The sequence below is a fragment of the Pteronotus mesoamericanus genome, unplaced genomic scaffold (assembly GCF_021234165.1).
Source record: "Pteronotus mesoamericanus isolate MK-2021 breed Mesoamerican mustached bat unplaced genomic scaffold, CSHL_Meso_final contig_84, whole genome shotgun sequence".
NCBI classification, from domain to species: Eukaryota; Metazoa; Chordata; class Mammalia; order Chiroptera; family Mormoopidae; genus Pteronotus; species Pteronotus mesoamericanus.
The window spans coordinates 1,548,431-1,617,977 of record NW_026555267.1 but is presented as its reverse complement, the minus strand read 5'-3'; the positions used below and the strand labels follow the sequence as shown (position 1 = coordinate 1,617,977).

The 69,547-nt window shown below is 55.9% G+C and overlaps 2 protein-coding genes across 2 annotated transcripts; one reads left to right on the top strand and one right to left on the bottom strand.

The window, feature by feature from the left end:
- Nucleotides 1-8,947: 8,947 nt before the first annotated feature.
- Nucleotides 8,948-12,415, top strand: DLX3 (distal-less homeobox 3). Its single transcript, XM_054585519.1, has 3 exons — nt 8,948-9,272; nt 10,332-10,522; nt 12,068-12,415. The coding sequence occupies exons 1-3, from the start codon at nt 8,948-8,950 to the stop codon at nt 12,413-12,415; spliced, it is 864 nt and encodes a 287-aa protein (XP_054441494.1).
- A 14,962-nt stretch (nt 12,416-27,377) lies between these two features.
- Nucleotides 27,378-32,044, bottom strand: DLX4 (distal-less homeobox 4). The gene is made up of 3 exons (XM_054585517.1): nt 31,780-32,044; nt 28,237-28,433; nt 27,378-27,815 (listed from the first exon to the last, which is right to left on the bottom strand). The coding sequence occupies exons 1-3, from the start codon at nt 32,042-32,044 to the stop codon at nt 27,573-27,575; spliced, it is 705 nt and encodes a 234-aa protein (XP_054441492.1). The 3' UTR covers nt 27,378-27,572.
- Between the last annotated feature and the right edge of the window lie 37,503 nt (nt 32,045-69,547).

Below are 69,547 nucleotides of genomic sequence, written 5' to 3'. Positions count from 1 at the left end.
CATCCACGCTGTCTCAAAGGGTAAGACTTTCTTCTTTTTTACAGCTGAGTAGTATTCCATTGTGTAAATGTCCCATAGTCATTTTACCCACTCATCTGCTGGTGGACACTTGGGCTGCTGCCATATCTTGGAAACTGTAAATAACGCTTCAGTGAACATAGGGGTGCTTATGTTTTTTCCAATTAGGGTTTTGGGTTCCTTCAGATGTATTCCCAGAAGTGGGATCACTAGATCAAAAGGCAGATCCATTTTTAATTTTCTGAGGTACCTCCATACTCCTTTCCACAGTGGCTGCACCAATATGCATTCCCACCAACAGTGCAAAAGGGTTTCCCTGTTTTTATTTTCTAAAATTGTATTTTTAATTATATTTCATTGATTAAGCTATTACAGTTGTCCCAATACTTCCCCCTTTGCCCCCTCCACCCAGCACTGCCCACTCCCTCAGGCAATCCCCGCACCATTGTTCATGTCCATGGGTCTTGCGTATAATTTCTTTGGCTACTCCGTTTTCTATACTGTACTTTACATCCCCATGGCTATTCTGTAACTACCCATTTATACTTCTTTTTTTAAAACATTTTTTAAAAGATTTTATTTATTTCTTTTTAGAGAGGGGAAGGGAGGGAGAAAGAGCGAGAGAGAAACAACATAGTTGCCTCTCAAGTGCCCCTTACTGGGGACATGGCCCACAACCCAGGCACGTGCCCTGACTGGTAATCAAAATGGCGACCCTTCGGTTTGTAGGCCAGCACTCAAACCACTTAGCCACACCAGCCAGGGCAATTCTCTCTTTATCTTTAACTGGCATTTTAATTATGATGTGTCTTGGAGTGGGCTTCTTTGCATCTATCCTGTTTGGGATTCTCTGTGTTTCCTGGACTTGCATGTCTCTTCCCTTCACCATATTAGGAAATTTTTCTTTCATTATTTTTTCAAATAGATTTCTGATTTCTTGCTTCTTTTTCTTCTCCTTCTGGCACCCCTATGATGCAAATGTTGGAATGCTTGAAGTTGTCCCAGAGGCTGCTTACACTATTCTTGTTTTTTGGATTCTTCTTCTTCTTGTTCTAATTGTTTGGTTTTTGTTTCCTTATGTTCCACATCATTGACTTGATCTTTGGCTTTATCCCCTCTACTGTCATTTCCCTGTAAATTATTCTTTATTTCAATTAGTGTATCCTTTGTTTCTGACTGGATCTTTTTTATGCTGTTGATGTCCTCACTAAGTTCCTTGAGCATCCTTATAACCAGTGCTTTAAACTCTGCATCTGATAGATTGCTTATCTCCCTTTTGTCTAGTTCTTTTTTTTGCAGTTTTGATCTGTTCTTTAATTTGGGTCATGTTTCTTTGTCTCCTTATTTCGGCAGCCTCCCTGTGTTTGTTTCTATGTATTAGGTAGAGCTGCTTTGACTCCCTGTCTCGGTAGCGTGGCCTAATGTGACAGGCATCCTGCAGGGCCCAGTGGCACAGCCTCCACTGTCACCCAACCTGGTCACTTGAGGTGTTCTCATGTGTGGGCTGAATACACCCTCCTCTTGCAATTGAGCCTTGATTGCTGTTTGCAGGTCAATGAGACGGATTTACCCAGGCCAGTCAGCTGCAAGGATTGGCTGTGACCACTGACCACCAACCTTCAACCCCCGTGGAGGATCAGCTGTGCAGGGGCAGGGTGGGGTGCTCCCCTGTGGTCTGTAGCTGTCTACTGGGTGCACAGGCTCTGGGGTTTCCTGGGTGGTGCAGGGCAAGATCACCCCCACCTGTGTTCTGCCCACAGCCACCCTGCATGAGCTATAAAGCAATCTGAGATGGCTGCTACATGTGCTGGGCTTGGAAGTTCCCAGGTGAAGCCAAGCTGTGAATCTAGGCTGGCTGCCCTGAGTGCTGGCCTGGGGTCAGCTGTTGCTTGTGTGAGAGGATGGAGAAAGTTGTGATGAGCCAAGACCAGCCATTCATATGGAAATGTCACAGTTAACAGCTTGGGTGGGCCTGTAATTTGGGTGGGACAGAGTGTCAGGGGATCTCCAGGACAGGGAAAACAGTGTTATCCAGGCTGATGGAGTATGATATGGCACTAGCCTGCCAGCTCTGTCACTCTGTAGGCGGAGGGCCCAGAAAAGGGGCAATGGCCCCTGCCTACCTTTCTGTCTGGGAGGAGGCTCCCACCTTGATGCCAGACACTGCAGTTCCTCCCTGTATGTCACTGGTGCCTTTCAAGCTGCTACCCCAGTGCTGAAACTCAGAGGGTGTGTGTCTAACTCATGTGCGGGTTCTTTAAAGAGAACTGCTTGGGACTCCAGAAGTTTCTTCCACCAACTCAGTCCTTACTGGTTTGGTTTTTTTTTTTGTTTGTTTGTTTTTTGTTTTTTTGCAGCCAGAAGTTACGAGGATTTATCTTACTGGCACTAGAACCCTGGGCTTGGGGGCTTGGTGTGGGCCTGGGACTCCTCGCTCCTGGAATATCCCTCCCAAATTTTTACCCACCACACATGGATGTGGCACCAGCCCATTCTGCATCTCTGCTCCAGTATGGAGGGATATGGCTTCTTTAATTTTGTAGTTGCCAGACTTCCATTCAACTCAATTTCTGATGGTTCTGCATGATAGCTGCTCTATATTTTAGTTGTAATTTTGTTGCGGTTGTGAGGAGACGAGCTGTGTTTAGCTACGCCACCATCTTTACTGGAAGTCCCCACATTCTTAAAACTCTGGTCATACCACCTCCCCTCTCCTCAGCTATTACCTTCACACCTACTTTGCATATACATCCATGCAGAAACCCCCAAACATCTGGAACAATTCTGTTTACTCTGAAATGTTTCAAATATCCAGAAAACACAAAGAACTGCATAGCAAACACACATGTGTTCAGTACCCAACTCTGCCAAATGATCTTTTGACCCCAAACCTGCAAACAAACCTGTCCACCCCATAGTGGGTAACAGTCAAATTGGCTGGGTTTAAATCTTGAATCTACCACTTATTTATTTTCTCTATGCCCAGTTTCTTCCTTTGTCAAGAGACAGAAATGAGCATGCCCATCTAATAGGGCGGTGTTGGGACTGAATGAACTCACATGTGTAGAATGTTTGGAGCAGAGCCTGGCACATAGCGAGTGCTCAGTGAAAGCCAGCGTTTAGCCCTGACTGGTGTGGATTAGCTAATTTAGTGCTGGCCTGCAAACCAAAAGGCTGCCAGTTCAATTCCCAGTCAGGGCACATGCCTGGGTTGTGGGCCAGGTCCCCAGCTATGGTCGTGCAAGAGGCAACTGATCACTGTATCTCTCGCACATTGATGTTTCTCTGCCTCTCTCTTTTTCTCCCTCCATCCCCTTCTCTCTAAAATGTAAATAAGTAAAATCTTCTAAAAGAAAGAAAGAATGCCAGTGTCTCTTGTTTCATCTTCCCTCCTGACTCAACAGGAAAGAGAATCCGGGAGCGAGAATCCGTTGCACGGCTAACCCCTTGGGCGGGGTTCCAGATCCTTCCTCTCTCACCTCCTCAGGGATGGCACTCCTGATTAACCTCTCTCTCCTGGCTGCTGTAACTGATATCTACGCAGGCTTGCTCCCATTTAAAACACACTCACACACACCCCTCTTGATTTGCCAAATGCCCGCTAGCTACCGCCCTCTCCGCCCCCTCCTGCCGTGCCTGCACTTGTTCTCTCCGTTCCCTCCCCTCCCACTCGCCCCTCAGCCATGCAAACAGGCCTCTGGCTTCCCCTCCAGCTCGCCGCTCTTCCTGGTATCCCTGAGTGCTTCCTCGAGAGGCCATCCGGTGAGCATACCTCAGTCTTCATTCTGGCCGGACCACATGTCCACAACAGGATCTGACCCTGCTCGCTACCCCCTCCTTGAAATACTCTCCCAGCTCCCTTTCCAACACAGGGCCACCTCTCAGCACTGCCTCGCTCGTCTCTGGCCACAGTCTCGCCCTGGGGCCCTCCTTGGCCCTCTGTTCTCTCCCTCCCCTCCTGGACCATCTCACTCACGTCTGCGGCTTTGCTTACCGCAAGATGTTAATGATCCCCGAGTAACATCTCTAATCCCTGCTTCTTTACTGGTTTTTCAGATCCATGTAGCCAGCTTCTGCTGGACAGCTCCTCCTAGTTGTTTCAAAGACACGCAAACTCAAACATGATCAAAATTGAGTTCATGGCACAACCACCTTGGAGAATTAATTGGCAGTAGCTTCCAAAGCTGAATACATGTGCCCCCCATGGCCCACAATCGCACCCTTAGACACACAACAGCAGTGTGTATATATACGCACCAAGACATGTGCAAGGATGCTCACAGGATTCTACTCATGATAGCCCCAAACAGAAAACTACCCAAATGTCCAGCAACAGTAGAACAGAAAAATAAGTGCTGGTATATTCACATGATAGAATACCCACATATGGTACTGAAAGTGAAGGATCTAGAAATACATCCAGCTAGTTATACAACTGTGTTTGGCATATACAAATTCACTAATTATGATTTCTGCACTTTGCTGCATGTATGTCATATTCAAATGAAAAGTTAAAAAAAAAAAAAAGGACATCTTCTTCCCCAGTCAGGCACCCCCTCATCCCAGCGTTCTCTCTCGGATAAGGCCCCAGCTTTCCACTCAGTTGCTTCCGTCAGAAGTCGGGGTTCTTCCCAGCTGTGTCCCTCTCCTTGCTACGAACATCCAGGTGCCATCACTAAGCCTCCTTCTGTCTCCTAAATCCACGCACTTCTCTCCACCTCCACTGCCTCTTCCTTAACCCAGACCCGGTTCCCCTCCTGCATGGCCTTCTCTGCAGTAGCCTCTCAGCCTCCAGGCTCGTCTGCCCTGATTCACCCCCACACAGCAGCTGGAGGGACCCTTCTAAAATGAAAAACCAGTCACGTCTCTCCCCTGGTTGACATCTTTCAGCTCTTCCCCCACACCCTCTAGGTAGAGCCCATTCTCTTGCTCACGGGTTCTAGGTCCACTCCGGCTTTACCCCGGGCACCGCTCCCTGCCACACTCGGTCCCAGGCAGTCCGAGGAGCCTCTGCACAGTCTGGGAGCCCCTCCTCCCCCTCATCCCTGCTTTTCCTGACCAAGTCCCACACACTTTCAGGTCACAGCTCAGCTACCCACCTGCCTGCATGAAGGGCTGCCACAGCAGTGTCTGCTTACCCCCACCCCAGCCCCTATCCCATTGGACCTTAAACTCCACGGAGGGGGACATCGTGCCTGTCTTGTTCATCACTCCATCCTCAGCATGTAGCATAGCAGAGGCTCAGAGAATATTTGTTGAATGAATTAAGGAGGTCCAGGCTGCAAAGTGCTGGAGGCCTGGGGCACACCTCCAAGGGAGCTGGTGGGAAGGTAGAAGACACTCTGCCTGAGAGACAGAAAAGTCCTAAAATTTAGAATCATAGAACATCAGAGCTTGAAGGGACCTCAGAGGACACTTGTTGAAATGAGAACCCTCAGGGAAGGAGCCACTGGCTGGACAAGGATGAGTGGGAGAAGGGAGAGGCGGCAGCCACAGAGTAAGGCAAGGTAAGATGAAAAGTGAATACTTAGTGCTGATAGGGCTCCTAAAATAAGATAATATTCCTTCTGGGTATGATGGCAGAGCCCCTGCATGTGGCCCACTCACTGCCCAGGTCTACCCAGTAGAGCTGAACTCTGGCCTCTTTGCAATGACCGCTAGATGGCGCCAGATCCCCAGGAAACGGAAAGAACAAGGGCTGGTCCGCTCACCCCTTAGTTCCGTCCTTCCTCTTTTCTCCCCTTAGACCTGGCACTCTGTGAGCCCAGTTACTGTAGCCATGCTCCGGTGGCATGATAGTTGGACTCGAGGAAACAGCTCACTTCAACAATGTACCTTTTCTCATGCCGGGTAGGGGGTGGGTCATGGACCCTTACCCGGGCATTGACCAGGACGGCCCCATCTCCCTCCTGCCAGCCTCCCGAGGTCCTTGCCAGACTGCCCTGCATCACCCAGCCACCAGGGGCAGCACTCTGGTCAGGCTGACACCTGCTCATCTTGTTGGCCCAGACAAGGTGCAGTGGGTGGCACTGGTCCCACTGCATCCTCCAGCAACCTCAGTCACCCTGAGCCAGCAGGTGCCCGCCCAGCTGTGGGTGCTCCAGTCCTGCTGGCCTGAGAGGCCCCTTTCAGGCCATGGTGGCCTCATCTGGGAATCTGCTCCTGCTCGCTCCCTGGAGTGGGGCAGCTGGGGAGCAGTACCCGCTCTGGGCCTCCCCCGTTGCTAACCCTGCAAAGCCCACCCAGCTGCGACGATTCAGCTGCTTGCCAGTATTAGGGAGTTTCGCCTATTCACTCATCAAACATCAGTTAGCACTGGGGCCGTGTGTGCTAGGATCTGCCCTAGGTATCTGGAAAGTAGCAGTGAACTGGACGGATACAGTCCCTGGTGTCTCAGGGCACGGGGTGCAAGGGGGGCCAGGTGTTAACCTCGCATTACTAATTGCTCACTTAAGTCACTAATGCTGCAGTTTTAGTCCATTTCAAGAACTCTTAGACTTTCTGAGCAAAATGGAGCACCGATATTATTCTAATGTAACCCATCATCAACATGATTTTTTCATGATTCCTCGACTCCCAGGAATCCAGGTGGGAATAAGGAGGAAGAAGTGAGGCATCTGCGAGGACCTCGGGAATAGACCCCCGGCCATCTTTGAATCACCGGGCCCTCTTCCTGCAGGCTGCTCAAAGAAAGAAAGAATGAATGAGCGCCAGAGAAGGGGGTTTGTCCGACGCTGCCTCTTCTCTGTGGGGAGCTGGGGCTCCAAAACAGGCCCGACCCGCCTCCCCCGCTCCCATCCTGGGAGGGGAACCGGCCTGCCCAGTGCCCTTCCTGCCCCCGACGCCGCGGGCTCTCTTGGCGCCCTCTTGGCAACAGAACAGAGGGCATCCAGAGCGGGTGGCAACTCGCCCCGCCAAGGGCTCGGAGCGGCGGACGATAGGCGCTGGGGGGACGCGGAGATAGACAGACAGATAGCGCACCTCTCGCCTGGCCCCCGCCCCCACCTTTCCCATGCCGAGGCCTCCCCGGAGTCGCCCAGACCTGGCGGGCACTCCTGCCCCTCGGCACACGGACTGTGACCCTCGGTCTCCACCAGCTGCAGCTCTCAAAGCCCTCAGAACCCCTGGCAGCGTGCCCCGGCAGCCTGACTTTGGAGAGGTGCGCAGAGCCCGCCTGTCTACCACGGAGACCCCCTCCCCCGGCCTCGGAGAGGTCTGGGAGGCTGTAGAGTCCAGAGGCGACCACAAGGTGGCGTGCTGGCACTGTTTGTCCTGGGATAGGTCAAGCGGGGAAAGGGGAATTCGGCAGCCTTGTGTGAAGGTTGTATGCGGCTAGAAACTGAGATTTGGAGGAGCTCGTTCTCCTCCCAAAGAAAGGCGGGGACAGGCCTAGGGGTAGAATGGAGAAGTGGGCTAGGCGTTGGGAACAATTTGGGTGACTTAAAGGCCTGGCCCTGTGGGCCAAACAAGATTAGGACGTGGGAGGTCCCCAGGAAGGGGAGCCTCTTCTTTAGGCCCTTTTCGGGGTGTGGATGGGTTTCAAAGAGCATCATGGCTTCTAGGTATTGGGACTTGGGAAGGGACTGAGAGCTTTATACACCTCTGCGTACAACCAACATTCCCCACACAGACACACCCTCCCAGGCCTTCCACGCGCACTGCTTACACACCCCACACACGCGTTCTCACACGCACACACACCCCTCCGAATACAGCAGAACACAGGAAATCTCACATCACACCCAAGTACACCTGTCCCATACACCTGATGCCAGTGCTGTACCAAATGCACAGAATCTGCCCCCAGATTTATTGAAACGCAGAAAGGCAGCCTGTGTGCCACCCCAACTTCATGCAGACCCCAGGTCCCCTGCTCCCGGGTCATCTCTGAAGCTGCACACACATAGTTTCAGAGATAGCTCTAATATCACTACAGACAGAATGTGCACCCCACCCTCCCCATAGGCCCCTAAACCCACGCACAGCAGCCCCCCTAGGTCCTCTCCAACGCGGCCCTCCCTGGGCTGAATTATGACTTTTGTAAGTCGAAGGCACAACTGCCCAATGGACCCCTTCCTCCACTAAAAAAAAGTCTTAAAATTACATTTTATTACTGCGTTGCTGCAAAGACAACATATTAATAGCATATATTCAAACATTTTCTTCAACCTAAAATGTTTTCCCCCACCCCTTCTTTTGATTTTGAAAGAAATTAAAGTATTTTCATGTGCCCTGGATCTTTCCCATTTGGGCACATTTGTCTGCCTGTCATTTGCACTGGGCACGTGCACACACACAGACACACATCCCTGTATAATCCCTCCCTCCACAAACACCCAATGGGCAAATTCCCCTCCTTCCTCTTTGCACCTGAACCCACCTTCCATCCCCCAGCGAGGGAGACAGACAGACTGACAGATCCTGGAGGCTCTGCACAGACACCCTCCTCCCACCTTTGCCTTCAGAGACAGGGTTTATCAGGACTGGGGGAAAGAACCACAAGAGAAGGAGCGAGGGGTGTGTGCGTGTGCTTGAGTGTGTGTGTTTTGGTTACAACAAAGAATGGAAGAGAGGAGAGCTGAGAGCGAACGAACGCAAGAGCGCAGGAGCGTGTTTTGCCTCGAAGGCAAGACTTGCAGCCAATCAGAGCGTTGGAGCCTCCCTCCGCGACTCCTCTGAGTCTATAACCGGCTGGCCGGGCGGAGCAGGCAGCATTTGACTGTGGCTTGGGACGCGAAGAGAGGCGCGCAGCGACCGTCCGAAGGCCGGCGCTTGTCCGAGCGCCCCTCGGCCTCCCCTCCCCCGAAACGCTGCCGGACCCTCCTCCCGCCCTGCGGACACGCACACACCCCCCGCTCGGCTCCTCCGCCTCCTCCGCGCTCCAGCCCGCGGCCGAGGCCAGCCCCGTGGTGGCGCGGCTCCCGCCAGGATGAGTGGCTCCTTCGATCGCAAGCTCAGCAGCATCCTCACCGATATCTCCAGCTCGCTTAGCTGCCATGCGGGCTCCAAGGACTCACCCACCCTGCCCGAGTCTTCCGTCACTGACCTGGGCTACTACAGCGCTCCGCAGCACGACTACTACTCGGGCCAGCCCTACGGCCAGACAGTGAACCCCTACACCTACCACCACCAGTTCAATCTCAACGGGCTTGCAGGCACGGGCGCTTACTCGCCCAAGTCGGAATATACCTATGGAACCTCCTACCGTCAGTACGGAGCATACCGGGAGCAGCCGCTGCCCGCCCAGGACCCAGGTGAGGACTACGGAGCCGCGGGAGAGGGGGAGACACTGGGAGGTTCTCCTGGGAGAGAAAGGCAGGGGATTGAAACAGAAATCTAGGGAAGCGTCGAGGATAAGACAGGTACTGTCTGGAGTGAGGCAGAGAAGGTGGGCTGGGTGACCCCGAGAGGGGACCGCCTGCCTTCCAGTCCTGAGACTACGGCGCGCCTGGGCCGCGTTGCTCGCTGCGCGCCGCGGTCTCGGGCGAGGCTCCGGGCGAGTTAGGGGAGGACGGCGGGGGACTGTCGGTCGGGGAGCCTCCTCGCTGCGGTGCTCTCGCGGAGAACCTCAGCAGGCGGTCCTCCACCTGGCTGCAGGGGGCTTGTGGGTGGGCGCCAGGAGCTGGAAACCACAGGGACCCTCTGGATTTGAGTTGGGGAGAGGGAGACGGGCGAGGGGGACCTGGAGACACCCGGGAATTACAGGGACACAGAGGGAATGGGCGACTGAGAAGTGGAGGAGCTGAAAAAGAGAAAGGTGGAGACAAAGTGAGAGAAAGGAAGAAAGGAACGGAGGAAAGGACGGAAGAAGGAAGGAAGGAAGGGAAGAAGGAAGTCTGTACTATGCTTGTAACTTTAACGAACATCGAAAATTATCCTAAGATAAAAAGTTTTTTGTTTTTTTTTTTTTTTGTAAAAAGAAGAGGGAACAAGAAAGAAGTGGCAGACAGCAAGATGGGGAGAGAAGGGTTTGGTCAGCAGACGGGTAGCCAGGAGCTGGAGTTGGGAGGCGAGCCGGGAAGGCGTCCTGGGCGAAGCCTCGGCCGTCGCGGCCCGGGCGGTGCTGGCGCCGGGGACGGCGCTCCGGGGCCGGGCGCGGAGGTGGGAGCTGGGAGCGCCGCGTCGTGGGCGGCCGCCCGCCGCTCTATAGCCGCCGCTCCCCCCCGGGGCTCCGGCGGCGGCGGCGGGGCGCGCAGCCGGGAAATCCCGGGGGAGTCAATGGGCAGGAGGGTGGGGCGTCCTGCAGGGTCCTGGAGGACGCTGGGGTCGCAGCCAGAGACTGAGCCGCCCCCCGCCGGGTGTGTTGCACGCAGTTTCGGTGAAAGAGGAGCCGGAAGCCGAGGTGCGCATGGTGAACGGGAAGCCCAAGAAGGTCCGAAAACCACGCACCATCTACTCCAGCTACCAGCTGGCCGCCCTGCAGCGCCGCTTCCAGAAGGCCCAGTACCTGGCACTGCCCGAGCGCGCCGAGCTGGCTGCGCAGCTGGGCCTCACGCAAACACAGGTCAGTGCGGGGCGATCGAGGTTGCGAGGCTTCTGTGGGGCTGCGCGGGACCCGGGGACTCCCCAGGCACTCTCCAGCCTGAATGGCCTTTTAAATTCCCAGCAGGCCCTGGAAACCCTTGCCTGTGGGTAGAGGGGCCCCCAAATCTCAACTTCTGTCGGAAGTTTCTGCACTAGCACGTGTACAGGCATGCATATTTGTGAACCTGTGCAACTGTGTATGTCTGTCACCGGGAGAGGTGTCCTCCTCCCTCTAACCCAGAATCCTCAGCTCCCACAGCGCCCCCACAGTACTGGCCACTCACTCGGGAGGAGTCCACATGTGTCTTCCCCTCGGGCTAGCCATGTGTGTAGAGGTGTACATACACACGCATGTACAATATTTGCACCCATGTCAATGTATCTGTGTACACGTGAGAATGTTCACAATGGCCTTTCAAGGGTCGTTGTGTTTGTGCATAGAGGGGCATATGGATGTGACTGTACACACTGGTGAACTGGTGAGTGCATGTGCAAAACTGTGTGCTTCAAAATGCTCAGCACCTAAATGCCCCATCCCTTCTTCTGCCCTGAGTGGATAAGAGGGATTCCCACCACAGGGGGATAGGGACTCAGATCCCCCCCACCCTCTGCATGTCCCTAAAGCCCCCAACAGCCTGTCACCGCGGGGGAGGAGCAGCGGCTGCCTGGCTCCCTGCAGGTGTTGACAGGCGGGCCTGGGTTGCGGCTGCGTGCGTGGGGCCAGGTCCGCCGGGAATCTGGGTCACCCGGTGAGAAGCTGATTCATTGTTTGTACCAGTCATTGGGGTGGGGAGCAGCAGGGGGAGGGGGAGATACCCCAGGGAAACTTTGGGAAATCGCGGCTCAGCTGCTCCTGAGTCTCCAGGTCACCCCCATTAGACAGCCCTGGAGGTCTCCTCCCTGCCTGAGTGTGTGGACATGTGCGCTCATGTTCGTGGGTGTCTACCTGGGAGTAGTATCTGCGTGTGTGTATCTTTATAGCCTGGTGTCTGTGTGTGAAGCAGTGAGTGGGTACGTTCTGCACATGGAGATGCTTGTGTGGGTGTGTGTTTGTCTCTGTGTACCTGTGTGCCTCTGAGTTTCTAATGTGAACAAAGGGCCACCAACTGCCCATCGCCCACCCGGACCGCCTTTTATGGGGTGCTTACTATAACCAGGCTGCTCTCAGTTCTTTATCTGTCTTAACTTTTTGAGCAGCATAATGACCCCATAAGGTAAGCGGTGGTGCTGCGACCATCCCAGTTTGAAGACGAGGAAGGCAAGAACCAGAGAGGATACGTAACTTGTCCAAGGTCACACACTTAGTAAGTGGAATTCGGACTCAGGCAGTCGACAGTCACTTGCCACAGTTCTACCCCAGACAGAAAAAAGATGCTGGCCCCGGGGGTGAGGACGCCGGCATTGCCCTGGATCCTGGCATATGACATGGGGGCCGGCCTGCCTCTCTCCAGGCTGCACTCCCCACGGGGGCTTTTGCTCAGCATTCCAAGAGGTTAACTAGCTCCCCCTTTCTTCTCTGGTGCAGGTGAAAATCTGGTTTCAGAACCGCCGCTCCAAATTCAAGAAGCTTTACAAGAACGGGGAGGTGCCACTGGAGCACAGCCCCAACAACAGTGATTCCATGGCCTGCAACTCACCGCCGTCACCCGCCCTCTGGGACACCTCCTCCCACTCCACTCCGGCCCCTGCGCGCAGTCAGCTGCCCCCACCGCTCCCATACAGTGCCTCCCCCAGCTACCTGGACGACCCCACCAACTCCTGGTACCATGCACAGAACCTGAGTGGACCCCACTTACAGCAGCAGCCGCCTCAGCCGGCCACCCTGCACCATGCCTCCCCCGGGCCCCCGCCCAACCCTGGGGCTGTGTACTGAGCACCCACCTGGCCTGAACCTCCCACGAAGGATCCCCGGGCCAGACAGAAGGCATCTCTGTCCTAGCCAACACTCAGGAATCATCGAAGAGCACAGGGCAAAGGGGATCCCCCTTTCCCCTTCCCTTGTCCCTTCCTCCAGGGACCCAAGAGCTCCAGGTGAAATTTTCATGGACCAAGGATGTCCCCTGAACCCCTCTCCTGCTGCCTAAACACTGGGGTACCCTTCCAGATGTTGGGGCACTCCACTCCAGCTGGGACAGCTGCTCCCCTTCTGGTCCCGGAGCCTGGATTGGCTTTAAATGGCTCATCACCTTCCAGCCTCTAAAACTGAGTACTTGTTTCCCAGACTGGAGACCTTGGGGACCGGGGGACTGTGGAGTGTTTGCAGGGCAGGCCTGGTCTGGGACACCAGGCACTGTGGATGCAGAGTCCTGCCAGGCCTGGTTCCTCCTAAGCCACCTGTGGCTGCCCTCTTCCTGAGCATCCCCTCTGCCGAAAAGGCATTGGACATCGTGACTGGGACTCAGGGTGGGGACCTCGACCAGCTCCCGCCCCACACTTCTAGCCCTCATTTAAGATTTGAGGGTTAAACCAAAGAAAGTGGGGGAATCTTTTCATATTTGTGGCTTTAGAGCGAAGAACTCAACGAGTCATCTTTACCCTCTTCCCGCTCTGGTCGGAGAGGAGGGCTGCGGTGGGTCTCAGATGTTTTTCTTAAGGACCCATTTCTTCTTCCATGTGCAGGACTTTGCACAATGTTGGTTTTGAAAACTGTTGAAAAATAGGAAAACAAAGGGCATTGTTAACAAATAGGATCAATCTCCCCTACATGGGCACCTCTGCTCTGCCCCGCCCCCAACCCCACCTCTTCCTCTCCTCCAGTAAGCTGGCAGTTTTGGCACCGAACCCCAAATCTCCAAGAAGACATACCAGGCAAAACAAACCCCAAAACACCCCCTTTCCGGTGGCCTTGGAAGCTGATTGCAAAACACCCTCTCAACCAATTGCCTTGGAAACCGGTGAGGTGCACAGGGAGAGAGGGGAAGGTTGTAGCTTGTGGTGCCTTTAGGGGTGAGGGGGTGGCTAGACAGCCCCGCAGAGCTAACTTTCCTCCCCCGCCATGTGGTCAAACATTGAAGAAAAGGAGAGGTAGATTCTGTATTTTTTTAAGAGCAACAGAAAGAAGCAGCCTCCTCCCTGTGTGGTTTCCTATTTATGTGGCCCTTTCCTCCTGGATGTACCTGCCTGTGCATTGTGAGCTGAGAGAAACAGGAATGTGGGCTCTGGCTGGATCGGGGTTCAGTGGGAGGTGCAGAAGTGAGAAGAGACATGGCGGGTCTCCAACCAGGGGGACAGGAACTGAGCCAGCTCCCACTCGCTCCCAGCCTTCTCATTTCTGCTTCCCTACTGGACCCATCTTTATATATAATGTTAATAAAAAAACAAAGAAAATAACCGCTGAGCTCTTTGAACTGGAGGCTGGAGGCAGGCGGGGCTCTGGGAGAAGGCCTGCGGGGTGGGGAAGGTGTTTGGTGGGGAGAGAGCTCCAGGGCTCTGCTGGAGCTCTGGAGTCAGGGGCTGGGCCGGGCCTGACCCCAGGGAGCAGGTGCTCCTGACCCTACGACTGCTCCCAACAAGGGCAGGTCTGGGTGGGTAGGAGGCTCCCAGTGCCGTGGCCTCCCTGACTCCACTCTGCGTGGTGGCTTGGCGTTCCCTGCCAGCAGATGCCCTCCGCCGCTGCCGCCGCTGGGTCACCCCAGGGCTGCTCTTTGATCTTGGGCTCACACGCAGACATGCTTACACACGCGTGTACACCCCTGCCTCCACGCCCAGGCACTCCCCGGCCCCTCACCCCCCTGTCTATCCTTTCCAGCTTGGGGTGAGGTTGAGGCCTCAGGCAAGGGGAATACCACTGCTCCAACAGCTGGCAGGGACCCCGAGTCATTGGGATCTAGGCTGGATGATGAAAGCAAACAGCAGGGGTTCTGCTTGTACTTCTCGGGGAGAGCTCGGACCGTGACTCAGTGCCTTCTTGCTGCCGCCACCCTCCTCCTCTAGCGGCCCAATCCTAAGACTTTGGAGCCAGAGCTGGAGGTAGTCGAATGAATGGAGGTGTGTGTGAGCAACACATCTTGGTGCAGGTGGGAGACAACATGAATGCATACACATGCTTGTGAAGCTACCTCTCTTACACACACGTACCAAGATAGACGATGACATCTCTGCATCATCACACATACGGGGACTCCCACTTGAGGGAAACGTGTCATCTACAGGCACCTGCGCAGCCACAAACACACACCTGAGACCTGAGACCCCTTAGCATCACACACACGTACAAAGCCAAAGCCATAACGCTCCAAAAGATAGAGGCCCCCCAGATGCACAATCACACATTCCCCAAGTCACCCCTGTCCCCCACACACACAGGGTGGAGGAGGCGGCTCCTTATGCTGGAAAAAGTCTTGAATGGAGAATCAGCAACACCACCCAGCAGCCAAGGTGACCCAGCTCAGCCTGTCCGGCCCTCAGTTTCCCCATCTGCCAAATGGGGACAGGAGTCCCCACCCTGTTGGCTTCTGGGGCTGCTGTGAGGCAGAAAGCAGAATAAGTCTGAGGCAGAAGGAGCTGGTCTTGCCGAAGGTCCCTGTGAGGCAGCGGCCATCACAGTCACGCAGCTGAGGGGCCCTTGGCAGGGGCTCCAGAACAGTGGGGGTCCCCAACCCCCACTTCACCCTTCTTCCTCTCGGAAAGCAGGCCTTCCCCTCCCCACATGCCTGAGGGAGGCGGAAGGGAGGAGGGCCTTCAGCCCAAGGACGCCAGCCGGGTTGGCAAGGGTTAAGTGGCAGCTGCCAGGCGGGGCTGAGCTGAGCAGTTTGGTTTGAGGGCTGCGTGCAGGCAGGAGCAGCGAGGCGGCAGCCGGGCAGACTTGCTGGAGACACTGCATTTTATTAGGGCTGGGCTGCCAGCAAAGGGAGGGAGAGGGGAAAAAAAAGGGCAGAAAGAGAGAGGAAGGAAGGAGGGAGGCTAGGCGGGCAGGCTGGCGGGCGGCTGCTCCTGGATGAAAGGATGTTGTAAGCTCCCTAATTCCACCCTGCTCATCCCTACTCTGTCAGGCTGGATTAACTGCCCGGGTGACCTCCCTCGGGGGGTCAGCCCCACCCCTGACCTCTCCTTCCTCCCCTCCTCACTTCCAGGCTTCTCAGGTCGCCCTCTTCACCGACACTGGTGGACACTAGGACAGGGGCCTGGGTGCGGGACCTGGCAGAGTGCCCGGGTGGGGCTACTGGCCCACCTTCTGCCCGATGCTGCTTGACTACACCTGTCGCCGCCTTGTGGGAACCTTTGGGGAAGAGTGGGGGCTAGAGGACCCCAGTCTGCCCCAGAGGTCGCTGTTCTCCAAACCTTAGTAATGGCTGGCATTTGCTAAACTCCTCTGTGCCAGCCACTTTGCGTGTGATCCCACAACAACCTGGGACACCTAAAATGGGTGGTATAGTACCCATTTTTCAAACTGGGAAACTGAGGCTCAGAGAGATCCAGCCAAGGTCACAGAACGAATACGTGGCAATGCTGGGATTTGAACCCAGGCCTGTCTGAAAAGTCAACTCTCTTAAGGAGCTTTAATTTTTTTTTTTTTTATTGATTGATTTGAGAGAGAGAGAAGCATCGACCTGTTGTTCCACTTATTTATGCATCCATTTGTTGCTTCTTGTATGTGCCCTGACTGGAGGATGAACCCACAACCTTGGCGTATCAGGAGGATGCTCTAATCAACTGAACTACCCAGCCAGGGCTTCTTTATGGGCTTTTCTGACACTCAGTTTACTAAAATATGCCCCAGGGCAGAGTGTCAGGGAGCTGGAGCCACCGAAGCTCCGCCCACCCCAGCTGCCAGCCCTCCTCCCAGGGAAGAACCCTGGGAGAAGTGGAGGGGGAGGGGCTGGGCTTTCTTCCCCAGGGCTGGTCCTAGGAAAAGCTTAATGCTGTCCTCAGGAATGTGCACGCTGGAGTCAGCTGACCTGGCCTGAATCCTGCCTCCACCAACGGCAATGACTGTGTGATCTTGGGCAAGTCACTTAACCTTTCTAAGCCTCAGTTTCCTCATATGTAACACAGGGATAATGCTACCTACCTAGCAGGGTTGTTGAGAGGATTAAATAGGATAATGTGAGTAAAATGCTTAACAAGATACCCAGCACGTGGTGAGTACAGCTCAGATAATGAAAGTTGCTGGTGACTATGGTGACAAGGGAGATGGAGCTTACTCCCCCCTCACCTCCTGCCCTCACCTCTTGCCCCACCCTTCCCTCCCATATCCCTCAATTCAGACCCCGGGCACTGGCTGCACTTGCAACATTGGTTGATTTACCCATCTCTAGGGAAACTCCAAAAAAGGGTAAGTCAATGATCAACGAGTGTTTACTGAGCAATATGCCCAGCAGTTCTAGGAGCTGGTACAACAGATGACTGAAGCCTGGGACAGGAAGGTGCAGACCTGTCCCAGGCACTCCAGGGCCAGAGGCAGGGCCCACCCTGGAGAGAATCCCTGCTGAGCAAACCCGACACTGTCAGGGAGGACAGGACAGGCTGTCAGAGGACAGGGCAGGGGCAGTTGGTGGCGGGTGTGCAGGAAACCTGGAAAGCCTTTAGGGAGAGGTGGAATTTGAATTATGCCTTGAAAGAAGACAGCGGCCATGACAGGCAGAGCTGGAGGCCTGGGAACAGACTTCCTAGGCACCCTACGTACAGAATAACCCCCCTTCCAGGAATCAGCACAGAGAGAGGCAGGAGGTTGGGGGGAGAACCTGAGAGCACAGTCTCATGGACCCTCACGGAGGGAAGGCATGGATCCAGAGCGTCCCAAAACCTGCCCCTGAGTGCTGGACTCAGAGAAGGGCCAGGGGGCTGGCAGTTCCCTGGCATCGTTTGCCCCACTTCTGGGAGGACACAGCCCCTGCTCCTCTCTCTGGAGGAGAAGGGTGATCTCCACTTGGTCTCTGAGGCCCCTCCCCTCAAGGCACCAGGAGATCTTAGTGACCTCACCCCAATTCAGCCTCCGTACACCATCTGCCTCAGCAACACCCGTACCTTCATGGGGAAGGGGTTCATGGCGACTGAGACAGGACCCCTGATGCCCAGCCTCCCAGCCTGCCCCAGGCGAGGGCCCTGGTTGGCTAAGTCAGGCTAAGCTGCATCAACCAATCCCTGAGGAGATGAAAGAGGAGGGGAGGGGGAGAAGGGGAGAACAGAGGGGGAGGAGAAGGGAGAGCCTTCAGCCAGCATCCTGGCCTCTGTTTTTCCAGCTTTAATTGCAGTGTTAATCAACTTAATAAGCTGTTTACCATCCACCGGGCAGCCTGAGACTGGGAGACTGAAAAGCCCAAATGTGCTTGGATATGAGTTGCCTTGGCAGCCCTGGGGAAGGGGCTGGAGGACAGTGTGGATGGAGGCTCCGGTGGGCGGGGCTTGGGGCGGAGCGCCTGGCGCGAGGGCCAGCCTCCAGCGCCCAGAGGGGGCCCTTCTGGACCTCCAGCCAGGATCCCCAGGGCACCCCTCTCCGATCTTTCTCATTTGCCACTGGCCCTGCTGGTCACTACTAACTAAGTCCCAGCATTGCAGAGGCAGAGCCTGGGTCTCACCTCCTTCACCACCTCGTCATAGCACGGGGAATGGACCTCTGGAGATACTTGTTCTCCCTGGGGAGGATTGCTGGGCTGGAAGGCGACAGGCCTGGGGATGTCATTATACCACGGTCTCTGGGGAGAGAACTGGTGAGGACCTGGACTGGGGCATGTGTGCAGGTCGCCTTCCCACCCTCCATGCCTGACACAGGCTGAAGCAGCAGGGTGCTCCATCCACAGTGAATGACTGAATGAGTAAAGGGAGGGACAGGGAGTCCTTGGGACCCTTCACACAGCCCCTGTCTGTATCAGCTCCGCGCTTCCATCAGAGGAGAGGCTGTGAGGCTGCGGGGAGGGGGCTGCTCCCTCTCTCAGCTGCTGGGGGTTAAGGGAGAGGACAAGAGGAACACCCAGCACTCCGCCGCTGCTCCTGAGCAACAGCAGGAACTAACAGTAACTGTACCCTCACTGGGCATTATCTCTTCTAAGCACTGGGGGCAGCCCCAGAGCGACTGTGACTTGCCCAAGGTTACACAGCAAAGAAGGGCCAGTGCTCTGCCCACAACTGGTTATATGTGGACAGGCACTACGGAGGGGGCTCCCAAACCCTGGCCTCTGGACTGCAGAACCAGACTGTCCTCTGGCGACAAGCAGGTCGGACCCAGTGATCTGAGGGCCCCCCACACAGCTGTTCTTCAACTGGCCTAGTGCGCGCTGCGCTGGCTGGTGAATTTAGGAGGTTTGAAGGGGTGGAGTACGGAATCGGCCTGTTGAGCCCCAGGGTGGGCTGACTGAGAGAAGGAAGGGACTTGGGGCCCAGGATAGGCACCTGGAAGGAAGCAGACCTGGGGATGGGGCCGACAGGGGCGGGGCCTCGAGGCCCAAATTCCTAGGTTTTCTCCTGGGGCAAAGGGAGCAGGATTGGAACTGTCTGCTGAGTAAGCAAGGAAGAGAGACTCCACACCCTGGAGGATTAGCTGGGGTGGGGGAGGGGACGTTCCCCCCACCTCAGGCGGTTCACCTTGCACCTGGCAAACCTGCAGCAGCAGAGCAGTGGCAGCAGCGGTGGTGGTGGCGGCAGCGTGCCCTTCCCTATGCACTGAAGGTGCCTGGCCACGTCATGCAACGCGTGTGGCACCGTCCCATGCCCTGCCCTGGAGCCAGTATGGCCTGCCCTGTGCTCAGAAATCACCAATGGTAGAGAGGGGGTGATGTTCCCTTGGCCAAGGAAGGGTGGGAGAGAGCTGAGGCCAGAGGGAGCAGGAGGCCAGCTGGTGAGGAACGGGAGCAGCAGAAAATTGCTCCCAAGCCCAGACTCAGGTCCTCCCAAGATATGGGCAGGGAGGGTGCTAACTGAGGGGGTGGAGGCCCCCATTCGGGCAAATTCTATACAATCGGAGAGGACAGAACAGGCTGTCAGAAGACAGGGCACTAACCTGCCTTGCGCCAAGCCCTATGCCAGGAGCCTTCACAGGCACTCCCATTCAGTTTTCTCAATCGCCTGGCAAGATCGGTGCTAATCAGCTCAAGACCTGCTTTGCTCATCTAATACTTAAACAGTATTTCATTATTTTGTGTTTCCATTATAATAGGAATTTTTTTTCTTATTTACTCCTAGATTAAAGAATAGCTACTGTCTTATACTAATCTTGTTTCCAGCCACTGTATCAAAGTTTTCTTAAGTCCAGAAGGGTTCTTTTCCCCCTCATAGAGTCTCTTGAGTTTTCTAGGCATACAATCAAATATCAATAAAAAAGAAATGGCTTTATCTCTGAAGTTAGCCTAGTGGTTACAGGAAGGGTAATATTTCATGAATAAAGAAGTCTGGGACCTCGTCTGCCTCCGCGTTAGCTCTGGCCTAGGCAGGTGCTGGATGGTCTCACCTCTTCAGATACCTTTTACCCTGGGGTGCCTAGAAGGCTGTTCTGGAAGTACAATCAGCCATCCATACCCTCTAGCCAGCCTGCTGCACAACTTTTTCCCTCTTCTCAAAGCAGCTTCTGTCCAAGCCACCACTCATGTTGTTGGGTGTCCGGGGAAGACAGGCAGACTAGGGCTCTGCGCTCAGGTGCTGAGCAACAGAGGAATGGGGGTACTTGGTCAAGGTCCCTCATGGACAGAGAAGGTTTTTCCTGCCTGGCAGTTGGATACAATAATAACTAATCCTTGCTGAATCCTTACTGTATTATAGTACCTCTTGTGTTTTAACTCATTTAGTCCTCACAATAACTCTGTGAAGCCTATGCTATCATTATCTTCATTTTCCAGGTGAGTTAGGTAAGGGACAGAAAGATTAGGAAACTTGCCCAAGGTCATAGAGTTGGACTTGAACACAGGCATCTGGCTCCTTGTTATCTTGGTTCATGGGATGGAACTGTACTCTTTACCATTACGTGGCAAGCTGATGGGTCAGAGGAGAGTTTAGATGCATGGGGCAAGAGGGACACTTTCAGCACCAAATTGTTATGGACAAGGTGAAGGAATAAGTCACCATATCTCTTCACATACCTGGTATATTTCAGAACTTACCAACACTCTCTTGATCTCCATGACCTTCTGCAATATATTGATCACTATCCCCACTGCATAGGTGAAAAAATAAAGACCCAGAAAGGCAAAGTGACTTGCCCAAGCCCTTTAGCTATATATCTGCATTCCAGAGACTCCATGAAGTCTCTCTGGAGGAAGAGACAAATTTAATTTCTCAAGGGGCCAGGGGGAATCATTCTTATTGTTCAGATGGAGCTGACAAGGGGCTGGGAGCAGGAGGCATCCAAAGCCAGGGACGAGTCCCAGTGCAGATTCAGGTTTTAAAGGAGGAGGTGGGAGGACTTGAGGAGGTCACAAGGCGAGGAAGAAGCTTGCATCGGTGGATCCAGCTGATTCTCCTGGGCTTGGGGAATGGACAGGAGCCCAGCAGAGGCATGTCAGGAGCCTCCTCTCCGTCTGGCTTCCCCCAGGATCTGTTGGAGCAAAGAATTCCCGGTGGCGGCTCCAGGGCTGGGAGGAGGAGTTTGCAACAGGCCCCGGCATGCAGAGACTGAGAGAGCAGCTCCTGGGTCCAGCCTGAGAGGACGGGTCTGGTGGCGATGCGGCAGCAGGCACGGTGCGCTGTGGGAGAGGTGGGACCTGGCCAGGGTCACACGCCCCCATTCTTGGTCCCCCATCCATAGTCCTCGCCCAACCCCATGCACCGGAGCCCTCCACCCCTAAGAGAATGGGAGCACCAGGGTTGGGGTAGGAGCGGGCAGGCAGAGGAGGGAGCCATAGGTGGGGACAGGCCACAGACTAAGAGGGGAGGTCTCAGGCAGCCTCCACCCTGAGGGAGAGGTACAACTCTTGGGGGGTCAGGCAAAACGGGACAGCGAAGGTGGTCACAGGGTAGACTTCTGGGTCAAGGGGCTTCCTGAGCAGAGCCTCTGACCTAAGCGGGATAATCTAGATGCCACCTCCGGCCTACTGATTGGCCTGAATGTTCTTCATCGGCTTGAAGCGGGGGAGGGTAAGAGAGAGGGAGCTATGGGGTCATGGAGGACAAAGGGTTTTCCTTCCACCTGACCCAAAATTCAACTGAAATCTGAAAGGGGATGGCTGAGATGAAGCTGAGAGGAATATATTCTGTATCAGTTCCACAGAGAGTGGCACCCTCCCCTGGAAATGAAGTAATCTCTCCATTTTTGGACCAGAGAGGCTGAAAGCCTGGCACAGTGAGACGGTGAACCAGAAAGCCTGATGTCTGAAGGAAGCTTGGGGCCAACTCCTTTCTCCGTTCTGGGCTGGCCAGACACATCCCCTAGGATGCCAACGGGGCTGAGTACCTTACGGTCATCAAACTAGAGGGTTGGCAAGAGCTACAGAATGCATCCAGTCTGAGGGCGGAAGCAAGGCTTCATATTCGGGGAGCCTCCAATCTGGTGGAAGACAAGCTCTGCCTTGCAAAGTCCCAGCCTGGAGTGGAAAGTCGTCGTGGATGCACATCAACCCCCTCCACGTACACACACACACACACAGAGGATTTGGCAAGAGAAGCGATCTGAGCTTCAGAGAGGGTATGTAGCTTGTCCAAGGTCACACAGCAAGCAGTAGCAAAACAGTGCTTTTTTCACCACCCAGTGATCCCAAGCCCTTTTCTCTTCCTGTCAGGGCAGGGAAGTAGAGGGGTCCGTGGAGACATCTGAGGGGACAGCCTCTGGGTTCCTGTGCAAAGGAAGGAATCCATGGCCATTCTGGGAACCATGAGATGTTCCAGGAAGGGCTAGGATAGAAGATCTTGCTAGAACTCAGGAAAAGAAGGAGGCAAGGCTTCCAGGAACCAAGAAAAAAAGTCATAATACAATCATCTGGTTTCTGTGGCCATTCAGTCTCCCTCTCCAACTGCTCACAAGGGATGTAGTCCCAGAAAACAGGAGACAGAGAGAGAGGAAAGGGGGCAGAAATGAGAAGAGAAGGGGTGGGGAGAGCGAGTGAGAGAGAGAGAGAGAGAGAGAGAGAGAAAGAGAGAGAGAGAGGAGAGACCTGCTCTTTTCCCTCGCCCCACACACTCACACACAGGGAGGCTAGTCTGTGTATTTCTGGGTTGTTTCAGTCTGTTTCTGCATATATGTAAGCCCTTGTAGATCTCCTTCTTGGTTCATCCCTCTGCACTGGGCATCTCTGTGAGTACATAACCTGTGCACGTATTTCTTTTACACGCCCATGTACAGCCACGGGAAGGCTTCATGAACACACGCTCACATGTGTGTCTGTGTGCAGCCATGCCCACTCCATGTATGCCACAGTGTGTATCTGCCTGCCCGTGTGCTCGTTGTCTCCTGTGTGTGTGCGCTTACGATGTCCCAATGTCTGATCCTGGCATCTATCTGCCTGTCTCTGAGCATTTGCCTGGGACCTTTGTATTTTGAGGTGTGGGGTGGAAGGGTCTTCAATTTCTCTCCCCACCCTTAACCAATGTGGGCTGGCCAGGACAGGCGAAGGAGAGGCAAGAAGAGGGGGTCACTTTTCCCCTCTCTGAGTTTTGCCATCTTGGAAGGGGAGAGGCGGTAGTCGCCCAGGAGCTCACTGACAGAATTCTTCCCTGGCTTCCCCAGGCCCCACAGCCATGCACGCTACTCAGAGGTGGGGCCCGGGCTGGCGTCAGGGAGACTAGAGCTGAAGGAGCCCCCTTCTTCACCTCTCCTTGGGATAGGAGAAGCAATAAGAGTGAGACAAGGGAAGATAAAGACAGAAATACTTTGGGGTCAGTGAAGTTTTCTTTCCCACCGTAATTGTTAAAACATTACTCACCTCTTGGAACGGGGCTGCCAGGTAAAGGGAGACCCTAGGCCCTTGAAAACCAGCTACGTTGAGGACTGGGTTTCAGGGGTCTTTGCAGAGGTCTGAAGCCCATCTCCACAGCGGTCTCAGCCTCTGTCTCCTAGCCTCTACCTGTAGCTCCCTCTCAGCATCATCACTGACCCCCTCACCTCCTCCCAGGTCACGGGAGCCCGGGCAAGGAAAGGGTTAGCCCAGGAGAGCTGCCATTGGGCAACACCTGCAGGATACTTTTCTGAAGAAGAGGCTTCAGTGGCCCCGAGGACAGAAAGCTGAGAGGAGATTTGCCACCACTAGGACGGAAAGACTTGAGATTAGACACCAGGCAGAACTAGAAAGCACCCGATCGGGGGAGGAGAGAGAGTGGGTGTATCATCACCTCCTTGGGAGCAGGAAGTCAGTGTCTGCATTCTCTGGCCTTTCCCCTCTCGACTCACATCCCTTCTAAGTGGTGCAGTGAGTCCCTGATCTCCAAGGCCCCGTCTACACAGGCCTGAGCTACCCGGATAACATTCCATTGACTCTGGATACGATCCCAGAGACAAGTTCAGGCATCCAAGCTCAAATGAGGTTTGGAGCTGAGTAATCAGCTGCTAGGGCTGTGCAGACATTTTGTCGGGAACAACCAGCTCCCCACCCCCACTGCGCACAGAGGATTTGGGGGTGGGGGAGGGGCCTCCTGTCACTCAGTGTCTTCCCAGCCCCCTCCCACCACCACATTCTCCCTCTTCCCACCTGCAAGTAATTTGGCCAATGGGAAGGCAGTTAAGATTGCAGTGTGGAATCCCTGTAGATCTGTGTGCGTTTGGTGGGGAGGGGACTACCTCCTTTCCCCCCCAGACCCCGGGTGCCCTTTCCTCTTCACAGCAGCAAATTACTTGTAATTATCTCACATTGAAAGCCTTCAGGAGCTGCTCCCAAAATTGCTTTAATTGAATTAATTGAATCTCATTTTGTTGGGGGAGAGAATGGGGGGCATGTCTTAAAATAGCATATGGGGAGAGGGAAGGGAAGCCCGGAGTCGGCTTTCCTGCCGCCGAGACCCTGAGACTGCGCCCTCGTCTCCCTGCTTCCATTTCCCTCTCTCAGCTGATTCTCCATGCCCAGTGCATTTGAGACCTTGCCTGGGTCCTGCTCTTAAACAGTGGCGACCAGGGATGCGTGGAGTTCTCTAGCCTCCAGCCCCATTCCTTCTCCCTATCCTCAGGAGGCAGATGGGCCAGAGGGGAGAGGTGAACGGATGGCGGTGGCAGTATGAACTCACCCCTCGCCGTGACCTCTTCTCCCTGATAATCACACGGCAGCTATAAATGGCATCTATTAAGTGCTTACTATGTTCCAGGCACTGTGTCAAGCATGTTACAAGCACTATCTCATTTAATCATCACAAACACACTGCGAAGCAGGTCCTATTAGTATCCCCACCTTAGGGGGAGAAAAACGAGGCTCACAGAGGGGTGAAGTCACGTGCCAAAAGTCACGCAGTGGGCTGGCACTCTGGGGGCCAAAGCCCCCGTTCTTAACCCCTCTTGTCCTCCCTCCCTTATTGACCCAGTTTTCCCAGAGGGGTGTCCTCATGGGAAGAAACCAAAGGTTCCTCTTCTACAGCCCAGATGGCTTGGGGGAAGGGAAATGCGGCTCCTCCTCCACTGGGGTTCCTGCCCCATCGTTACACCAGGAGCTCAAGGAAGCTGAAGCAGCTTCCAGGAAGAAAGGGACTCCCGTTCCCCCAGGAAGCCCCAATGGACGAGGGCAGGAAAGGGGGAGATGCTGTCGACTCTGCTGGCCTCTGGCTAGGAGAGCAATTACACCCCTGCTACTTAACTTTACAACCTGGGTTGTTGTTTTAACGATGCGACTCGTGTTGGGCTGTCCAATTAATCTCGCCTTTGGAGGCTTTCCGAGATGAGGCGGTAGATCTTATCGCAGGTCTGTGGAAAGAGGAGGAGTGTGCAACCTGTAGTGGGAGGGAACAGCGGCCCGAGGGCCTGTGGCCTCGGAGAAGACCCAGAGGAGGGTTCTGGGGCAAGGGCCACCGAGAGCCATCAGGGAGAGGGGAGATGGGAGTGAGGAAGGCATTGGTGGGGAGGGAGAGGAAGAGGAGGAGGAGGTTTCTCCTCTTGGCACCCTCGCTCTTTGCTGCTCCTGTATCTTGGCTTTGGCTGGCCTGTGTCATCTGTCATCCCCAGGGGAACCCTCCATGTGTGTTTTGGGAAATGGTGGTGGCCACTGACCCAGAACAGGACCTAGGAGGGACAGATTGCAGGCCCTCTCCCGAGGTGGGGGGGCTTCCACTGAATTTCACCACCCCCTACTCTTCACACAACTCCAATTTGGGCCTTTTCTGGCCAGTGGGCTTGGCTCAAAGTGCCTGAGCAGTCTTTCTAGACAGGGTGGGCCCCGAGTGCCTGGGAACAGGTTTAGGTAGTAAGAGGAAAGCTGGATTTGGGAGCTTTTTTCCAGGACTTGGAGGCCCCTCCCTCAACCCCTCCAGTCAAGCTGGGTTGGATTCCCTGAATTATTGGCTGCCTTTGTCCTCAGACCCCCTGTGGCTGGGTGCTGAGTGAGGGGTGGGGTGGGCTGGTCCTAAGTCTACCAATGGGTCCAGGCCTAGTTGGAACCCCTCCACTATGCGCACACTGCCCTCTGTGCTTGCCTGAGCCCGGCACCACACCTGTGGCTGGCCATCCGTCTGGCTCCCCTGTTAGCCTGTAGGGTCTGCCTATGTCACCTTTGTATCTGGGGATCTAACAGAGCAGAGGCTCTATAAATGTTTGTTGGATGGAGAAGTCCAGTTCCTTCTGGGGTTTTCTTCTCTGCCTCCGCCTCTTCCTTCCTGTAAGTGGGCAGCACCTTTCCATCCTAAAGGAGCACACTTCTCTCAGGGGCAGACTGGAGCGGCACGGTGGGCATGTCCTCTCCCAAGGTGAGCAGGCCTCTCCCTGGGCTGAAGGTGGGGCACAAGCCTCTGTGGTGCCCCGCTCCTTCCAGAACTGGACCAGGAGAGGCTTTTCTCTGACCTCCATTCAGACTTTGGTCATTGCCAGCTCTAGCATCTTTTGGTTCCACACTAGAGCATTATGAAAATATGGACGTTATTAAAACGTTCCAGAGCTAGAACCACAGAGCTCGTTAGTGGCAGAGGCAAAATGAGGTTCCCGCCTATGCCTTTAGTTCAGGGCTGAAAGAGTCAGATGGTAGCGAAGGGGGATGAGCGGCCAGCCCCAGAAATCAGGAAACAAACACGCCTCAAAGCCAGGGCCCAGGTTTTCATACAAACTTTAATCTCTGGAAGCTCACAGTATGAGGGACAGTAAGAGCCTGGGGATGCTAGTCAGATTGGCTATAAATGTAAATATTTCATTTAGACAGACATGGCCGTGGAAAGCTGAATTGTTGAGCCCAACCCATCTCTCTGGGGTGTCCCTACTTACACTCATCTAGAGAGCCCATTTGTCCCCTTTCTGCCCAACGTGTTACTCTGCTGTGTTTCCCAAGAATACGTACGTGTGGGCTGTCATGTATTGGGGTGGGGGTAAATAAATATTCATTGAATTATAAGAATAATTGGATCCATTGCCTACTCAAAAAGGTAGACATGGGAAAAAGAGAGTTTTTAAGGAAGAGAACATAAATTACCCGTAGGTCTACCAACTCCACATGTTCGGCATTCCTCTCCCTCACAGGAGGGTAAGTAGGTTTATCAGTTGTGGGGTGATGGACCGACCTCCAGGAAAAATTGGTGGGCGGGACCTGATGGTGGTCCACTTGAAGACTGGATACACGCTTCACTCTGTTTTTGCTCGCAAATGGGTTGGGCAAGGCCCAAGGCACACAAAGGAAAAACGCTCTGTTTCCTGCTGGTTTTGACCTCAGGCTATGATGGAACCGCTGTCCTTTTGAGGAAGGGGTGGCAAGACTACATACGGGTCCTGGGAACAGTCTGAACTCCAGCCAATGGCTCTCCCCAGAGCCTTTGACCAGCTGAAGGGAAGGTGCACAGTCCGTGGTCGGGGCGGAGGGCAGTAGCTGAGACCGAAGTTTTTTATTAGGCTGTTTGGGTTATGGGGCAAGGGGGGCAGGACTCCGTACTATCCTTTTTCTCATCATCCTGAGAAAGCCCATCTGGAGCTGGTTTCCTCCCGGCCCAGGAGGGATGCAGGCGGGCTGGGTCCTGGGCTTTGTAGGAGAGCTGGGTGCCTGACCTACCCTTGCCCAGGCTCACATCATCTGAGGTGGAGCCAGAACTTCTGAGGAGTGATGCTGATACCAGGCTCCAAAGCTGTTGCCATAGGCCCCGGTGGGCAGGGCCCCTGCCTTGGGTAGATCCCAGAGGGATGGCAGTGGTGCGGAGCAGGGAGACAGGGAGGGGGGCCTACTAAGCAAGTCCCCGTCCTGCCCCCCAGAGTTCTGCTTCAGGAGCTTCTTGTATTTGGAACGTTTGTTCTGAAACCAGATCTTTACCTTCGGAGAGAAAAGGGGAAAGAGTGGAAGATCAGGCGGAGGATATGTGCGGAAGGATGTGACCAAAGTGAAGGAGCCCAGCGGTAGGGAGCAGTGCTGGGAGAGGAGCAGAAGTTGGGGACACTTGTTCCAGTCCCGCATAGCCCTGGAAGCCCCTGACTCCACACCTCTGAGCTGACCCAGTTTGGGTACCCTCCTCTACCTAAACCTACCCCCCCCCATCACTACCTTTTAAAAATACATTCCCCCAACTTACTGAGGGCCAGCAACGAACACACGCTGAAGAACTGTGACAACCGAGCTAGAGGACTCAACTGTCATTCCCACCTGGGGGCGGGGCTGGGTGGGGCGAGGGATGCTGAGTTCCCAGAGAACACACTTAGGGATGGCTAGCATGCAGGAAGGATGGGACAGGCCCCACCTGGGTCTGGGTGAGGCCGAGCTGTGCAGCCAACTGGGCCCTCTCAGGCAGCGCCAGGTACTGCGTGTGCTGGAAACGCTGGTTTAGGTGCTGCAGCTGCAGGCTGGAGTAGATGGTCCTAGGCTTGCGCAGCTTCTTGGTCGGGGCCTGCGGGAGCCTCTCCGAGGGCTCCGGGGACAGCGGCGGCTTCTCGGAATCTGAGGGACAGCACAGGATGGAGAGGTCGGCCTTGCCATTTTATAGGCTCATTTGCATCTCGTTTGCATGCTGGCCTCACCTTAGCAAAAAGCACAAGCACCGGGCGGGCCCTTCTCTACCTTCCTCTCCACGGTCGCCTCAAACCTCACGTCCACTGTACTCTAGGTGGGACTAGACGCAGTTCTTGCCCTCAGGGAGCTCTTACTCTTATGGGCCCTAGGAAGAGAGCTGCTAGGGCCAGAGCAAGGGTAGGGGAGTCGCCTCCGGCGGAAGGTCAAAGTTCAGCCGGGTGCCGCGGCGCCAGCCTGGGTTGGGGCGGGACTGGGCGGGGTGGGGCAGAGAGGCTCTGTCGAGGGCTGGGCCGAGACCTGAAGAGGACGGGGGAAGGGAGTTCCTGGCGGAGGGAACTCACAAGCAAGGCTTAGAGGCTCGTTACAGCGTCTGCGTGGCAGCTTCCCCGCTGCCCGGAAGAGGAGTGGGCCGGAGGGGCTCCGCCTAGCTCGCCTCGAACGCCAGGATGAACACCCCTCCCAGGATCAGAGTGTGGGAAGTGCCCCCAGGGTTTGCCATGCCTCCCCTACTGTGAGGGGGGCCGACGGGCTCCTGAAGAACACACTGCAGGAAAGTGACCATCTCTCCCCTCCCGCTTGGCCGGCTGGCTTGGAGAGGAAGCTCTAAGGGACCCTAGAAGCCGCCCCGGCCAACTCACTGACGGTTCTCGGCCAGTAGGGAAGGTGACCCAGTTCCAGAGAGTGCCCAGTGCCCGGCTGCGCAGGCTCACCCAGCAGCTCCCGGATAGCGCCGGAGATCTGGTGGCCTCCTGCCCTTGGGGTCGGCCTCCCAAGGAATCTTGGCACAACCTGGCCTTAGAACGAGGTGGGTGAGAGGTTCTCCACTTCCGATCCGGGCGGCCCCAAACTGCGCCACTTACAGGCACATGGAGACCATGCCATGCAGATGGTAGGGCTGGGGTGGACCAAGTGGCCAAAACGTCTCTGGATTTAGGGCAACGTTTGTTGTATTCCACGCAGGTCTGCAGGCTGTCCCAGTGAAAAGGGAGCTTGGCCCCAGTGCCCAGATGGCTGGGGTCCACGCTTGTGCCCATAGGCCTTTGTCCTTCTGTCTGGCTCACCCCACATGTCAGGTTCCCTGGCTGGCTGCTGTGACCTCCCCCGCATCCCTCACCAGTGGCCAGAGGCGCTTCAGGCTTCTCAGATCCATCCCCCTCGACCCCCACCTCAGCCAATTCCCAGAAAAACCCTGGGTTTCCGCTCCGCCCGCGCCTGTCCAGCCTTCCCTGCTCCCACCCTACTGCTCCAAGCCCCAGGCTGGCAGCTGAGCAACCACCCGCGTCTCTCTGTCTGTGTGGACTGGTCATTTCAAAGCATGACGCAGAGAGGACCCGGGAACTTTCAGAGTTCTTGCACCCTAACTCTCCCAGCAGACCCCTGCCAAGTTCCTTCACTGACAGCTGCCTTTCTCCACGCTAGTTGCAGCAAGTCATGACCAGATCTGCCCTGGTCGCCACTATAAAGCCCGAGGGCCTCCCTGAAGGCGCCGTCCCTGCCTGCTCAACAAGGTGGTGGCATGTAGTTAGCTGACTTGGAGCCAAACCTTCCCCTGAGGCGGGGGTGGGAGGACATGGAGTAGGGGCAAAAGGAGGACCCCCAAGCCATCTTTCACACTCCAAACAATCAATCTAGGCTGAGTAAGCCGAATCCACCAGTTTCAGTAGAAAAAAGCAACAATCTAGTTTAAGGATGTGTGTGGTTTTCGTAGCATCCGGGAAATTTCATTAGGAAAAGGAACTCCCCACTCTCTTGTCCTAGACAAAGCAAAGGGAATGCAGGGAGTGCAGCAAACAGGGCTGAATCACCCCCCCGCCCCACTTTCCAACACTTAATCTTAAGGACAGGGTTATCTTACTCCAGCCCCACTACACACACTCTCTCACACACGTACCATATTAGCATATACTTGAAGGGAAGGGTCCAGGGAATTGTCTGTAGAGACTAGGCCACTTGTAGACAACTATTCCTCCTCCAGGGACAGATTCAGCAGCCTGGAAGCGGCAGCCCCAATTCTGGCACAGAAGGCAGTTACCTTTTGGGGGCTCTAAGGAAATTCCCCCAAAATCCTCTTTTCTGGCTTCATGTGGTGAAAAGGCAATTTTCAAGGGCCCAGAGCCTGGAAAACAGGCTGTCTCCTTTGCCCACGGACACTTTCTCTTTGGGCCTCAGTGTGCTCAACTGTACATCAAGGAGGCTGTCTCCCAAATCTTTAGAGTCACTCCTAGCTCTGATGTGTATGAGCTCCCGAGTCTCAGCAAAGAGACAGAAGGCAGGGAGATGTCTTGGTCCTGGACTGACCCCAGCGAAGTCACCCAGTGCATGTGCAACCTTGCAAGAAACTGCAGAAGACAATTTCGGGGGCAATTAGGTGGCAGCAGGGGGTGCAGGGGACCTGAGGCCTAAGCCAGAAGCTAATACAGGTGGTATGTGTATAGTGTTGCACAGGCTCTGCGCACACAAGGCCCAGAACCAGGGGGACAGGCTAGTTCCTTGGTTTTTGGGTGATCTCCAGTGAGCACTTCCTCAGGAGCCCAGAGCTGCTCCAGGCAATGGGAACTGTGGCCTGATCTACCCCCAAGGCAAGGGGCAAAGATGACAGGGATGGCCTGCCCCTTTGGCTGGAAGGTGGATGTTTACAGTGAGAGACTGACCCACCAGTGGCTACATTCTTAGAACAATGGATGATGGAGTCCTAGCCCCAGATTCTTTCAGGCCAGCTTCCAGTCTCAGGCACTTTGGACCAGGAAGGGATGGGATGGGGAAAGGGGAAGAGGCCCCAAATAAGCCCCCGCTTCTGCTGCTCTGCAGCTGGGACCGGCTTTCTATTTTTCGGTCTTTGGCTTGAGCACTGTTTTCTGAGACAAAACGAATGCCGCGGAGAGAGGCAACATGGGGAAGGGGCGAGCACGACGTAGAGAATCCTGGGGAAGGGGATAGGCCGCGCACCCACATCTGGATTCTTTCAGTTTTCCGTTACACGTAGGTACACACAACCCCGGTGCTCCGGGGGGTGGGGTAGGGAGCCCCGCTGCCCGGCTTCACGCGACTGAAAATCGAAACCAGGTCGGTCTTGAAAGGAGACCTAGATCAACTCGCCCCCGCCCCTCCCCCTCCCTCCCGCCCCATCCCTTTGCCCTCCCCCCACCCCCGGATCCCGTGGAATCCGAGTACGGTCTGAATCCCGCTAGCTGCGCCCAACCAGGGGAGGGCGAACTTTAGGGGCGCACAGGAGCATGATCCCCGAGGTGGGAAAAGCCGCCGCGGCCGTCCTTACCTGCTTCGCGCTCCTGCTGAGAGGGCTGAGAGGGCGCCGTGGGTTGCTGGCAAGGCAGGTAGGCGTCCGAGGGCGTCGCCGGCCCGGTGTAGGGATAGGGCAGGAGGTGGCCGTAAGGCCCAGAGTAGGGCAAATCGGAGGCGCCTGCGGTTGCGGGGGACAGGCCTAGCGGGTAGGCAGCCACTACCGATGGGACGGGGGCGAGGTCCGGGAAGACGGCTTTCGAAGCGTCCCTGCCAGGGAGGGGGCAGGGCAAAGAGGACATTGCGGCCGGGGCCCGGCAGAAGAGCCTAGGCCATGGCCCGGCACGGCGCGTAGTCTGCTCACTCTGCCAACGCTCGCTTTGCCAAGCCTCGGGCGCGGGGGCCGAAAGATCCCCCCAGCTGGCCTCCCCGAAACTTAAGATCCCAAGGAAGGTGTCTCTCTGCGCCTCTTCCAGCGAAAAGCGCGCCTGGGAAAGGGGTTCCGCGGGGGTGCCCCCATGGCTTTTCCCCTCCCCCCTAAATCCATGGGGGCCCCCCTCCTCTAGTTCTGGGGTAGGGTTCCCGGGACCCGACGGGGGGCCCCGCCCACTTAGACGCCCGGGATTGGCCACCCCACACGGTAACCTCACGGAGGCCTGGAGCCAGGGCCCGCCCCGCCCGGGGCAGCCCAAGGTAGGGAAATTCAGAACTGGGAGATGCCGGGGGTGGGCCGGCGGGGTAGTGGGGGGCGGTACCGTGCGCACGCTCTTGGCCCGGCTATCTTGGGGCCCTTTCCGAAAGGGGTGCTGGGGCTGCAGGGCGATTGGGGCAGTCTGGGAACTCCTTGGTGTTGACGGCAGAAATGCAGGGTGTTGGTGGCACTGCGCTGCCCAGGGGGCAAGGGAAGCAGGTCAGTGGCGGAGCGCTGCGTCGGCGGAAGGAACCTGCGGCATTCTCTCCCACCCTCGGGATCGGAGACGCGGTTCCTATCCCGCCGTCACGAACCTGCAGGGGAGTACAGACCAGACCGCCAGCGCCGGCAGCTTATTCAACGCGTCGGAATGCTTCGCTGCTGAGCGCCGGCGGTTTGTTGGTAAACAGACGCCGGGTTGGGGGAGGAACCGTCTGGCGCCCAGCCTGCCCCGCACGCGCGCGGAGCGCACGCCCCCGCGGGGTGCCCAGGGCCATGCCAGCCGCGACCGCAGCGACGGTACCTCACCACTCCCCCACCCCAATCCTGGCTTCCGCTTCCGGCAGTGGCCCCGTTCGGTTGCGACACCGCAGCTTCTGCTGGCCCTTGAGGCCGCTGGAGGGATCCGCAGACTGGGCTTACGCCCCTGTGACGTCCTGCCTTTCCTCTGGCGCCGCGTCCGGCTGAAGCCGTTTACGAACTGGGACAAAATCCGGGAGTGGGAGGCTAGTCCAGTTTGATCGCTCCTCGGAGGGCGTAGGAAATACAGTAGGCCCGGCTCGGTGGCCGCATTTTCAGTCTGTGTGCAGGACCTGCCTCTAAATGTTAGTGCCCAAGACCTTGGTGGACAGGTGTCCACGTGCGCAAGCATCTATAACTGCATGTACACAACTTCACAGAGACTCCATCCAAATACAACATATGCACTCGCATATACCAATAAAACAGGTGACAGTTTCTTTTGTGGATCTACAAATACAGAGTATAGGCTGTGATGTATACCCAAAGATGAGTAGTAATATCACTGAATAAAAGCACTATACTTGTCTCTTACACAGATCCGTGACTATACATGTCAAATTGCTGGTATATGCACTTGAAAATACAGAAAATTCAAGCATATAAACACATAGGTATGTGTACCCACCCTATGAGAGATATATGTCCACACACATCTAAGCTACATCATATTATGCGAGAGACGGGTACACCCGCAAACCCACCAGTCCTCACCATATCCATATACACACCTCTCACCTGAGTATGCAACTCAAACCCACATATTCACATGCACTCTCATTATCAGGGCTCGGAGTGAAGCCAGCAATCTTAGGATTGGGCAGGGGAACACAACAGTCAGAGAAAGAGGGAAGTTTAGGAGAGTACGAGAAGGCACTGGGGGCGGCCAGGCGCAGGTCTCCTTTGAGAGACAGAAAGCTCAAAGAGGTGTGCACGGTGGCTGAACCCCTCAGGCAGGTGTCCCTGGAGAGTGGTAGGAAGAGCAAGTCTCTCTCAATCTGGACTCGCCGCTAGAATGGACTGGGAGGAGTTTCTCCAAGAAAACATGTCTGTGGCACCTGGCTTTAAGTTGTCTACCCTGAAGTCTTAGAGCTTCAGGGAAAAGAAGCTGCGTGGGCTCCCTTCCTTTGGGTCGCTGGAGAACCGAATCTATTCAACAGGGTATGCAAGGTTCGCTCCGTTGAAAAATGCTATTTCCACATAGGACAACCTTTCCCCTTTTCTTACCAACTCTGCTGTTCCACCACCTCCTTATAACTGGGGCTATGAACTTACAAGGATTTATTCTTTCAAAGCTTCTTTTCTGCCACCATTATCTTCCTCTGGAGGGAGGCAGCCACGCAACAGAGACTGGAGTCATGTGGGTTCCAAGGACAGCATCTGAGGGTGTACCCAAGGGAGACAATGCTCTTTGCAGTAGGGTCTGCTGTCAGGGAAGTTTCACAAAGGAGGGGCTGTTGAGGTGGAATGGAAAGGGCGAATAGAAGCGCACTTCCTCCTGGGGCCGTGCACCCAGGGCTCTCTCTTGCTGGACCCAGCAAGAAAGGGCAGGGTGGGCTTTCCAGCAGGCCCATGTCCTGGGCAACCCCCGAAGCCCGGAGACCCACAGTGGGAGCCTCCTTAAATTCTCAGGGGCCTTTGCTAACCTCCTGCAGGACCCTCTCCCCCACTTAGCAGTAGGAGATGCCCTGCAGCCCTTTTGAATTTATGAAACACAACTTCCAATCCTTGTACGTTTTCCCACACACACAAAAAACCCCGTGAAGTCGGTACTATTATTATCTCCGGTTTACAAATGAGGAAACTTCTCTCTCCAGCATCACCTCCCTTTCCAGGGCTCCCTCTTCCAAACGCTGGAGGATGAAGGGCTGGGGGTGGGGAGGGTACCTGATTGGGAAACCTCCCAAGGGAGGAGTCCCCTCTGACAAGTGCCACATCTCACCAACCTGGGGAAGGGGCGGGGGTGGAGTCAGGAAAGGTGGAAGGGACAGGGCGGGGGATTAAGGACTGCAAATGTGTGTTTGATCAGAGGGGAGGGAGGGCCGGCCTGAGAGGCCTGAGGCCTGGGTTCCCGTTCCAGCTCAATCTCCGATTTGCTGGCGGTGACAGACCAGGTCATTGGGTCAGCCATGTCCCATTTCTGAGACTCATTTTCTCTAAAGGGTACAAAAGGAGGGAGCCATACTTAAGAACTCCGAGTTTTTGCCATTTGCTTTAGAATGAATGGCAAAAATGAAAATCCCCAAACCTAATGAAACCGAGAAGGAGGGGGAGGAAGGAGAAACAAAACGAACTCTTTTTATGGTTACACTCACTATCTCAGCCTCTGGCTCATCACAAAGCCAGAAGCGGCTCTCCCAGCTTTCTCCTGCAGGTCCTCTCTGTTAGCCAAGGGACCTCGCTTGGAGAACCCCAGCACTGAAGTGAGGCCCCAGGAGTCGACAGCGGAGTCCTCAGTGGGAGACACCGCGCCTCCGCGGTCTTGGGAGTCACCTGGGAGCGGCGACTGGACCTGAGAGATCCGCGTGGTGCACGGTGGTTTCCATGTTCTTTCCGGGTCGCCAGGCAAATACAATCCCACCCGGCAGAATAAGCATCCGCAGCGGTGGGATGGCATGCCTTGCTTGAAGTCACCCCCAAGCTCGAATTCTCTCTTGAAGCGGGGAACTACGTCCGAACCAGGGCCCCTTCTGGTCCCCTATACATGTGGTGGGTGCGCGGGGTTCGCCGCGCGGCCCCAGGGCTCGGTACCGGCACCGCGCGGCCCGCACGCTCCTGAGCAAACGCTCGGCGTCCACTCCTGGAGCCGGGCGCCGAGGTCCGTCAGCTGTGCCAGCTACCCACGTGGCACCTGTAGGGATTCCCCAGGTGAACAGAGACTCCGCCGCGACCCCTGTCCCAGCGCTCGGCGGCCACGGCGGGCTTATCCGCGCCCTTTCTTCTCCAAGCCACCCACAGACGCCAAACGAAATCTGAGCTTAGTTTTGCCTGTTCTCAGTGGAATTTAAGCCCGATTTGGCGGGCCTTTCGGAGTAACTCGGTTTGGGGAAACTTGGTGAATAATTTGGTTTGGGGGTGGAAGGGAAGGAGTCTTCTCTTCGCTCCGGCCGGGCGCGCTGTGGTTAAAGCCCCCACTTTCGGCGAGGCCCAGGGAAGGGGCAGCCTGTAGAGGCCTGCGTGTCCCCACCCGCTTCCGATTCCACTTTTCCTTAAATTTTGAATTATCGCGTCTGTTTTCTCCTTTCTGATGGAGCAGTTAAATGAGCGCTGGCGCACACGGGACTGCGGGCTGGGTACTGAGGTCACCGCAAGCCCGGCCTGCGCTTTCTTAGCGCTCACGTCCACACTCCCCCGAGAGCTTGCTCCGCAGTGGGCGCCGGTCCCTGGCGACTCTCCAGGGGAGGAGGAAGGGAGAGTCCGTGGGGTCAGCACCCCCAAAGACCCCGGCACCGCTGGGTGGGAGGGCTCCCCACAAGGGTCTCGGGCACCGTCTTCAGCTACACTTCCCGGGTCGTCTTTCCTTCGTCTCCAAATTCCAGCCTCCGCTCTAGCGAGTCTTCAATATGGGACTGTTTGGGACGTTTAAAGTGTGTGTGTGTGGGGGGGGGTGTTTTCACCAAACGCGGTCAAGACGAAACGAAACTATGCCCCACTCTGCGATCAAGTACACCCCCTCCCAAAAGAAAATGGTTAAAGAAAAGAGGGGGGGTTGGTTTGGAAAGTGCGATGAAGGCGCTGCCCTGCTCGAGGGAGAGGGACTTGCCCGAGCGCGGGAGCCAGGAAAGGTCCGGGGTGGCGGGCGCGTGGGCGCAGGGCCCCCACCCCGCGAGCGGGACTCCTGGGCCGATGTCGGGGCAGTGGACCTGGAGCACCGGGGGCGGAGTCGCGCCTTGAGCCGGGCAGACAGACCTCGGGGACCGCGAGTCAGACCCCCCGGGAAGGGGTGGGGCGGGGTGGGAGGAACGCGGAGTGCTGGCGGGAGGCCCCGAGGGCAGCCCGGCTGCAACGAATTCGCCGCGCCCCGAACGAAGGCAGCTCCGCCAGGTTTCGCAGACCCTGGCGCCGAAACTAGGGCGTTGGGCCGCGGTCTCCGTGGCCCGGTCCCGGGCGGAAGCCGGGGGTAGGACGTAGCGGGAGCGAGAATGTTCACCTAGCGGCACCAACGAGGCGGGCGCGCGCACGGGCACACACAGCATAGTAAGGAACACACGCACACCGCAACCCACGGACACGAGTCCTTGGTCTCATAACCCAGCAGCCAGCACGCGCTCCACAGGCGACCCCACGACACCCCAGAGCAAGTACACAGCACATCACGCATACACGACGTACAGCACACACCCACTATGCAGGTCCACACGCGCATTTACTCACGCCCGCCCCTCTGGAGTCCCTCGGTTCGCGGAAAGTCTATAGGACCGGGTTATTGGTTTCACTTTCTGACTCCTCGACCCTTCGGAGGTCCGGACTTTTTAATCCTGTTTTGTTTTATTTTAATAAGAAAAAGGTAGGTACGGTCCCCGCATCCTAATCTGGGCTGTGGAGTCAGGGAAAAGGGAACAGCCTTGTCGCTGCTGGGCTGGGCCTGGAAGAACGAGGGGAATCTCGCCTCGGGGAGGAGAGTGGGCCAGCCACGTGGGTGCCGCAGACACACCCGCACCCTTACCCGCTTATCTCCAAAGTGAGAAAAATAGTCACAGGTACGGGGTGGGGGTGGGAGAGAGCCCGCTGGCTTTCCCTGGGTGTACCCGCCGCCGCGCTGGGCTCCCGCTGTCAGGACCGATGTGGGGGAGGGGACGCAGGGAGGGGTGAGCGGCACCGCGGTCCCACCCCCGCTCCGCCCGGCTCCGGCTCTAGGAAATGTCCTCCCCACGCGGCTCCGCTGTGGGGGGCGTGGGCGCTACGGCGGGAGGTGGGGCCTGGGCCCCTCTGGCTGTTGGGCAGTGTGAGGGGCGGACGGTGGCTAGCGCACCTCTTCCGCTTACATCTACCCTCTGTCACCGGTCGTCAGTCACCCTCATTAATTCCCACACACGCTGGAAAAGGATCACACACGAGAGAGTCATCAGCTGCTGCCTGAAGAGGCTGGAGGACACTGAAGCGGACAGGAAAGGGGGGAGAGTTTGCACTTGCTGGGTGAGGTGGGGGGCTTTGCTCCGGTGGCCTCCGAAGGGAGCTGGGCTGAGCTGAGTTACTCATTTCCATCTTCTCAAACCAGTCAGCCCTCTCTCCTCCCCCGAAGACAGCTCTCAGCCGCTGAGCTGACCTGCAAGCGAGTGTCTAGGCCCAACAGTGGTGGAGGGATGGTTCCCAAGCTCTGGGGATGATGGCTCTACCCCAGCCCAAATTCTGGAGGGATGTGCCCTAGAACCAGTGGGAAGGAGGAAGCTCAGCTCCAACCACCAACCAACCCATAGGGGGCATTGGCTGCCTCAGCTGCTGTCCACAGGAAATGCGGGTCGGGTGGGGTGCCTGCCGGGCGGGCGAGGGTTCTCTGGCTGTCCTAGCACAGAAGGAACCATATGGAGGTACTGTTCCTAGGTACCTCTGAGGAGCCTTCTGGAGCACTATGCTAAGCTCTTACATGCATCATTTCATTTATCACATGAATTCTATGAGGTAAGTATATTATCCCTACTTTACAGATGAGGAAATAGAGGTATAAAAAGATTGAGAGACTTGCCTAAAGGCTAGAATTGGAACCCAGGTAGGCTTGTCCTCTTAACTACCACAGTGTTGTCTTACCTGGCAAAGCACCACTCAACAAGGGCAGAGGGTGAGCGGAAGGGGGACGGGGACCCCGGGAGATGAACGCCCTACGTAGAATGGGCGTAGGAGAAGCAATGATGTCGATAATGGCTAATAGTTACTGTGGGCTTGTGTACTGTGCCCCACACACATTGCCTCATTGGAATTGTCCAAAAACGAAACAAAACAAAACCCTGCAAAAGAGTCCTGTCACCCCCTGTTTACAGATGAGGAGACTGAGGCACAGAAAATGTGTGTGCAGGGTGTCTAGACCCACTTGGTTGGAGGATAAGAAAGTGGAGAAAGAGCTGAGACCAAGTCAGGAGGTTCCACACTGGGGAGGGTCTCAAATGCCACCAAAAGCCTAGGATGGGGCCCAGGGGCAATGGGAGGGCTAGGACGGGAGCTGGTGGGAGCTGAGGGGCTTCCCGGGAGCACCTTGGGACCACGGGGCTGGCAGGGCAAAGGCCCAGTGGCAGAGAGCCCAGGTCGGAGGCTGTTGCAAATAGGTCAAGTGTGAATGAGGAGGGAAGGCCCAGTGGGTTGGTGGCAGAGGCAATGGAAAGGAGAGGAAGCATGAGAAGGGTGGCCCAAAGACAAACTACTGAGCTTGGTGACTGTACCGGAAAAGGGTAGAGGCAAGAATGACTCTGAAGTTCCTGGCCAGGGAAACCACAAGAGCCTGGGGAAGAAGCCATGTGTTTGGTTCAAAGATTCAGGCATTGACGGGCGGACCGAGATTCTAGGTTTGGGTGCTCCAGCAGGCAGCCAGCCACTCTCCTTTCCCTTGGGTGCCCCTGCACAGGTGTCTCTCCGGGGTCCCTGCCAGAGTGCACAGGTGAAACTTGCATATATGCAGATTTATGCAAATCAGACTAACCCAGCCTGGGCCCTGAGCCAAGAGCCAGGAGAAGGGGAGCGTGGAGCGCTGCCCTAGCCCTGACTCACCCTCTGACATGCAGCCTGGAATGCCACCTCCCCAGCTGGGCTTCCTCCAGCTTGGGGAACTTGCTCCTGGAATCACCCTGGAGTTCAGGCCTAGGAGATCGCAAGTCCAGAGGACCTGAGGGTTTGGGACTTTCTAAATCAGAGTAAGGCTTTCTTCTGAGATCTTGCAAAACAGCAGCGGAGTGGGGGACAGGGGGGAGGTAGGAAGACTAGGTAACATGACATTTATAAGTATATAACATACATGTTATTCCCTAAAGCATTTTTCACATGTATAGCTTAATTGGGGCCTCAAAGTAACTTGTGAAGTAGGTGCGTTATTAGCCCCATTTTATAGATAAAGACACTGAGACCCGAGTCAGGAAGTGCTGTGTATATAGAGCTGGCTATCCAATGAGGCCTGTGCCTCAGTGCCTTTGTACTAATCTATAGTTGGTGCTTGGCGAGGGAAGGGAAAACTAATTCTGGAAACTGGGGCTCCATGTGGGGAATCACTAACCCTCAGGTACCCAGAGAGTCATGGGAAAGAGGCCTCTAATCCTCTCCTCAGTAACTTGATCAAGTAAGTGGACTCTTGTCTCTAAACCTGAGGCCGCACGCTCCCGTCTGGCGGGACCATGCACTCCACTTCCAGCCCCTTTAAGACTCACCCCATTCAACACTCTCCTTTTCAGCACCTGCTAGGTCCAGGGTCTGTGCAGGGCACTGTGGGAGATCAGCCTAGGTCCCACCCAATAGTGAATTTGGCAATTTCTGTGTATTAAAACTGTGGGGAGAATGTATAAAGAAGAGTAAGTTAAAATGAATACACACAGAGTGAAGAAACTTTGTAAACTAGATGCCTAGGTCAAGAAAAAAGACTCTGCCTGTTCCCCGGGAACCCCCTGGCCCCCGGAGCGGCCCTCCTGGATCATAATGGCCCCCGCACCTCGCTACCCCAGCTTCCTCACTTCCCTGCTTTTCCCTATTGTTTTATCGCCTGTATCTGTTTACTTTCACCTGTTGAAGAACTTCAGCTGAATGGGATAAGACTGTAGAAAGGATTCTTGCTTCCCCAACTGGATACATCTTTGATTCTAAGACACCCTCCCCTGACGCCCTTGTCTGGGACTGTAACCCCTCCTCCGGTTTTCTCTGGCGCATGGAATCGGCCCCTCAGGTGCTCCCGGGTGCATTTACTACACGAAGGCAGGGAGGGGGGTCTTTTGCCTTGGTGAACACAGCGCCCAGCGCAGGGCCAGACACTGCATGAATGAATGAGGGTGAGGGAAATGGTGTACCACTGTTTACTTCTATGAGAAGCCCCAGGGACAGGTGTGATAGAGGAGGCCGTACGGTGACAGTCAGGAGGTAGGCTCCTATCAGAGGGTCCCATCTCCCTCCCGCCCCTCCTGCTGCTCCTCAGGGATGAGAGGCTGTAAGTGGGCGTGTCTTCCTGCATCCTGGCCCTTCGCCCAGCCCAGCGCAACCAGGTGCCAGGAGAAGCGCACCAAAGGGGCGGGGTCGGGGGGAGGCAGATCTGAATTTCAATCCTGCCTCCACACCTTGCTGACTTGGGCAAATAAAACTTCCCCATGCCTCAGTTTCCTCATCTGTGTGATGGACTCAGTAATAGCCCAACCTCCCAAGGTTGTGTAGATTCAGTGCTCCAAATGACTGGTGCAAAGTTTCATTTATGTTAGCTTCCCTTCCTCTTTTTGTTGGCTCCTTCGTCTCACCCACGAGGAATGTGCCGGTCCCCATCACTTAATCTCCCTGGGGGGTACCAGAGCTTTTATTTGAAGATGACTGAGTGACAGCTGGAGGTGTCACTCCCAGGACAGAAGCCTGCTGCTGCGCAAAGACCCTGCCTTCCGCAGCCCCTCATCCTCCCGGTTCCCTGCATGCGGGTGTGCTCAGGGCAGCCTTCATTCTCCAGCTTCTCCTGAAGCCACCGTCAGCTCCTTCTAAGTACAGGGATGCTCGCGAGGGTCCGGCCCCTCAGCGACATGTGGAATACTTTCACACTGAGGATCTCAGCTAATCCTCACCTCCCGGTCAGGTGGGGCAGGTATTGCTGTCCCCATTTCGCGGATGAAGAAACCAATGGTCAGACAGCTCCGGGCCTTGCCCAATCAGTATTGCACAACCAGTAAAGGGCAGAGCTGGGATTGGAACCCCAGCCTCCTGGCTCTGAGGTTCTCTGGGGTTTTTCCAGAGCAACCCAACTGTCTCTGAACAGGGGATGGAGGAGAAAGGAACGGAGCTGTCAGTAACTGGCTGTCGCATGGCCCTGGCAGGGTCCCTGGCCGTGTGTGGGAGGGCAGTCTGAGTGAAGCCCCGTGTGGCGACAGGAGTCAAGGCCTGGAGAGAATCAACGCCACTGGCCCCGTGGAAAGCAGGGTTCCCGTTCTGGCCTTAATTCTTTGTGGGGATGTGAGAACTGACGGCAAAAGTGTGACGGTGCTTCAGATGAATTCTGTGAGACTTTTGAAGCCAGAATGCCAAGACCCAAATGGCAATCAGAGAGATGTAGGTTTGGGTTTGACAGAAGGAAGACATGTTTAATGGGGCTTTGCCAAAGCAGTGCATCCTCCACCTGTTTTGGGCACCGACAGGTAATGATGAAGCTTTTTTGATGATGTATGTGGTTGGGATAAGTATCCACTAATATCCATCCAGTTCAGACAGTAAATGACTCAATTCCATAAGCATCAGGAAAGGAGCTAAGCAAAAACCAGGAAGCAGATTGACTAAACGGAGGAAAACTGGGTTCAAAGAAAACAGAGCCGCCAGAGTCCCTAGAAACTCAAAACTGTCCCATGACTTTTCCCATTTTCTCCTGCCCACCCTGGAGAACCTGAGCATAATTAGCCGCAGAAAAGGTGCCGAGAGTCCCCAAACAGCCCAGCCCATCCTGGAAGCCTAGCGTCAGCCAAGGACTGGGCCTGAAAGTTCTGATTTGGCCATCACCTGTTCTAACCACAAGCCCAAGCCTCTAAACCAGGCAGATGATGCAGCACCTCGTGGAGGGAGGCCGCCATTCCTGCATTCCAGGCCGCCCAGGCTGGGCTGGGTCCCCGGAGCAGCCCTCAGCCCCAGCACTGCTGTTCCTCAAAGTTTCATGGTCCTTATTAGAGCTGGGAAGCGCCTCCAACGTATCCAGAGCCAGCAGGTCTCAAATTCTGGAATCGAGTAGGTCTGGAGTGGGCCTGGAAACCTGCATGTTGATTAGCACCCCTGTGAGAAACCGATTTGGCCCGGTTCCCTGGTCCTTGTGGAGAAGCAGAGCCCCAGAGAGAACGTGACTGGCTCGAGGTGGCATGCTGGAGCTGGACGAAGGCTTGGCTCTCTGGTCCCTAGGCCGGGGAGGTTTTCAACCCCTGCTGCCTGTCAAGGCTCAGTCCCCCAGAGAAGCAGCAGGGAACTACACGTGGAAGGCTTTCCCAAGCCTCCTTCAGGGGTGCTATCACTTCATGAGAACCATTCACCCTCCTAAAATTTCCACTGGGGGGAAAAAAATGAGATTGAAGAATCTTGCACCTGCTGGGGAGCTTCCCCAAGGCCAAGGTATGGGAACAAGTTGGTGGCTGTGGCTAGATCCATGGAGGATTACACAGGCACACATTTGGAAACAGCCATTGCGCTGGTGGAAAAATTGGGTCTGATTTAGAATAACCTCTCTATTCACCGGCATCTAGCATAGCACCTGGCACGCAGGGGCAAAAATGATGGCATACTGAATAAATGGATGGTGCTTAATGTTGATTGGACTCAGTTGTCTCCAAGGCAACATGCTCCTCCCTTCAGTGGCAGGGGTGTGGAGACTCAGCAAAGCCTGGAAAACGCCAAACAGTGGGCGTTCAGAACAGAGAATGGCCCTGGAGGTGCAGCCAGCCAAGAGGAGGAGGGAGTTAAGCTGGCAGCCGTGAATGAGACACCTCCCCATTTCCTCCCCAGGGGCCAATTCCCAATTCCCAGCAGGTCTCAGCCCCAGCGTTCTAAGAACAGAATAGGTCTCCGCGATGGTGTCCATAATATGGGGGTGTTGCCTTTGTGACTGTGAGCACGTGACCAGTGTATAACTGAGGCCCTATGTGTGTCACACTTAATGGTTTGAGTGTGGCTCCGTGCATTGTGTGGGAGCTGCGTGGCTGTGGGCTACGTGTGACTGTCAGTGTGGCTGTGTGTGTGTGTGACTACGTGTGTAGAAATGGGGCCTTGCTTGTGCGTGGTTCTCAGAGACTGATTCTGAGAGTGGCTGGGTGTTGGGTCTGTGCACGTGGTACCTGTGTGGCTGTGCGTTGCTCCATGTGATCTCTGTGCATGTTGGGTGGAGACGGCGGTCATGGATGTATGGGACTGCGGACTCCGAGCTGCTGTCTCCGAGTGCACCTGCGAGTTTGGCCGTGTGAATGTGCTTATCTGTGTGACTGCCTGGTGGCTTGCTGGCTTCACATGGTGTGTATGTAGCTAAGTGTTGTGTCCTCAACTGTATGTGTCACTGTGTGTCCCTCGGGGACTCGGTTGTGTCACTGTGTGTGACGGTGACTGTGTGTGAGACAGCATGCCCCTCAAACCACCTTTCATAGGTGGCTTTGATGTGGTTGAGTTTCTAGGGGCCATGAGGACGCCTGCCTCACTCTTGAAAACTTCAAAAGATGGCTGTCCTTTCTGCCCAGCGGGGAAAAACCCATTTCCCCCTTACCCTTACCCTCTCCTCCTGCCTGGAGGAGAGGCCTGTTTGTTTTCCTATTTTTACTGCCTAGGATGAGTTCATGGCCGCAACTGACTCACCACTCTTTCCGAGAGGCTTGAGGAAGGACATAGGGGTTGCTTGGTTGGGGCCTCTGCCCACTAGCCCGGGGGCTTTCAGGGCAGGGCGAAGGAAGGCATCTGGGTTCACTGTGGGCCGTGTGGGCACCTCAAGCCCTTCACCCTCCCCAAGCCCGGAAGGTCCAGGAGTCTTCTTTAGAAGTTGTTATCTAGTCCCACATCTACTACCCCAAATGAGAGGCCTCTCTATTGGAAAATTCTTCCCTCCCTTTAGTCACAAGGTCAATTGAAAAGTAAGCCAGAGCTCCGGAGGCGACTGGAACGTCTCACCCAGGTCCCTGTGGCTGCAGGTAATTCGCACCTCGGCCAGTGCAGGCAGCAGGGAGGGAGCCTGGACTCAACAACACTGTTTGGGCGCCCCCTGTGGGCGGAGGCCGCCTGGGCTGAAGGAGGTGGAGCTGGAAGAGAGAAGCCTGCACGAGTTCCTGGGAGACACGGTCCCGGTGTTCCTAGACTCCCCGTTTTAGCAGGGAGTCAGAGCCCCCCAGCACCCCGGCTCTGACAGGAAGAACAAGGAGAATTCAAACCACGGCTCTCTGGACAGGGAGAAGAGTCATAGCCGGAGGCTGAGGAAGAATCAACAAAAGCTTCTGGAAGGACCTGTGGGGACTTGATGTGGACTGGGAGGGACGGTGCGTCCTGGAGGGTGGACTTAGGGATGGAACAGATATAGGAGGTGAGGACAGGTGGGAAGGCCGGGATGCAAAGAGACAAGGGAGGGCTTGGGCTGGACTCTGTCCACAGGGCAGAGGAAGTGGTTAGGAGGTTCACTAAGCAGAGGCTGGTGTTTACCTTGCGTCCCTCCAGCTGCAGCCAGCGTGCAGCCACCGGAGTCTGGTTGCCCCGGAAGGAGCCCTGAGGCTGGGGTCTCACCTCTCCCCTGTCATGGTCTGGGGGGTTCAACACCCCAGTCATACTCCCAGCCAGCTTGCCCTGCCTGCCCCCAAGTGCACCCTGAAAATGCCCCTGCCAGTGGCTGAGGCCATGAAACATCCCTCCACTCCTGCCCTCTCAGCCTGCTGCGGTGGAGGCTCCTTCCAGTGCCTGGGACGGTCTCGCCCATCAGAGCCTATCCCTCCACCTGCCTGGCCCTGGCCCGAAGCTCCCTCACTTCACCTTTAGGGGTGTTTGGACCACCCTCCTGGAAGAATTGAGAAGAGCCTCAGACTAAGGAGATGGGAGGCCAGGCTTAGGGGAATTCACCAGGCGAGGCATTTAGCCTCAGCGTCTCCATCTGCAAAATGGGGGTAATGGCGCCTGCCCTGCTGGGTTCCCAGGGCGGGTGGGGAAGGTTCAATGAGCTCATGGGTGTGAAGGCCCTGGTGAGCTGTAAATAGCCCAGTGCCCGTGGGAGGGAGGGAAGCTGTGTTATTCCAGCTGGGCCTGGCTGCCCGCATGGAGGGCCTGGCCAGTGTGGGGCCGGGGAACTGTGAGGGTCTCTGTGTCAACTCCTGGCAACCCGAGAAGTTGAGACTGGCACCCAGGGAGAGCCGGGGGTAGGTGAGGCCACGCCAGGGACGGTGCTGACGCAACGGCAGGAGGGACTTTGGTATGAGGGCTTGGGGCAATCCACAGACAAGTGACTAAAGAAACCACTTTGGGGAAGATGGATGAGAAACCTGAGGTCAGCGGTGACATCGCTCTCAGACTCTCTGACATCCCTGCCTCTGAGGGAGGGGGCAGAAGACTCTGTCTTCTCCGCCGCTCTGTCCCTCATCCCTGGGAACAGGAGGTGACACATGACCTGGTATAGACCAGGAGACGTGCTGTGACTTTCTCTGGCAGGGAGAATCCTGGGGCTGCACCCAGCTCTGCAGCAGGGTCTTGCTCTGTCCTGCTCTAGCCCGTCAGGCAGTTCAGATCCTTCTCCCGCCTCTTCCAACAGGCGACGCAGAGCCTTCCCATGGCCCCTCACCTCCGCCAGCCCATCTGCCTGCTTTCCCTCTGCACGCTCATTTCAGCCTCCCCTCCCTGACACACCTCCTCGGCCTCGGGTCAAGTCCTGTCCCTGTCAATGTCTAGTCAGGTGACCCCGGCTGGCTCCCTAGACCTTTTTGAACCTCAGCCTTCCCATCTGGGGCTAATCCTCCCTCCCAGAGTGGTGAGGATGAAGAGGTAACACCCAGCCTACTTCCTGCCCCAGTCCAGAGGCTCAGCACCTTCACTTACGCCAGGATCCCTCCCAAGGTCTCGGTTTGCCTTATTCTGATTTGCCTTATGTATTGCTTTGTAACAAATCAAAAGCACCTGCAATATTTTTAGCACTGTAGCAAGCTCTGAGGAGGTCCAGGAAGGGTTCTCTGCCAGCTTGGAAACAGTTGCCAGCCTGGGTGGGCAGGTAACATCCACAGACATGGAATATCCACCCACTCCAACAGCACAACTATGATGCCAGGCCAAGTGAGCGGCGGGGTGTTTGAGGAGACAGAATGGTCGGTGCAGGAGTAGTTCAGGGGGACTTCCTGGAGAAGAGGGCCTTGCAAGACAAATAAGATAGGCAGAGGGGGCAAGAGCAGCAGTGTGGACAGAAGACGCAGCTGGAGAATGGCCATGGTATGCTCACTGGGGACACAAGAGTAGAGCAAGAGTGTGGGCAACACTGGGAGTGAAGGCTGAATTGGGAAGGTCAGACCAGACATTGGAGACCGCTGAGAGCCAAGTAGAGGAGTTTAGGTTAGACACGGTAGGAAAGAGGGAACCACACCAAGTTCTTGAGCAGGGGAGTTAAGGTTGAAAGGGAAGGGATGGGCATCCCATTTATTAAGCATCAACGGTACTTCAGATTTCCCTAGGCGCTTACTAGATGCTTTCCCAAAGAATCCCCAAGCAACCTGGTGAGATACGCATAGTTATCTCCATCTGACAGATGGGAAAACTGAGACTTGGAAAAGTTAAGTAGCTTCACTAAGGTCATACAATTAAGAAGAAAGTGAGACGACCGAAGTCTGTCTGCCTCCAGAGTCCACACACTTACCATCACAAACCAGTTTCTCTCGAACAAAATAGGATCAGAATTAGGCAAGACCCTTCTTCCCCACCCCTCCTCCCCTGGCCCCTTGGAGGAGTTGGCTACAGGAGCTGAGGCTGTTGGGGCCAATCGAGGCAATACTGCCTCAGCAGCTGCTTATGGGAGAGAGAGGGCAGGGACCAGGCTGGGGACCACTTGTCTCCTGTCGCCACACAGGGAGAAGTCTGGAGGGTCTGGCTGAGAGGGAGGGCACGCACTCAGAGGTATCGCCAGGCACTTGAGCCTGCCCGCCCGAGAGGAGCAGAGGTTGTTGACAGAACTGGGGAAGCCAAAGCAAGAAGCAGGGAGGATGAGGCGTTGGGTTTGGAACACACTGAGCCTGATGCTGTGGGCCAAGCAGCAGCAGCCCCAGCTCTGGAAACCCAGGCTCTGAGCTCAGTGGAGAGGCCTGACCTCAAGGACTTTCCAAGCACCCTTTCCTGTCCCCTCCAGACTAGGGACACCCAGAGAATGGACATCGTGGTACCTCCTTCCCTGACGTCCCTACTGGCCTTCAGAGTGGGGCCTGAGGGGGTATCCTAGGATGGCATGACTGGCAGCCCCTTGCTACCTTCCCTCCGTCCTCCGCCCCCAGCCTTTGCCATGCGCTTTGAGACCTGGGAACCAAGGACCAGCACCCCGCACTGTATCCCTACAAGGACTGCTCCCCTGCTTCTCGCCAACCCACCAGCCCTTGGTTTTCCTGTGGGTGCCTCTTTCCCTCCCCAGGTCATTCATTTATTCAATATCTCTTGAGCACCCACTAAGCCAGGCCTTGTGCTGGGCCCTCAGGACATAGCCAGGTCCTCATATCTCCGTGGGGGAGACAGGCAGTAACCAAGGAATTAAAGAGAAACGCATCCCGGTAGTGATAGTGCTGAGAGGAAGCATAGAGTGGTGGGGACAGAGCTGCTGAAAGATGTAGAGGTGTTATTTTTAGATCAGGTCATCCAGGAAGGGCTCCAGGAAGGGCTCTGAATGAGGAAAAGTGTAGGGAAGAGCATTCTGGTTAGAAGGAATGGACAGTGCAAAGGCCCTGAGGTGGCACAGGCGCGATGTGTGTGAGAAATGGCAAAAAGGCTGGTCAGCCTGGAGTGGAGTGAACGAGGGGGACAGCAGGGGAAGGTGAGGCTTGAGAAGTGGACAGGGTCCAGGTGGTGTAGGGCCAGTAGAGCTTTCATGCTCCTTTGAGTGAAATCGGAGCCCCTGGAGGGTTGAAGCGGGGGCGGACATGTTCTGATTCACATTTATAAGGAAAGATCCCTTTGGCTGAGGGGTTGAGTGCTGATTTTAAGGGTGCATTCTGGAGACTCCCAAGAGGGTGACTGTCATGGAAGAGCCACCTTATTTACCCTTTGTCCCCAGCCTGGTGTGGCGGTACATCTGTCTCAGGGGCTCCTGACCAGGGCCCACACCAACACCTAGACAGAAACCTCAAGTCTGGAGAAGTTGAATGAGGAGGGAAGGGATGGAGCCAGTGGAGCAAGCGTCCCAGCAGGTGACCGTTGCCATCTGCTTGCCCCTCAAATCCTGGAAGAGCCCCTGGTTGTTCAAGCAGTATGGGGTGGAGGGTGGCCTTTGTTTGGGTGGGGCCTGTGGAATCCGGTGGACCTCCTGGGGCTGACCCGGGGGATGGACGCCCAGGAGCATTGGGAAGGGACTGAGTCAGATCCGGAGAGCAACACAGGGCGGCCCAGCTGAGGTCACGGTCTGGTGGCTGGAGGTGGCCTCCTGACCCGAGTCCTCCACCCCCAGCTGGTGTTTGTCCAGAGGGCCCTCTGACACGCACCAGGCGCCTTCCTGGTCTTACTGAGGCACTCCTGGGACACCAGATGCTCAGAGCCAAGACCAGGCCTTGGCTAGGCTCCAACACCCACCCTTCTCATGTGCCCAAACTGACAGAGAAACATGACCCTGCCCTCAAGGCCCCCCCAGACTGAGACGCATTTAAAGAACACAAAGATGGCCGTGGCTGGTGTGGCTCAGTGGATTGGGCACTGGCCTGCAAACCAAAATGTCACTGGTTTGATTCCCTGTCAGAGCAACATGTCTGGGTTGCGGGCCAGGTCCTTAGCTGGGGGAAAGCAAGAGGCAACTGATCAGTTTATCTCTCACACATGGATGTTTGATGTTTCTCTCCTTCTCTTTTTTCCTCCCTTCTCCTCTCTCTGAAAAGAAATAAAATCTAAAAAAACAAAAACAAAAACAAAAAAACAAAGATGGAGATCAAAAGGAAACGCTCCAACTGGATCCAGACTGGGAGTGGATAACGGGTAAGGAGAGAGAAGGGATAGGGGATGGAGGGAGCGCCGAGTGGCATGGCCCCCGAGGAGAGCAGTGGGAATAGGCCGGGCCCAGGCTCTGAGGCCCTGTGTGGACAGAGTTCCTCTATCCCGCACGTCTCCTTCCCCCGTGTAGCTGTGGGTAAGGGGGCCAGTCCGAAAGCAGCAATAAGCTTTGGCAGCCACTGCCACCATCCATCATTCCCTTGGAGAGAAGCGCTGTGCCCTAGGAGCATTCGGGCAGCCGCTGTCCTGGCATGGGGGTGCCCCTGGAGCCCACATGGGTCAGCTCCACCCAGAAGCTCAGCCTCAGACCCCGTGGTACCCACAGTGCAGTGAGGGTCAGTGCAGTGCAGTGAGGGAGCTGTGGGAGGGTCAGGAGGCAGGGCAGCCCGGGAGGCGAGATTGTCTCCCTCGACACCCTGAGGCCTTACCTCGCAGCCTTGCAGCCATGGCCTGCGTGGGTGCAGCAAGAGCCCTTGTCTTTGTTGTCTGCTGTCAGAGCTTGTTTGGCCTGAGGGTTCTCACCCCAGTGCCTCCCCGCATCCCCTTCCAGCCTAAGGGCTGCAGCTAGAGGCCTGAGACAGGAGGAAAGCCAGGGGCTAGAGTTGGCTGCATCCCCAAGCCCGAGAGGAGAATCAGGGACGGGACAGAGCCTCGTGCTAGAAGGTTTCCTGCCTGAGGTGGGCATCATTGAGCCCGCAGCAGGAAACACAAGCCCGAGTCCCAGACTCAGACACAGCAAGGTGGGCTCCAGATTTAAGGCCAGGAAACTCAGAGGGCCCTGGGGAGAGATGAGGGCGGGTGATTTTATAACAGTCCTGGCCATCCCCAGGTAGCACTGGCTGCCTCGGGAGGGAGGGAGCTGCCCATCTGGGAGGCATTCAAATAGAGGCTGTGGAAGTGAATCAATCTCTTGCTGACTATTCACCTTCCGTAGGTGGCCCAGTCCAGGCAGTAAGTGGGGAGCTGGGTGTTGAACAGCACGATGGTTTGAAGTCCCTTTCGGCCCTGAGATCTAAGACAGCATCCGTCTGGGCAGAGTCCTAGGAGAAGGCGGCAGGGACAAGAAGAACAGGCCTCTGGGAGGCATGGACAAGGGCCAGGCCTGAGGCTCTGGAGCATGGAGTAGCCTGGGGCGAGCTGCTGCCAGACACAGCCCCCACCCTGTTAGGGGGTTGCAGGGGCTTAGGTCCTGGGGGTGCAGGGCGGGGAAGGGGAGCCAGACAGCTTCTTAGAAAGTGGCAGGCAGGTGAGCGGGGCTCCCCAGTGATAATTAAGGAACAAAGGTGCCGAGTAGCAGGGAGCCTGCGCAGGCCTCTGGGGCAGGCTGGCTAATGGGAGCCTGGAGGAGAGGTAATAACAAGCGGAGAGCCGAGCAGACAGCCCGGCGTCGCTACACCCACAAGCCGCCCCCTCGCCCTCCTGCGCCAGAACAATAACTGAGCACCCAGCTGGGGGTGAAAACATATGGATAATACACAGGCGCGCTGTTCCGGGCGGACACTGGAATGAGGTGGTTTCGGGGATGAGGATCTGGGGGGAGAGGGGGGAGCCGAGCCGATGAGCCAGGGTGGCAGGAGGGGGTCAGGATGAGGGCAGGGATGGGAGCAGAGAACATAGGGAGGTGCGTTCTCCTGGGATCCTGAAGGGATGTGGGTGCCTGGGAGGACACGCTTAAAGGGAGCATTGTACCCACAATCGTGAGTCCCCTTTCCAGATGCTGGTGGTGGCCACCGAGGCGAGAATGAGGGGTTTGGAGTCAGGAAGCCTGGGCTCCGGTTCTGCTTTGGGTGGTAATGTGACCCCGGGCAAGGTTCTTGGATCCCGGGCTTCTTCGCCTGATGGAATGGAAACAATACGGGGTGCCGAGCCGAGGAGCAGGGTGGGTCAGCGAGCTTGTATGCAGGAAAGCCTCTGGCTTGCAGCATCGTTCAGTACAGGTGTCCCCAGCCTGGGCGGAATCCGGTTCACAGGGGTCATGTACCAGCTTAGCCCTCTGCCTGAGCCCACATGAGCAACATTTACTCACAAAGCCTCACACAACACTTGTACCTCCGCAGTCCTTCCTCCTACACATGCACACCCACACGCAGCTGTGTGTCACACCTGTGACAGCAGGATCCCTAAACTCCCCTTCTCACAGACTCCCACAGGGGCGTGCCTATCTTTGACATTCGCTCCCCAGCTACACCCCCAAGTGCGGCTCTCAAAGCTGCCCCAACACCAACACCAGTGCAGTGTGCATTCCTGCGAACTGCACGGAGCCGCGTCAATGAATAAAGAGGGCTGAGCTTGGTATATACTCCCGTGTACCCAAGTGTGCGCTCACACCCATATACGCTGGTACGCGTGCCTAAAACTTTGGAAATGGGCCTGGGAGATCACCTAGCTTGGCCCCTGCTTCAAGGCTTGGGACCATTCAACACTCTCGTGACTGATGCTTGTCTAGTCACAGGTAGTTTCTGCTCACACACAGCATGCATGTGTTCACATGTACACGTGGCTGGTAGTAATCGGTCTCCCCTCCACATCCCTCCTCATCCATTCTAGTCCAGCACAGCGCTGTTGTCTAATTCATCTTCCCAAGATTCAGCTTTCCCCATGCCTCTCTGCTGCTCCCACATCCTGCGTCGCTCCCCACTGCCCTCTAAGATCAAGTCCAAGGGCTTCACCCTGCCATTCCTCCCTGCAGTTCTTTGGTGGCTTCCCCAGCTTCACAGGAACCCCAGTAACCTTAGAAGACATCAGTACTATCCCCCTGTAGAGACTGTGAATCCCCTTCTCAAGTTGGCATGCATTCCGCTGAGGTTCCAGGGATGAGAACATGCCCTTTTGAGCTAGCCCATTTCATTGCATTACAGAAAAGCTATAGTTACTTGAGCTTAATCTAGTGAAGGCAACGCAGCCTGGTTCAGCCTCTGCTGCCTCCTGGAGCTTCTCTGTAATCCTCTGCCCCTTGGTTCTGCCTTCATGCAGGCTCTTGTTTCATGTCTTCTGTTCTTTGCCATGAGGCTCTGAGCCTTCGGGGGGCGGGGTGCCTGAAGTAGCACAGGTGCTCAGTAACCGGGTGTCCCTTCGATGGCGCACACCCACACCCATGTCTCCAGGTGGGCACGTGCCCGTGCATGCAGGCCTGTCCCCATGCATCTGTGTATGCCAGAGACTGCAGGTTCTGATGCAGGGCGTCATCCGAGGTCACTTCAGGACATCCCCCTGTACCTGCTCTACGCTGTGTTGCTTAGGGACCACCGGCCTGAAAGTCAGGTGCTCCAATACCCAGTTCTGCTCCCATCTCCCCGCAGGACAGCAGGCACAGCTGAAGCAGGGATCAGAGGTCCCTTCTCTGCTCTCCCGGAGCCCCAAACTGCCATGGCAGCCATTAGGTTTGTGACGCAATTGCAGCCATGCTCCCACTCCCGACCGCCTCCCTGGCCCGCTCCCCACGCTATTTTTCTCCAGGACACACACCCCCTTCTACAGGCTGTGTCACTTGCTTATTTTTGAAACTGCTTTCCTTTCATTTCTGTCTCCCCAGTGCCTAGAATAGCCCCTGGCACACAGGGGTCATCATCTGTTGAAGGGACGGAGGTAACAGAGTTCTTCTCCATGGCCACCACTGGGCAGGGAGCTCCGCGAGGGTGGAGTCCATGCCCGGACCTGTCTGCACTGTGCCCAGTCCCCTGGGGGGGCCACAAGCAGAGCTCAAGTCCATGTCTGTTGGTCAAATGAACAGGGCCATCAGCCCAACTTCTGTCCATCCATGGCACATCCAGAGCCACCTGCAGACACAGTCATGGGCAGGAGAGGCAAGAGGGCGGAGGCAGTGAGAAGGAAACCCAGCATTTTTTCTGGTGGGTCTGCACACACACCCAGCTCCCAACGGCCTGTCTGGCTGGTCAAGCTGTAGCCGTGGGACGAGGGTAGGACAAGAGGGTAGGGGTCATGAAGGGTTTCTCAGGTGTCCCAGGAAGGGCAGGAGGGGCCAGTGGTTGGGGCTCAGAGGGACTGAAGGTAGGGTGGAACTGCAGGCTTTGCGCCTCTCACAGACTGCGGAGTCAGCCCCTTCTGACACTTTCTAACAGGGCTGCTTCAGGCCTCACTCAGCTTCTCTGACCTCAGTTTTGCCAGCTGAAAAATGGAGCAAATAATAGTCCTTCCTTACAAGCAGGGCTGTAAGCACTCAAATGTTGTCTGTCGTTGTTGTGAGGATGTTGATGACAATGATGATGGAAAAATAAAGAGGGCATACAAGGGAAGGGACCTGGCCTCTCGCCTTCTAGTCCTAGGGGTTATCTCAGACTCCTCTTCTGGCCTTTGGGTTAAAGCAAACAGGACCCTAGGGGGCGAGGGCTTAGGGAAGCTGAAGCTGGGTGGGCACTCGGGGACCCAGAGAGGGGATGGCTGGGCCAGCAGGCGGCAAGGCCCACGGAGGCCGGGCTCTCTAGTCCATGAGAGAAAGGGGAAACTGAGGCTGAACTGAGCCACCTCCCAGTTCCCTGACCACTATGCATAATGGCATGCGGCAGGGAGTGGAGCAGAGGATGGCAGCATCAGGAAGTTCTCCCCTCGGGCCTGCTACCATCCCGGGGACTTGGGATGTGCGCTCAGCGTTGCGGGTTCCACCAGCTCTGAGCAGAGAATGTCCTCATCCTGGAGGTCCCAGGGACAGGGAGACAGCAACCTGGACAAGGAGTCAGGAGACGCAAACTCCAGCCTAGGCTCTGCTTCTCACTTACTGTGGCAAGTCACTCCCCTTCTCAGAGCCTCAGTTTCCTCTTCTGTCAAATGGGAGAATTGGACTAGATGGTCTCTAATTCCAGCCTGATGGGCAGGCTGTGTTTCTCCAGGGAAAGTGACGTGAGGCCCATCGGCACAGCGCCTGGCACATAGTAGGTGCTCAATAAACCATGGGGTTCCAACATATTTGAAGTTGTCCTCTGAGGAGAGAAAAGGCTGGGCTCCTCTCATACTCCACCTGCGCCCCCCCCCAACTTTTGCCGACAGGAGGACCCTCCTGCAGGGGGCCAGAGGCTATAACGAAGGTGGCAGTTGGCCTCCTCTGCTGGCCCCTGCTGTCTTCCTGCCGTCTCCACCGTGTGCCCCTCACCCCACTCTGGCTGCCTCCTGGCGTCCTGCCTCCCCTTCCCTCCCCCGCACCAGAGCTACAGGGTGGCTGGCGGGCAGGCCGGGGGGAGGGGGTTCCTGCCAGCCTCCTCACAGACAGGCCTTGGCTCTCCGGGGCCCTGTCAGGTGGCCTAGACCTGGGCAAAGACCAAGGGCCCAGCTAGTCTCCCTTAACATTTTCAGTTTCTTTAGGGCCCAAGTCCCACAGACTTCAGAGATATCAACACCTCCATGGCCCCAGCGCCAAGGGCCAGCACTGAGCCCTGGTCACCACACAGAGCCCCTAACCCCTCCACCGAGGCCCCTGCCGACTCCCCGAGCCCCTGTTCGCCTCTGCCCACAAGGACATCCTGATCTGTGGGGAGGGGGCGTAGCCTACGGGCCTCCCCTTAGGGTGGAAGAACTGCTTTAACAGACGTCTCCCAAACAGAGTGGGGCATCCGGAAGGGCACCCATCTGCCAGGGGCAGGGGAGGGCACGCGCAGGCTGAGACTGGAAGTGTGAGTCGGGACTGGCCCATCAAACGATGGCAAGGGAAAAGGAGTTGTCTCAGGCATGGGGCAGACACAGAACTTTCTGAGAACTCCCGTGGTCTAGGGCTACGTGAAGATATCCAGCAGACGGAACTGGAGTAGCAGGCAGAGAGGCTGGGCCACAGAGGCTTCGGTGGCCCGCGCTGTGGGGTCCAGCAGGAACATGGAGCAAGGAAGCTGGCCACCCCTCAGGCAAGTGGGACCCAGGACAAGAGTGCCCAGGCCCACAAAATGAGATGCCACGTTGTTAAATAAAACATGTTCTTTGTGACTTCTTAGACAATGGGTCTTCACAACAACAAAATAAAAATGTTTTATAAAGCTATGGTTTTTATACGGCTAAATGACTAAAATATTCTAATGTAACTATTAAAATTAAAGAGCCAAATATAAATTATAATTAATGAATATCAAAATAGTACATTCATATTACTGAAGTAAATTTAAATTTTTTAATTTAAAATTTTGTAAATACGATTAAATATGATGAGATATTTTTATAAAATATAATACTTTGTAATTGCCAATATAAAGATTCACTGTCAGATTTCATGTCCATTATACCTGGACCTACATTTATACAAAATTAAGAGTTATATGAATTATTTAGTAGAATAAAATGTTTCTCACCTTTAGTGCGCACCTACTTTGAAGACAACGTTAATTTGTGTGTCCTTCTGGAGCTCAAAGAGAAGTAGGAACCTGGAAGCTTAATATTACTAGGAAATTTTATTATGTAAGAATTCATTGTGGCCCTGGCTGATGTGGCTCAGTTGGTTGGGCATTGTTCCACAAACCGAAAGGTCACCAGTTCGATTCCCAGTCAAGACATGTGCCTGGGTTTTGGGTTTGGTTCCTGGTTGGGGTGCGTGCAAGAGGCAACCAATAGATGTTTTTCTCTCACATCAATGTTTCTCTCCCTTTTTTCCCCTCTACTCCCCTCTCTCTAAAAATAAATAAAACCTTCAAAAAATTCATTGTGTTATTCTTGAATTTTTAAAAAATAACCTATTGCATATATGCTACCTGGAAAGAAGGATTTACAAGTATAGCCATTTGTTTTTTATTTCACCCAAGCACTTGTACCAAGTCCATCTCTGTCATGGGCAGAAGGATGCTCTGTCAGCACACGGACACAGTTGCTTTTTGTTTCTAGAACTTGGAGTAAAAATTGCTTCCCCGACCCGGGTCTACTCGGTGTTCATTGGAAGAGCAGAGATTTAAAGTTATGGGCTGTGCACTCAGTACCAGATCCCATGTGACCCCAGCACCTAAAGGTTCTTTTAGCAAGTGCAGCATCCGTGCCGTGCTCATGTGTTTAGGGGCCTGGAGCAGGGGCCCTCGTGCTGGCTCTAAGGGCAGAACTGCATTGAAGGATATTAAGCAGAGAAGTCACGGGGTTCATTTCTCACGTGAGCAAGACTGCTGGAAAAGCTCTGTGGAATGGATTAGGGGAGTGAGGAGTTTGGAGGGTTTGGGGGAGTAAGGGGCTGTTGAAGTAATTTCTGGGTAAGAAAAGATGGAAGCCTGCACAGAGAAGTAGGGGCAGTATAGAACAGTGAAAAGAACTTAAGAGAGATACTTAAGCCAGAAAGTCCCTTCTCCCTCTCTCCATGGTCTCTAGAACCTTCTCTCCAAGGTGGGGTGAGGGGACAAGGACAACAAATCATATAGCTAAAGTAAGAGAAACTCAGAATCAAGGACAAAAGGCGACGGAGACAGACCCTGTGTCCCAAGCTCTTTGATGTCCCCCAGCATTTAGCAAGTGACTCACCCACAGCCGCACTGGCCCACCCTCCCCAGGGAGGGCGGTGCCCGCAGCACAGAGAGGTTGTCTGAGTTAGACGTTGGGGAGAAGTGCTTGGGACCGGTGCGGGGTGGAGGACAGGCTGTGGCCAGGGAGGAGCTCCCGGCCCCAGAAGTCGTCCCCAGGCAGGGCCCGCTTGGTTTGGGGCCCAGTGCTTAGAGGCATCAGGCTGGATACGATGACCTCACAGGGAACCCTTCCAACTCCAGGCCCTGATCCCAAGGGCTAAAACTCCACCCGCGTCCAACACACTCCACCATGTCTACACCTGGCAGCCCTCGCAGATGGTTATCTCCCCTCCCCCCACCCCACGCCTCCACCCACCCCGCCTGTCCGTCTGCCAACAGCCCCACTCCAGGCCTTTCATCTTGTGCCACAGCAGCCGGCCGCTGATGCTGCAATCCCCCGCCCCCCGGGCTGTCCGTGGCTTCTCCTGGGCTTGGGCCCCACAGGGCTGGAGACCTGGGTCGCCCAGGGTTTTGGCCCCCCACTGCAAACACTGTCCCCCGTAAACATGAGTGCCCCCACCCCGGGCCACACCCCCACTGTCCTTCCCTCCCCGGGCGGCCTCCCCACCATCACTCCTCATCCCCAGGACCCCCTTGTCCCCAGAGCCCTTTCCCTGCCCTGCCTTCTCTGACCTGAAGGCCAGGGCAGTTGGGGGCCGCGGGAGGGAGGCCGTGGGACTGCAGGAGGGGGCTCCACAGTCAAAGGGACAGATACTGGGGACGGAGCCGTGCCCTCTGCTTCACCGGAATTTTCTTTTCCTGGGATTGGCAGAAGGAAGCCCAGTGCTGAGGCAGGGGGATGAATGCGCAGACCGGTGGCAGGTCAGGATGATAAGCTCCTCAGGGGGACGGGTTGCCACCACAGGTATCAGCTCCCTTCTGGCCCCAGCCCCTTGCCCAGGGCCTTGGGGGAAAGTGTGGGATAAGGCTGACCGGCATAGGTGGGGGCGAGGTAAGTTCTCTGTGATACTGGTGGGTGGCAGCAGCCTACCGGGAAGAAAGCAGAGGATGCTTTGATGGGGGCAGGTAAGCTGAAGCAATAGTGCCAGGTTGCCCCCCAGGGCCTGCTGGGGCCTGAGGCATGGACGAGACAGAAAGGCTGAGATGGAACCTTCTCTCCTGGCTGGGGTGAGCTGAGGCCGAGGCGTATCTCCGCCACCCCGTTCCCTCCAGCAGAAAAGAACTGAACCCACAGCCGGCAGATGGGCTGGGGAAGAGGTTTTGTCCTGGGCCCCCGACCCCCAGTGTTGGGCACCTGCTGGGCACAGACAGGTGGGCCTGGCCTGAGCTCTGTGGGCCACGGTCACCCAGGAGCCAGGCCAGCTGGGGGGACCCCTGAGGCGGACGCTCGGCCTTCTGTGTCTTTCTACCTGCTCCGCCACAGTACTAGGGCCACTGCCCACTGCTGATTGCATCTTGTGACCTTACGGAAGCCCTGATTCACTCGCCACTCACAGCTTCATTATCAAGTAACTCCTACATTCCATCCCGGGAGCTGCTCAGGGAGCGTTAATGGCGTAAGCACTGTCATCACCCTCGACTGTTTGCTGCCAAGGGGAGGGACACAAAGGCTTCGAGTGGACGGTGAGAGGAAGGGCGCTCCTAGGGGCTGGGAGCTCCCAAAGCTGCCCAGAGGAAGCATGGCTCCAGCGGAGCCTGGAGGGATGGGCAGGAATTAGGAAGGAGAGAGGGGAGAGTCATCGTACCATTCAGAGGATGAGGGCGAGTGGATGTGTTGACTCCCACAGTTCAAGACTCACTGTCTGGTGAAAAGGGGCAGGAAAAAGGCCTATGTGCCTAAGAGGGCAGAAGAATTATCCCTGGAGTGGGAGGGGCCTAGAGGGAAGAGGTGAAAGGACATCCTTATTTCACTATTTGTCATCTAACACTGTTGAAAACTCAAGCAACAGTGGATTCATCTATTACTAATGGAATTAAAAGATACAAATTGCGCCCTGGCTGGCACCTGGTTAGAGGGTCGTCCCAATACACCAAGGTTGTGGGTTCAATCCCCAGTCAGGGCACATACAAGAATCAATCAATAAATGCATACATGAGTAGAACAACAAATCAGTGTTTCTCTTTCTGTTTCTCTGTCTGTCTGTCTGTCTCTCTTCTTTCTCTCTCTCTCACTCAAATTAATACATACAATTTTTTTAAAATAATGAATAACAGGAATGGTAAAATCCAAATAAAGTGTTGGGCTTAGTTAAGAGCAATGCACCAATGTCTGGTTTTTCGCTGGGGCAACATTTCCTCATTGATGTAGGCTGTTAACAAAGGAGGGAGCTGGACAGGGGGTGTACGGGAAGTCTCTTGTGTCTTTCTCACTTTTCTGTACATCTAAATTATTCTAAAACAAAAACCTAAGTGTTAAAAATATACGAAAGACCAAAAAGAAATTGCCTGGCTCAGACAAAAGGCGGCTACTAGGAAAATCCATCTGGTGGCCCTGCCACACTGGTGGCCGATGTGGGCTTGGCCGAGGGGTTGGGGGAGAGGTGAGTGAGCAACTGCAGGTCAGGGTCCCTGGTCATTTCTCAGAGAACAGCTGGATGAGGAGGCTCTTGATGCTTGACCAGTGCGCATCAGGAAGGTTTGTCTTCATGGGTCAAGGAATTTCTAGATTAAGGGCAAGCCAGACAGATAACCTGGCAATCCAATATGGTGCGATGGGGTTCTGGTGGCAAAGTGTGGGAGCTGAGGGAGCATGAAGATGGGGACCCTACCCCAGGCTCAGAAAGGGGAAACACCTCACGCCCGAAGGGCAAGTGGGAGATCGACAAGGGGAGAAGGGAGGAGAGCTTTCGAAACAGAGCGCCTGCACATCACTCCTTCTGGCTGGGATAAGCAGTGGAGGGGAATAGAGTTCAGGGCCCTGGCCAGGCATGGAGTCCAGTCTGGAGTCCAGACTCCTTACTCATCCTGTCCCTGGGCAAGTCACTTAGACTCTTGGGGCCTCAGTTTCCTCATCCATAAAATGGACCTTATCATTCTATCTGCCCTGCCTGCCTCCCAGTTGTTGCAAGCATCACATGAGAGACTCATGGTGAAAAGGCCTGGCATGGGGCAACACCACCCCAGAAAAACGAGCGCTGAGCTCACACTGAGTGGAAGGGTGGGCGCACCCTCTCTGTGCAGCACCCAGGTCTGGGCTGCCGAGCACAGCCCTGGACGCAGGCCCCGGGGGCGCTGCCCACAGCAGGGCTCTCCCCAAGAGCTGGTGCCGTTCTCCCTATGATTGCTGGGCGCAGATGCCAGGCCCTCCCTGGGCCCCCGGGAGATAGGCCCGGGTCCCCCACAGTGGGTGGGGGCGGGCAGCGGGGGCCTGGGAGAGCAGGCTGCAGGGCTGGGAAGATGCTGAGGTGGAGATGGAGGTATCTGTGAGGGCCCAAGCCCAGGGGGGAAAAATTCTTGCTGGAGCTGTATAATTAAAATCCTATTAAGCGGCGCCTGGCAGTCTCCCATTAACCCCCACCGAGGCTCCACACTGAACCCGAGCGGCAGCTGTGGCACCCTGCTCCCCGGGCACTGGCTTGGGGCTGGCTCTGCCTGGGGAGAGCTGGGGGCCAGGATGCACTGGCCTTGGGAAGAGCCGGGGTGGGCCGGGGTGGGCGCGGGGTTGGGGAGTGCAGCCAGGCTCTGGGCCAGGCCTGCCTCTGGCCCCTACATCCCTTCCATCCTCAGCTCGGTCCTCTGAGGGTTCCGCATCCTCCCTCTCCACCCTCAGCTCCTCAGGCTGGACTGAGGTGCCGTCTTCCTGGCTTCCCACCCTCTCTCATCCTCTCCTCGGCTGTGTCTTCCCTCAGCTCCATCCTCAGCTCGGGGTGGTCATGCCCCTGGCGCTCTGCCCTTCTCCAAAGCTGCTGGGACAGCATCTCTTTCTCTTCCACTCCTTAGGTTCCAAACTCTTCTTTTCCATGCTGTCTGCCAAATTCTGTTTACCCTTTTCTCTGCACCTCAGTCCTTCCATATTCACTTCCATATTCACTTGCACGGAGTGCAAACCCTATGAGCTCGATGAGCTCGGGAATTGATGGGTCTCCTTTCTGGGGCTCCATCCAGAGAGCCCTTGTGTCCAGTCAAAGCAGCAGATTCCCAGGCTCAAGGAGGGGTGCCTGGACCGAGGGGATCCCCACCCATACCTTCTGAGCTCTAGAAGCCGAGCCAGTGAAATGGTGGGTGTGCGTAGGATGGAGAAGCTGGCTGGGCCTGGCCTCACCCACTAAAGAATGCCTCCCAGCATCTTTTCCAGACCCACACCCGCAGTTTCAGACCCTGCCCCTTAGCTCTCTCCCTTGGGCCCCTAATGGAGTGTGTACTCTAATCCCCTTTGAGGGGTGGGGGCCTGAAGTCATCCCCGGCGCCCGCCCTGGGTGCGTGGGTGATGGGTGAGAGGGTGAGAATGGCCTGAGCGGAGGCGGGCTGCCTGGAATGCCCGCTGTAGGAGGTGGGCCGGCTCTGTGCTTACCTCTCTGTGATTCCTGGACTCCCTCCTGGGCCACAGGCCTGGGGACATTCTCAGCAGTCCCCGGGCCCTGTCCCCTGTCCCCATACCAGGCTGATCTCACCAGGCTTCCTCTGACGGGCAGAGGATTACACTCCCTGCAGGAGCCCTCTCGGAACCCAGAGGAAGGTCAGGGCCACGGCCTGCTGCCCTGTGACGTTCCCGCGCAGATCCTGGGTCTCTGACGGGCCATTCAGAGCCTGGGGTCCCCTCCTCATCCAGAGGGGCTGCCCCTCCCTGCAGGTCTCTCGCTCCTTGTAGCTGGAGAACCAGGCTCAGCTCCTCTTTCAGTCTGAGGGGAGGTAACATAGGAAGGGGAGAGCCCCCCACCTCCCACCTGTCACCCAGCCTCCTCCCTCCAAATCCTACCTCCACCTCTCAAGCATCAGCCTAGAAGTCAAGGGTTCAAGCTGGAGTTCTGCCACAAACTGGCTCTATGACCTTGGGCAGCTGTCATACCGCTCTGGGACCCCATTTCAGCATCTTCATGAATCTATGAATGTAGACATCAGCTCACCTCCCTTCCTGATCTTGCTCACCACCCCCTCTCCGCACCCAGCACCTCTTCTCAGCCATTTCATTTCAACAAGCGTTTCCAGAGCCCCGTGCCAGGTGATAGGGTCACAGAGATGAGACGTGGTCCATTGCACCCGCTCCTTGTTCATGTCACTTAGGGGAGAGATGAGACCAGAAATGGGAGCAAAGGCAGCTCACCAGAAAAACAGAGACTCTTGATGCTTCCTGCAGACTTACGCAAGTAGAATGCAAATGAACAAAAGAAGGATAGGATATTTTGTGGGACCAAATGAGTTTCTAAGCATAGATTTGATGTAATATCCAAACGGGAAGGGGTTTTGGAGATGATCTGGAGAGGAGTGAGGCCCAGGGCAGGGAAATGCTTCACTGAAGGCCTGTAACACATAGGCCTGGCATCGAGATCAGGGCCAGAACTCTGTCCACTGCACCAAATGAAAGACGCTCGCGGTGGGGGGGGGGGCGCAGGGCCATACTCCCCAGGATGGAGGTAGCTAAGAGAGCTGCAGTAGACTCAGCTTTTGCCATGTTGCCACATTCATACTCGAGCCAGCCAATCGGTCATGGAGAAGCTAGTCCCTGCCTTAAAGATCTTACATTCTCTAAAGGGAAGTGAGCAGTAGGCGCTGAGAGTAAGGTACAGCACAGGAATCCTGTCCCAGAGGCAGCTTGGGCTTCTGCTGATGAAGGCTGAGGAAGGAGAGGCCTTCCCCAGGGGAGAGGACACAGAGTGTGCAACCGCGACTCTCCGTGGGGAGTGCTATTCTGGACCCCACCCTTGATTTACCCGCGGCAAGTGAGCTTAGGTCTGTCTCCCAAATTGTCCTTCTACACAGGTTGCGACAATGTGGAACCTTTTACCACTGTAAAAGCCACTGTTCAGATCGAAGCCTTTCATTTGAAAACAGAGGAGACTGAGGCTCAGGGAAGAGCAGTGACACCCCCACTGAGTCAAACAGCCAGGCTCCCTGCCTTCTCTGCTCTCCGAGTCACTTCATCTGGCTGTGGCCACTCATAAGGAGTCACCAGGCCAAAAAGACCCTGACGAGATACATCCTGTGCTGGAAAGAGACAGGGTGGGGACAGAAGGGAGGAGCGGAGAGCCAGCCTCTTCAATTCTGCTTTCCTCTGCTTCCTGACTACTCCTCTCCCCCAAAGCTCCCCCGCAAGACCTCAGCTGAGACCCTTGCAGCTGCAAGGGCGAAGGCTCAGCAAGGGGCAGCTGCACACCTGGTCCAAAGCTGCGGTGATGTCACCTCCATTTTTCCCGGATGTGGGATCTTCCCATGATGACAGACAAAGTCCATAGGACTTTCATCCCATGCTGAGAGCCGTGTGGAGGGGGGAAGCCTGTAGGGTGGATGCCAGAGGCAACCGTCCACTGCAGAGGAGGATCTAGGGTACCAGGCAGGGCCGAAGGCCTGTTCCTAGGCGCTTATCTCGGAGGCCCTCATCCACTAAAGCACCAAGTTCTTCCTGCAGTCGGTCCTCCATCTCTCTTGCTGCAGTTTAAACCCCTGTACTTTCATGAAGTCATTAGCCTCGAAAAACTCAACTAGTGAGTAGATAAGTATTTATCTTCTGCCATGGGCCCAGCAAGACATCTGCCCATGGGAGCCATGAAGGAAATTTACCAAAAGACCTCAGCACGTAGGAAGGCTACACCTCTGTGAGCAACACGTTTCCCCCAGCCAGCCCCCACGCTTCTCATCCACTGCCCACTCCCAGCCTCTGCTTTTCCCTCGGGAGTCCTGACTTCACTGACTGTACTCTCCACATTCTGCTTTTCCCTCTGTGCTGTGCAATCCCAACTGGACAACTCACTCCCTTGTCTGGACCTCCGTCTCCTTGTCTATAAAAAGGAGGGCCTATCCCCCTTTGTTGAGGGTCGTCTTGAAGACCTCGCAGCCCGAGTTCGTTGAGTCAAACAGGGTCTTGGAGCTGGCCGTGCTCCAAGACCGCGGAGGGAGCCGCTGCCTGCCCCAGGAGGGGCTGACAAGCAGTTTCTCTCTTGCGCCTGAGGGCAGGGCTGTCCCAGCTGACAGCATCAGCTCAGCGCCCTCCGAAGTCCTGCCGGTGTCAGCACCCTCCACAGCCCCACCCCACCTCATCCCACCCAGCCCCACCCCGCCCAGTTCCACTCCGTGTGACGGCATCACCAACCTCTTCCCATAGGGGAGGCCTCTGGCAAACTGGTGAGCAGGAGGGTGGTGGTCCCTCCGCGCCACTCAAGCCGTATTACCTAAAGTGCCTCCGCCCTGACTCTGTAGTAATTGGGGGGCTCATTTACATTTTGCCTCTGTGCGATTTCAGCGAGGATCCCTGCCCAGCGCATCCCAGGGGCTCCGCAGCTGTCTGCCCAGACCCATAGCCGGCTGCACAGGAGGGAGGGAAAGGCTGGGGCGAGGCAGGAGTCAGGAGCTGGGATGAGCACCAGGGGCCCGGCTTCTCCAAGGAAGGGGAGTCTTGGCAGAGTCCCCAGACCCTGTGCCAGTCCTGGCTTAAGGGCCAGGGTGGGGATGAAGGGGGTGACGTCCTCCACCTCCCCAGTCTCAGTTTCCTCATCTGTAAACTGGGGCTAATGACACTTAACGAGGGAGGGGGGTGGGGGGCATGTAATTAGCTCCTGCTGGCTCCTGGCTTTGAAGTGGGGCAGAGGAGGGGGCCAGCTGAGGCGGGTGCAGGCAGGACAGAGTGGGAGGCCCAAGTTCACTGGCCTACAAGGGAGAAAGTTCGAGTCCCAGGGACCCTTTTCCATCTGGGGGAAATAAACTGAGATCACACACATAAGGGAGGCCCTGGAAAGCAGGTAAACAGATCTAAGGCCTGGGGGCACAGAGAGGTCCAGGTGTGAACCAGGAATAGCCCAGAAACCTAAGAAAGGAGTTGGTACCCTATCACCCCCTAAAGGGGGGGACTGCTAGGGCGAGGAGAGAGGGAGTGGGATCCAGACCAGGAGCTCTCTCACACTGTGCTTCATCAATCCCACGAGCCACGGCGGCCTGGCCCACACCTAGGCACGCACAGGATGTGTCTCCATGGGCAAGGGCAACAGCTCTGGCTGCATGGGCTCATGGGAAACTCATGAGGAGGTTAGAGAGGACAGGGATGGTGGAAGGGAGGGAGGCTATAAGGACTGAGCCCAGGGAGGTGAGGACAGGAGGGAGGGTACACCACCTCCCACGCCCTCTGCCTTTCCGCTTGCCCCACGACGTCAGGGCTGAGTCACTGGGAGAGGCTGCTGTCCAGCAGGGGTGGGAGGACCCTGGGGACCAAGTTTGGATGCCATCCCAGGCCAGGCAGTGTGTGGGGCACCTTTGGCCCCATTGGCGCAGTCCAAGGGTACAGTCTTAAGCCAACCATCCACACTCTGGCCTGCTACGCCTGGTGTGCAGAGCCTCAGATGGGCCTGGGAGGCCCGCGAGAGGGCCATCCAGAAGGGCCAAGAAGTCATCTCTGGCATCCCCCTGTCTCTGGACAGGTCGACAATGAAACCATCCAAGATACACCAAAATATACGGAGAAGCCCTTCTTGATGGCAAACCGGGAGTCTTCTGGTTGCAAGCTCCAGCCGTTGGTAAATACCGGGTGGCCACTGCTCTTCCTGAGACTCCTCTCTGCCCCACCAGGCTTTCTCTCCCCAGCTCCATCCAGGTTTTCCAACAGGTGGTACACGGAGGTAGCTGGATTTAGCCAACCGATGGAATGGTGTGCTCCCACCTGCTACTGTGCAAAGCTGGAGGCCCCCAGGGTGAGCGAACCAACGATTTGGTTGGAAGAGCCTTAGAACCATAAGACACAGTGCTAATGTGGTCTCCTGAGTCGAAAGAAAAATATTTATTGACACCAACTAGGTACCAGGTGCTGTTCTAGGCATGGGGACACGGCAGGGAAGAAGCTAGGCAGGGGCCCTGGAGAGTCCAGCTCTGGCCAAATTAAGAGGATGGGGAAGGGGCCAGAGCCCATCAGGGGGTGGGGGGACTTTCCAAAAGAGGCCTCAGAGACACAGGAGGATTTCAGCTGGCCGTGGGTAGAGACTCCACCCGCCGTAAATCCTAGGGACTCACAAATCCCAGAGGCTCCCTGCGATTGGGACATCGCTTTCCCACTGGCCACCCCTGGCCCTGCCCAGGCCTGGGATTTGCCGGCTGGAACGTTTGCAAGAAGTACTGTGGGTCCACCCACTCCTCTCCACCCCCCGGAGTGTGTGCCGGGGAGGGTAGCAGGCGCGACTGATGGCCCGCTGACTGTGCTGCTCTGTGAGCTTTCTTAAAATGTGGGCCTTTTCTTTTTCTCTGAGTTCGTAGCCCCCAGGTGTGCAGGGCAAAAGGAAGCTTCTTCACATCCTCAGGAGCCTGCTCAAGAGCTCCTGATGCCTGGGGACCTGGCCTCAAAGTACCTTCAAAATGGGGCCCCTGCCTGGGAAGGTGTGGACACCTTGACCTTGGAGAACTAGGGGTCCAGGCCTGGGGTGCCCTCTTGCCCTCTCAAAGTCTGCTGAGTGTAGCGCCAGCACATCCCGGCCTGCTGGGGGCCCTTGGAGCCCCCAGCCCCACGTGCTCACCTCCATCTCACTCAGTAGCTCACGCTTCTGGTCTGAGGTCTCCGGACAGGTCTGTCACTGCTTGTCTCCCTCCCCATAGCTCTGTGACCTCCTGGGATCCTGTGAACTGGAAGGAGAAGGGTCCTGGAAAGGGCGTTATTAGGTCGACAGAATTAAGTGCAATCAAAATTTGAAAATGGACATATGGATGGTAGACTGAATAAAATATTGTATCGATGCCAATTTATGAAATTGATAACTGAGAATATCCCTATTCTTAGGAAATGCATGCTGAACTATTTAAGGGTAAAAGGCTATGATAAACGTATCTTACCCTTAAATTGGGGAAAACAATAGAGAGAGAGAGAATGATAAAGCAAGTGGGGTAAAAAATTAACAATAGGTTAATCTGAGTGAAATGTATGAAAAATATGCTCTTTGTCCTATTTTTATTTTTGAAACTCTAAGTTTGAAATTATTTCTAATGACAGGGCTAACAAGGACGGCTCGCCACCTCCCCGGGCCCGGCTTCCCCTCACCCCTGCACTCCTCCCGGATCACCTGGGCTTCCCTGTGTCTCGTTCATTCATCTCTGCAACAGTGCCTGGTCCATGGAAGACACTCAGAAGTAAATATGGGTGACGTGTTAGATGTGCTCCTGTCTTTCTGTCGTTGCATCTGCGTCATCTTCGTTCATTCATTTGTTCACTTACGCGTAAGCACCCCTCATCCCTCAGCGTTCACCCCTTTGATCACCCTAGACATATGGGACCTAGATGCCCCTGACCCCTGAACATTGACCCTCCTGGGGCTGTGTCACCGTCATCTGTGGGGTGGCCGGTGGGAGGTACTGACTGGGGCTGTTCAGAGCCTGGCCGCTGCCTACAGGGCTATGGTGACTCTTGCCGCTGGGCCTCTAGCATTCTGCCTCCCTTCTCCCCTTCTCCCGTGGAGGGTGTTTGAGCTCCCACATCCAAGGAATGGCTGTCACCCTGTGGGGTAGGTCGAGGCTGGGCTGTGGACCAGGGGGTCCAGCTCAGGAATGCCCTGCATTCTCTTTCCCACCTTTTAATCCCTTTTGGTCATCCCTGGCCTGGCCACAGTGCCCGCCATCCTTGGCCTCCTGGGGTGACGTCACCAGCGCCACCCCCCAACACCCGCCACATCCCCCCCACCCCTGCACACACCCCCCACAGCAACAGCAACTCCCAGCACCATCTCACCATCTCTTCTCTCACACATCAAAGGCCCAGGCAGCAGCGTCTCCCTCCTCCAGGCCCCCGGGGAATCAGAGCCAGTTTGTGTAAATGCCGGGCCTTCAAATAAATAAATAAATACTGGAGCACGCTGGGCCTCCTGCCCCCCACTGCTCCCTGGTGCCCAGGGCTGGGACTTAGGCATGGGGCCAGCCCCTGACAAGGTCTTGGGGACCGCCTGGAGCTGGAGGTGTGTGTGAAGAGTTTCGCGTGGGCTGATGCTGGCTTATCCTTAACAGCATCAAAAAGACTGCGTGCTGGAGAAGGGCAGGGGAAGCTGTGTGGGGAGGGAGGGTCCCTCAGTGGGTGCCCCCCCATCTCTCACAACCCCACCCATTCTATCTAATGCACAAGCCACCCCCTCCTTCAAAGTCTTTGACTCCAAAGCCAGCCTGCCTCTTTCAGCAAGTCCTGATTGCTTCCCTCCACAGGGGTCGGAGCGCAGCCGGGGAGGGGGCGGGAGGGGGCGGGCGGTAGATACAGGCGGTGATAGGAGTTATGGACCAGGGCTCTGCCGCCCGGTGGCGGAGGGCAGTGGGTGGGCTGCATCAGCGCCTGGGGCCAGGAGAAGGAGGAGGAAGATGGCCCAGGCTGTGTGTACCTTTTGCAGCCCTGTGCCCGGGAAACAGCTTTCCACTCGCAGGGGACTGGTGGACAGGCCCGAGGGAGGCATGGGTGTGGGACTCTCAGTCCTGGCTTACCAGCTGTGTGACTTTGGACCAGTCACGTAGTGTCTCTGAGCCTCAATTTCACCATCTGTAAAACGCTGCGGCGCATGGCCTCTCCCGCAGGGCAGCAGAAGGGGTCACTGACGATGACCCTGGGGAGATGCGCTGCAGACTGGAAAGCACAGTGTCCCCAGGGGGCTAGTCTCCACCACTATATGGGGAGGGGACACCCTGATATGTGCCTTTTGACTCCCTCACTGGGCCTGGCACAGAGAAGGCACCGAAACCATGTTGACCAAAGTTGAATTTTTTAAAAAATGAACGAACGAATTCTGGACTCCTCCAACCCTTTTTAAGTTTGTGGCCATGTCATCCTCCCGTCCTCATCTTTTTGGCTCAGGACCCCTTGGAGGATCTGATGAAAGCGACGGATCCTCACCCCAGACAAAAGTACACACACATGTGAATGTGATTTCCGGGATTTCCATCCCAGGCCCAGGCCCAGAACCTTCTTTTCAGTGAGGGTCTGCGCAGCCCGACTGGTCCGCCTGGCGCAGTGATTTGGGAAGCGCGCTCTTCACGCAGCGGCTGTTTGTGCTCGGCCCTCGATCCACAGACAGCCCTTCCCCTGCAGGCGCTGTTGCTCTCTTGGGCCGGTAAAGAAACTGAGGCCCAGAGACATGAAGCGACTTGCAGGGATCAACAGCAAGGGTGTGCTGGAGCCAGCGTTTGCTCAACATGTCTGACTCCAAAGGGCTTCAAAGCCTGGGCTTTTTCCAGGTTTTGCTCCGGAGAACTTAAGTTTCTGTTTC

Coding starts and splice junctions, on each gene's coding strand:
- DLX3 (XM_054585519.1), top strand. CDS start 8,948: ATGAGTGGCTCCTTCGATCGCAAGCTCAGCAGCATCCTCACCGATATC. Junction 9,273..10,331: donor GCTGCCCGCCCAGGACCCAG/GTGAGGACTACG, acceptor TGTTGCACGCAG/TTTCGGTGAAAGAGGAGCCG. Junction 10,523..12,067: donor TGGGCCTCACGCAAACACAG/GTCAGTGCGGGG, acceptor TCTCTGGTGCAG/GTGAAAATCTGGTTTCAGAA.
- DLX4 (XM_054585517.1), bottom strand. CDS start 32,044: ATGTCCTCTTTGCCCTGCCCCCTCCCTGGCAGGGACGCTTCGAAAGCC. Junction 28,434..31,779: donor TCAGCAGGAGCGCGAAGCAG/GTAAGGACGGCC, acceptor GCTGTCCCTCAG/ATTCCGAGAAGCCGCCGCTG. Junction 27,816..28,236: donor TCGGCCTCACCCAGACCCAG/GTGGGGCCTGTC, acceptor TTCTCTCCGAAG/GTAAAGATCTGGTTTCAGAA.